Raw genomic sequence first — 51,677 nt, 5'->3', positions numbered from 1 at the left:
CTGGTGTCTTTCCAATTGCAGCAGCTGGAGCCTACACCGTGTGGCGATATTGCACAATAGCATGTTCAAATAAGCATCTGTGACCCTCTTCTGGTGCCAACTGTTGTTGTTCATACTGGCTGCTTGTCAGGCACTTTTGCACACAATACCTCCTGCCTTGAAAGGCTCTGCATCGCCTGGCTGTGGGTTTCGAGTCCCACGGGGTCTTCAAGGAGGAATTCTTTGCACAGAGAGCTGCTGGGAGAGAAGTAAATAACAAAAAGAGCATACTAAAGGTTTATTTATTTTACTGAAAGTATTCAATGCTCTTTGCAATCATACATGCCTGTGAATCTGAGAAATGTGTGTTTGCCACAAGCAGTTGCAGATGGTTGTGGCATCTGAAGCAGATCAAATGGATTGTACATTTTTCTCATATTGTTCTGGAGCCAAAGCATCTTCTTTACAACTGAAATATTTGGATTTATTTCCTAAACAGTGCTGAGATCCTGACTGGAAGATCTACGTCAGTTTTTGGGACCACGGCGTTTCTGAAAGTTAGGCTCCTGGCTGTTTTTACAGATCACTATTATATTATACGTGAAAACAAAAATATAATAAGATGCCAAATGAAAGCAACCTAAAATGAACTGCTTCTTGAAACTCTACCCCTATCTAGCTATTGCACCTCTTCATCTCAGCCTCTCCCTGCCTCAGAGAAACTCGTGTCCAGTTTATCAAGTCCCCCTGCCCTCCATCATTATCAAATCCAATCTCTTTTGCATGTTATCAGGGAACAAACTCCAAAATTGAGGGTACAACACACCTGCACCTCTCAATCAGATCAAAGTATTTTGTTGTTTCCGTTGCTTATGTTTGGCTAATGTAGCAAAGTGCAATGCAAAACCACCTAGAGAGGGAAGTTTGTTTCATTTTAAACTGATTTTACTCATAGGTTCTCTCACAGATGGATCTCACTCTTTCTTTCTCATGCATAATGACGGAGATGCGTGTGGCCACGTCGCCTGGCCAGGACCCCTCTGGTACAAGCCAGGAGCCGGTGGTGATCCAGCATGGGCAGTGCCTTCACCAGCTGGGCACAGTCCCTCAGAGCTGGGTACTGATAACAGGGTCCATCAATGGGCCCAAACAGGGCAAATTAATGAACCAGGTCCAGGGTCCAAACAAGGCAAGTTAGTGGATCAAGTCCAGGGTCCATATAGGAGCAGCAGGAGATGGGACCAGAGACAAAGTTTGAAACAGAACTGCTACATAGGCCCAAGGTCTACCTGCTGCCCCCACCATGGGGCTGAAGACAAAACTACAGTACAGGTCCAAGGTCCACCTAGAGGACAGGGCTGGAGTCAAGCTGCCTCCTGAGGTTTGCCAGATCCAGGTGCCTTGAGAATCTGCAGAGATTAAACCTTGCAGATAGAGATTTAAACAAGATTCAGGTGCCTCGAGAATCTGCGCAGTGTGTGCTGCGATCTCAGTGTCCTGCTGATTTTGGCACATCTGCCCGTGCTTGTCCTTTTTCCTTTCTTGATGTTTCTTGATGATTTCGCATCTGCACATTGCCATTCGTGCCTCATCCATACCAACCTTAACGTTTCTCTGTCAAATCCCTATGTACTGTCATGTTAGAGAAGTTCTTCATCTGGTGGCCAGGCTGAAAACAATTCACTGCAAATGAGCTCTTCAAACATCAACAGGAAACTAGTGCAGACTGAAAACAGCAGCATAAGATGTTACCTGTGTGAAAAAGAATTTAGCAAACAGGCTGCTGCCTCCTGCATGAGCTCTGTCTTCTGAGTTCGCCCCCATATTGAGCACTTTACAGTAGTATAATCTCACACGCAGTTTTCTCAGCATGGCTCTCCTCAGTGATAAGTTGTATTTACCAGGCAGCTACTATAGTCAAAAATCAAGAGTGTTATATTTAAAACTAATAAAATAAGTTCTTGATTAGCATATTCCGGTAAGTCTGGCATCTTGCAGTGTGCTGAACCTCAGTGCAGGGGTCGTGGACTTAGAAATAAAGAATGTAAGGTCATTTGGAGCAATGTAGTTTCAGTTAAGCAAACAAAAGAGTATTTTCATTCCAGCACACCTTCAGCAAATAATTTGCCTTCATATATTTAAGTTTTTATGCAACTGTTTGCTAGCTAAACTTCTTTCAACCTCCATTCTTCAGATGCATCTCAGATTTCCTGGAAGGACTTTGTAATTTGTGGAGCATATTGTACTCTTTCAGTGTAGCTTTGAGAAATAAATAACTTGTAGTGTTGAAATGAATGAGGCTATCACTTCTGACTTTTCTTCAACAAAGCTACTTTATTAACAGTTTTCCATTGAAATAGACCACAATTTTATCCCTGGCACAAAAATTTAAGGGAAAAGCAATCCATTTTGTCTGAGCATACCTTGGTAAATCTAATTCCATTCCAAAAAATGAGCAGTGTAAAGAGGATTGGAGCTTACCATGAAATACTGAAATAAAGGTCAGATTTGTAGCAAGCATAAATCAACATTCTTGCATGGCTTAAGTGGCTTTATGCCCATTTATTCTAGGCAAGAATCTGGCTCATTACCACTGGATGAACTACAAATAGACCATCAAGCAGGAGTTTGAGCTTTAACACTTATTTCCTTGACTTTGTTAGCTTAAATCAGTTTCTAAATATTTTGAAGACTTTTTATTCACTGTAGCTGCAAAGGAAGTTGGTCTCTGCAAGTTGGATATATTCCCTCCCTTGAAAGTAAGCCTTTCAAACAAGTGCAGTGTTACTAAACAGGTTGAGCAGAATGAGTTGTCAGCTTTTCCAATCCATACATTTCAAATTATGAAATGTAGCCTTTAGGGTAACATAAATAACACAAAATCAGTTGATCAATTGTCCAAGGTTGTGATGATTCAGTGGGGCTCAGCAGGAGATGATTCGGTGTTATAGACTCATTTCTCCTCCAGATAGTGCCATGTGAATATTTAAAAAGCATGCAGCACACAGAAATTAAGCCAAGTGCAGTACAAGGAGGAGCAGGCCAGTGCTAGGATCTGTGCAGAATGGCAGCAGAGTCTGAATAATAATCTCGTGGGGTTTTACATTTGCTGTGGTTCATCAAGCTTTTCCTGGAGCAGGTGTCCCACATGCATTTGAGGACAGCCTAAGCTAGAAGAGTTGCTGAGAGAAGAAACCTGGTCTGCCTGCAGCACTGGCTTTTCCATCATCCCTTATTTGTGCTGGCACCGGTATTTGTACAATTGCACAATGAAGGTGGCCAGCCAGGAACAGTTCAGCTGAAAGCAAACCAAACAACAACAACAACAAGAAGTTAGTTCCCCTAAGGCCATGGCTTTCAGCAGAGCAACCAGACTGTTGTTCATTCAACTCTGCCCTCCCAGTGGGCTGGAGAAGGAGGTTAAGGTCACTGCTCTGCAGAAGGACAGCTACCTGCCATCTTCCCTGTTAAATGGGATCAAATGAAGCTGGGACAATGAATTCCAGTACCGAAACACTGACTCCTTGGCCCTCAGCAGGGCTGGAGGGAGGCAGGGGGATCGATGCGCAGCAGAGATCTGGGCCATGGGGAATGTCCCTGGTGGGCAGAGCTGGGAGAGATCATAGATCGAGCACTTCACCTGCAGGAGCACTGCCTTGAGACCAGCCAGGCGTTGGCAAAGTCAGGTGTGGTTTGTGAAACCCCCAAACTGATCACAGTTGTTGTTTTCTGCTTCCAGGTACCAAGTGATGAATCATGAATGCTTTTATGCTATGCCTTTCTCTCAATTTCCTTTGCTATTACTGAAGTTGTCTGACTTAGGTTGTCTCCTCTTGGCTTGGTTTCTGTAGCCAGATCCTCTACCAAAGACAAACTCCTGGATATCATTCATTGCCACAGAAAGTGAAAAATCCTAGAGTTTGTTGCACGTGACTGAGAAGAGTGAAGAAAACCTCTGAAAAAAAAGCCATTATTTGAATAGAGATACCTGTTTTTATCTAACAAATGTATTCAAAAGTATTTTTACTGAAACATTTGAAAACAAACAAAAATAGGAGCAGAGTAGCCCAGTGCCAGAATTGTGCCATTATATCTCAGAAACTTCAAGGCAGGCCTTTGGCTGGAAGGAAAACTGTGTGGAGAAACACCAGACAGGGCAAGAAGCCGTGGTGAGCAAGCAGGAACACCCTTCGGGGATCCTTTGCCCACCTGATCTGTCTTTCAGATGAATGACAAAGCAGAGGCCACTACCACTTACAGATGTCAAATCTCTCAATATTTCCCACGATCATAGGAGCTCTGGCCTGCATGCCTTCCTTAGCTAAATGCTGCCCTCAGTAATTCTGTTTCCCTTGTTTAAATTCCCTAGCACTTTTCAGTTCAGTTAGTTAAATAAACCATCATTTCCTGCCTCAAATGTCAACTATTGTGGCCCAGGGTTCCCTAAGGGTCTCAATGCCTTTAGATCAGCTGCTTCACAATCTGAGCACATTCTGCTCCTTCTTTAAAGCATTTTCTATGTTTTTTTTACATAAGGACTTCCCCTGTACAGGAAATCCAGGCTTTAACAGTAAAGATAATAGGCAAGACATTTTCTCCAGTGTCAGAGGGATTGCAGGAAGCACTGCAGCTGTGGCACTGAGTCTTAGATTCAGAAAGATGCAGTTCACATCACTCAAAGGAGACATCCTTTGGATGGGGTTTCAGCTGGGTGAGGGGTGTTATTTGTAGTCAGAGGCCTCCACCATGTCACATCTTTTTTGGCCTGTGTTCCTAGGCTACCTCCCTATGTGGATTTCTGCACTTCTGCTTTTTGGTAAACAAGCCTGAAACCTCCTGATGACACCTTTGGACTTTCCACTGCAGGTGAGGAGGTCAGGGCTCCTTTATCACACAAACTGCTGATCCAACAAGGTGCAAATTGCTGCAGATTTTGAGACTGCAGTTACAATTTTAACTATTTCCCTAGAGCTAGCATGCTAGAGGTGGAGAATTAATACCATCCTTTATGGTAAATAAAATCAGAGATAACAGTCTTGTATACATTGTAAATGCTACTCAGCATTCACTTATTAAATGCCTCTTCTTCTTGAGATGCTGCTGCGTTTGAATGGATACTGATCCCCTTTGGGTACAGTGCTAGAGAAATGCAGTGCCTGACATCAACTTTTCACTCCGAAGAAATTTCCTGATGTACTTGTTCAGTAGCACATGGTTTAGCTGGTGTGCTGGTCCCCTCCAGCCAGCCACTCTCCCAGTCTCAATACAAATCCACGCAGCACTTCTGCTGGTAGCAAAGGTCACTGATTTATTTGCATGTTTTGAAATGTGATATGAGCAGGCAGCATTTCTCAGAACAGTGTTAGAGACTCCTATCTAATGCGACAGTAATGCTGCACTCTAGAAGCAATAATATGCCTTTCTTAAGTAGGGACCATCTGTTTCTTGGACATTATTCCAAATAACCAAACGTATGAAGATCCCAGGCAAAGACTCTCCTATGGAGAGACCTGCAGAGTGCTCAGGGCTCTGACCACACAACTGGTCAGCCCTGGCTCCCAGTGGGACAGAGGATCTCTGTCCAGAGGTTTCTTTTTAACCTTCTTCCCCTCCCAGACAGAGACCACTTCTCCACCTTTGAGGTAGGGTAAGGAATCTCGTGTCCTCAGAGAAATCACCAAGCTTGGGTGTTACGAGAATGGCCTCTGCCTGCTACTTACCTCTGGGTCCTTTCTGTGTGAATGGTTTTCGTGACGAGCACAGTGCAGACAAATTGTGATGGCTTATTTATACAGTCACACATTCAAAATTAAAGGTCAAATCCCAAGGTCCTCAGTGAGGCAAAGCTCTTATCCAAGTGTGTGTTTCACAACCTAGGCCATACTGGGTAACTGGTCTGTTGGTGGGAGGCCTCACTGATTTCCATAAAGATATCTGAATAATACCTGGCTTAAAATCTGCCATTAATGTGGCCTGTCAGGCAAAAAAAAAAAAGAAAAGACTTTTGTGATGTTTACACAGTATAAATTCTTTCCACAGATTTTTCCCAAAGCCTGCATGAATGAGCAAGCCATTGGCTCTTCTGCTTTATGCTTTTTGAACCTAAAACAGCAGGACCCTCCTGAGGTGCAGAGAAGAGAAACATAGCAGGGCTGGGGAGCTTTCCCCATTCCTGCACCATTCAGCAGTGCTAGCAGGGAAGGGAGCTATTGCTCTTTCTTTGCTGACCTCTAGAAGAATTAGGTTTTCTCTACCTCACCCTAGTTGTCTCCTATTTTATGTCACCTCCTGGCAGTTGTCATGTAACACATCAGCTGCTGTGATACTAAGGAAAACCAAACCCAGTAATGGCACCATGTTTCTTTCCAAGTTCGAGTGTATACAGAAAATGTGCTGCTTCTTGAATCTTCCATGCTAACACCCCCCTCCAAGTTTCCACCCTGGCTTTGTGGCACAGAAATCAGGTTCTGGAGCTAAAATTGGGGTATAGAATTGCTATTGACATCTCATTCATCTATTTACCTGAAATTTGGGGGAAGAAAATCTCTTTCAACTGAGCTGGGCCACTTTTAAGCTTTTGCTGATAATGCCCAGGGCAAATTCACAGCTCTGACATTTAATGAGCACAGCTGATTGCTCCAAGGAGTTTGACTAGCTGCCAAATTGATATGCCTGTGTATACCATCAGTGACTGCTATATCTCATTTGTTTTTTTCTTCTGATCTCTGTTCAATTGATTTTTGGCCAGCTTGTTTGGCAATTTTGCTGAAGCACTGCAAAGCGGACAGGAGATAGGGGCAATGCTAAGCAACCAGATGTAAAAGGACTGGAGCATTAAGAAAGTGTATTTGTTTTCCACTGTTTAAACACGATTTACCAGCTGGGAAGCTGTCTTGCAGGTTATATTGCAGTTCCATTAAACTAATCCAGAACACAAACATATCCCACAGTGTGGTCTCAGGAACATACCTCATGCAAATACCCCCACATGCAGGAAGTGATACGGCAGGAATGGCTTACATGACAGTAGCTGGAAACACAGGCAGGAACAAGGCAGTACCTAGGAGGAATGGAATATAGTGTCAGATATGTCATATCTAGGTCGGGATACATTGTCCCCACACAGGAGGGACCCCCATCCACCTGCCAGCAGCTGCTCTGAGATAACGTGGGATCTCCGGAGCACAGGCAGAGTCAGGGCCACAGCTGGGATAAAGAGGGATGAGAAAAATGCAAGGAAAGAGAGGGCGAAGAGGGGACTTGAGCTGGTCACTGAGTATTGCATGATTGCCGAGTGTGTACCATAAGCACAAAATTACAGACCCTAAATACAAAACCGTGAATACAAAAAATACAAAGACCGTGAATACAGGCAGCTAAAAAATTCAAGCCCTGCCATGGCGGATTATGAGATACACTGTTGCTCACCTCCTGAGCTGCAGAGCCCATCCCTCCTCAGGACTTTTGTCCTGCCACACTGCTGGGCTGCCAGGCAATGTCACCCTGTTGGCTGCCCCTGCACCAGCCAAGAAGCTTCTGCCTTTCCCCCAGTGGTGAGGAGGACAGGGACTGTCAGAGAGGAAGGAATCATTGGCTGTCTGCTGCATCGCTGTTGGTTACCACTGAAGTTACTTGGATGAGTAACTCCGGGTCGCTGCCACTTCAAAAAATGGAGGGAAGACCATTAACAGCAGAGATCTCCACTGAGTCTCCACTCTACTGGCTTGCATCCTGTCACCTTGTCAATGTTGACTTTGCTTGCACAAATCCAAGCCCTTTGTGTTTTTCCTTTGAAATTCTCTTCATTTCCAGGCCTGAGAAAGAATATGCCAAGCAGAACGGTATAAACTGCGTCACTAGGTAGGCAAATGTTGCCCAGACCTTTGCTTGCCAGTCCAGAAATTGCTCCCAGTTGCAATATCAAAAGCAGCCTTCTGAGGCAGCGGGTCCATTAGTGGGGCCAGGCCAATGTATTTCACAGCGCCTGGAACCACCGACTTTTAGGGTGAGAGTTATGCTTAAAGAAGTTCAATGCAGAAGTAGAAAAAGGTCATAACCCCACTTACACACCCACATACACCGCCCCCCATTTCTGCTTTGGCACATGCAAGATTAAGCTCCCTCCCTCCCTTTTTTCAGCTCTTTCCTGACTTCCCCCAGCCTTACCTCACCTCCTGTAGGTGTCCCGTCCCTCTTGGCCCAACACCTGGCTTTGTGGCCGTTCTCCTGCCCCAGCCAGGCCACCCCGTTAGCTTGGTTACTCAGAGAACAGCAGGAAGCGGGCAAAATGTTGGCTCTGCCCCTGCCAAGCCAGGCTGCTCGCCGAGCTCCTGCAGCACTGCTGCGCTGAGCTGGGCTCGGGTGCCTGTGGCAGACCCCGCTTGGAGCTCCCCTGGCCCCGTGTGAGAGAGCCCTGGGTCCAGGAACTCAGGCGAGGTGACCTTGGACATCAGCAAGCTAACAGCTCTTCTTCCGAGCTGGTTTGTGCCTGGTGGTCTGCAAATTGTAAGGATAAAAGAGGCTGCAGCCCACCATTGGAAAGGGGAGTGTTGTTACTTTGCTTTGTAAGGTTTGTTTCTGGGCTTGCGACTTCACAAGAAAAAACGCCATCAAAACAGCATCGTTCTGATTCCCGTCACACCCCCTGCTTTCTTCTCCATCTTGATTTTATAAGCTGCTATTTTAATAACTGTTTGCAGTTGAAAATAATGCTGTGCAACACTGAAAAGGCAGGAATCCTTGCTTTCCCTCGGGAAAGCACTTCCCCTCCCATCCCTGTGGGATGGGGCAGCCGTGTGTCTGCTGAGCAGCTTGTGTTGCCTCCTGGTCATCGCTCCCTTTGCCTTGCGTCCTTCCCCATGTTGCTCTGACAAAGTAAGTCACAACCACAGCCGGTTTACATGCCTCCAAATACACAAATCTGCCCGTGTGTAGGGACTTTAAAGAGCTGAGGTATAGGGGAGTGCGGTGGTTGAACCCTGTTGTGTGCATTATGTGGTTGTGGTCTATTTTTAGCAGCTGTGGTTGCTGTGCATTGCAACCCCAAGTCACTTCTCAATTTATAGGCACAAAAATGAAACTGAAAAATAAATTAATCAGATCTGCCGGCTGACCCAAAAGGAACCCTGCCACAATATTTATAGAACAAATAAACATAAACAACTATAAAAATGTCTTTTTGTTCTCTTTGGTTAAGCACAGCCCTCTTCTGCTGCCGATCTCTTGGCTGTATAGTAGATGTCCCAGCATCTGTGCTGCGGATAATTGTCCCTGAGACTTCATGTTTTTATGTCAGTGCCACAAACATATTGCAGCTATTACTAACTACAGGGGCTGATGGCCAGGTTTTGCACCTATTGTTTAGGGCCTGAACCTTTTTTCACTTAAATCACTTTCACTTAAATCACTTTTACTTTACCATACCTGTGCTGAAAGGAGTTGCTTGAGCATAGTTGCTCCTGATTTGCAGCATGAAGAGCAGAAGAGCACCAGTCCACTCACGCTCTGTATTCCTGGCTGGTTTGAAAAAGAGTCAACCCAAATCTACATATTTCTCTAGTTGGTGCAGTGCTGTGGTTTCTCATCTCACACAATTTGCTTTGTTAGCTTTGTTCTCTGCTGTCTGTGAATGCAGAGGGGCTTTTTCACATGCTTGCTATCTGGTTTTATGTTTTCTTGTGCCCAGTCTGTGTGAGTGCCTTTGCTTTTCGGTTCCTGTTTCTCAAAATGGCTCCACTAACCCGCTTTGCCATCTCAGAGGAAAGGCACAATTGCATTATTGTACTGAGTGAATGCATTTTCTCATACATGTAGCTGAATGGGAGATTATTTAAATATCTTAAGCATTCTCCCAGTTGGAATAATGACATGCTAGGAAAGGGAGTGCGAGGAGAATTTAGATTCAGACTCCTGAATTTTGGTGAATAAATAATCAGCACTCCATCACTTCCTACAAGGTTAAATAATTTGTTAAGCAAATGGTTACTGTAAAAACACCATTTGACTGCATTAAAACAAACAACCCCAAACCCAAGAATGGGTATTTCTGGTGGTCACGTGAAATCTTTTTTGAGCCCTTGGCAAAGATGAAGCTGACTTGAAATGCTGAGGGCTGCCTCACCAGCCCCTGCCCCCTGCCCATCCTCTTTCTCCTTGCCTTGTGCTATCTTGGCCCTGGTGTCAATACCAGCACTCGATTTGTGATAAAAAATAACCCAGCAAAAATATGTTTGCCTGTTTCTGTGTGTGCACATTTGAAAGCACGCTCAGTTTCCATGTGATTCATGGAAAAGCTGTACCAAGGTCTGTGCTGGCACCAAGGCAGGCAGCAGCAAGGGGGTGAAACAGAGCATCTCCCAGGAGCTGGGAGGGAAAATATCGCTCACCACTACTGCTGCCGAATATGTTGTCTTCTGAAGCCACTGCCTTAGACCACAACAGTTGAGTTAGTGCGCGGAGTCTGTACCTTAGCAAGGTTGTCCCTACTATTTACATCTTCTTTGCTTACAGCTGTATTCTCAGCAACAGGTTGGTCGTTCTCTTGGTAGGTTTATTGCTATAAAGTCAATTATATGCAGTTATTCAAAAGTTAGCATGTCATGGTTTAATCTAATCTAATCACTTTTTTTTTAATGCAAAATCTCATTTTTGTACCATCATATCCACTATAATCACATCAACACTTTTGATCATTTAACTAAAAAGCCTTTAAGCAGATCTGAGTGATTAAGCTTTGTTACTACTCTTCTCTTTTGCATCCTCCAGTACTATGCTGTTCTTTTCATTGTTTCTTTCCTGCAAATTGTTTCTGTAATTAATTTCATTGGGTTTGATCTGAAGCCCGTGGAGGTGAATGCACAGACTTTCATTAACCTGAACAGGCTGCAGATCAGACCTCCCATAAATGCTTTAATAAGCACAGGTCAAGGATGTAAAATGAAAAACACCTGTTTTACTGTGTGTTATTTCAGATAGCTTCATCAAACTAATGGTACTGCTGCAGAAATGCAAACTCTTGCAGACACAACACTAGAAAGCAGAAGTTTACACCACATTTATTACAAGAGTACTTAGAAATGCCAGCCACAGTGCAGGTTGTGCTGTGCCTTGCTCAGGCACCCACCAAGATGCAGATGGTGTGAGATGAGCAGGAGGGGTGTGGCAGAACTGGAATTTAAATCCAGGTAATGTAAGTGCAGCCTCAGTGTCTGACCCCATCCCCACTCCCACATATGCCTCCCATTCTGCTGAGACGCAATGGCATATTTATTTGTACAAATACAATATTCTCTAATCATTTCCTTGTCTGATAATGTTATAGGAGGGAGAAAGCTAATCTGAAAGGAAGAGCTGACTCTTGGGTGTCTCTACCAACCTCGGTTTGCTTGCACAGCAGCATTTATGGACTCTGCCACCAACAGCATGGAAAAATCTTTCCAGTGTTTTACTGATATGATGACTGTTTGCAAGAGATCGTGCACTCATGTCTCACAGGGCTCAAAGGTCCCTAATCCTCTTGCCATTCTGCTTTTCAGCCCTATCAGATGCACTGGTCATAGATGTGCTATCGGATGCAACATCCAGTGTTGGAGGAGAGGCTAGAGCTGAAAGGACTTTTGCTGCCCAGTTCATATAGTGCTGTTAGGGAGCAACCATTCATGACTGAGTGTAGTAAAAACATACAAATTCTGGTACAAGTTGAAGCAAATCCTTGTTCCCACTACTCAAAACAAAACATTAGTGCTAGTGTAGTGTCCCTCCTGGAAAGTATCCCATGCTGTTGTGTAACTACAAGGTTAGCCTTAACTGCTAACAGAGCTGTACTTTTTCACAGCAGCATGAACACACACGAGTTATCATGAGATGAAAAGCCGGCACTTAGCAGTATAGCCCAAAGTCAGCAGTTCTGGATAGAGATACGGGCTGATCTCAGCATGTTTACTTCATAGCAAAACCACATTGTCATCTTCTGACTGTTTCCACCCCAGGAAAACAAATGAGCATTAACTATCCAGAAGTTTTTAAAACTGAAAAGGTTTTAAAACTTAAAAACATGCAAAAACCTATCTTTAGTTTTAGACAATAAGTTTCAAAGCTCTACTTTAAGCCTCTCAAACATTTGCAAATCTCCTACTCCTGATCTAAACCCAGATTCAGTTCTTTATGCTGGATATATTGTCCCTTACACTTTGGCCACTTGCTGTCCCTGTCTCATAGAGTGCACGAGCTCTGGTGACAAACACATCTTCCATTGTGCCAAACAGGAAAAATATAAAACTATTAGATATGACGATACTGATAATAGTGCAGAGAAGAACTTTGGACTTCTAAAAGATATGCTGATCTTCGCTATCTTCTATTGGCACTTATTTTTGCCCTATGGAAGAAAGATTAGAGGAAAACCAACTTAGCTCTGTGCCTAGCAGAAATACAGAAGATGATAACTACAAGGACATGCTATTTAGTTGTTCAGTAAGAGTGAACTTGGAGTGCAGTCTAATGTGCTTCTGAATCATTTTCTTAGACCTCAGTTCCTAAATGCTGCCTAACTCTCACCTGCCAAAACAGGAATTTTTAAATGACTTGCCTGCTACATCTGGTTAGTAATAGAGACAGGAATTTGTAGGCAGCATCCAGATCTTTCTCTGTAAAATCAATTTTCTTCTTTACCTAAGTCTTTAATGGTCTAAATAAAACATCTAATTTAAACCATCTCAATCTTGCACAAGGTGAGGCAGAGAAAAAGCCAAAGATCACCTGGGATCATACGGATAAGCCACGGTCCAATGAGCAAGTTACAACTGTTGTATTCTTTCCTAGAAAGAAAAGTTCTTGTTAAAAAGCAATCTGCTGGTAAGGCAGTCAGGGACAGCCATGCCAAAAAGGGAAACACCAGTAACCATATTATTTTTCTAAGGAGCTGGAATTGTTTCTCAAAGGCATCAGTCACATCATTTTTGCTTACTTCTGATCTTATTTCTAATACTCCTCTGTATTTTGCACACAGGCAGAGGTCTGAAGCTTGGACATTTTTAAGGTATACATGTGGAAGAACTAAAAAAAAGTCTCTAATGAGCTTAAAATATTTCCGTATTTGCAAGAATGGGAAATCATTACACTTCAGACTGCTGTTGCAGATATTTATGATAAAAAAATGCTAGCCCAAATCCAAGGCTACGCCCTTCAGATTAGCAGGGGAAAACAGGTGAAGCACAGGGGCAGTGAGGCTGAAAAAGGAGCTCTTCCATTTCTGTATTGCAGCATCTAGGACATCCATGGACAAAAAAGTGCTATTCCAGGGAAGAGGGCAATGCCAGTAGCTATCCTAAGCTACTCTCCAGACACTCCTGTCCTGATACCTTGGCACAGCTGGCAATTTTTGAGAGGAGCTGGTCGTGGATCCTGCCTCACTTCTCTTTTCTGAACATGCTTTCAGTGGGAATGAGCAACAAGTGTCGCTGCGGATGGTTGCACATCTGCATTTGCTTGTTGAAAACTGCCACCGTGCAGATCTGACCGGTGAGTGAAGGAGGGCGATGGAGGAGACTCTAACAATGATGCCGGGAGCACAAGTTCCCAGGCCAGGGCACAGCGTGACCAGCAGTGCTGAACAGCAGTGCTGGCAAAGTGCCCAGGGCCTGACAGCATGCCCAGTGAAAGAGAAAACCCGCAGGGAAAGAAAGCAAAACAGACCAAAAATAAATGTCAGCGGAAGGGGCCTGCAAAGGCTCCCTTACATGGCCTGGTAGCCACCAGTTGTGCCTTTGGCCCAGGGGCTGCTGGAGGCACCTGGGGCTCAGAAAGCCCTTCCCACCACTGATGTTGTCCTCTCCAGTAGTCCCTGACCATGTCACACGGGACCCAGGCACGGTGCGCTGACCTCGGACAAGGGGAGCCTCCTGCATTTGGACTGGGAATCACCCTACGCTCCGGAGCTGGCTCCGAACTGTAACGCTGGGCATGCACGCGCCTCATTGCTCCGGCACCTTTCCAGGCGGACTTGCTTACATTTCTCCTCAGGTTTCTTGTAGGCTCTTTGCAGAGCTGAGGGCTCCACGGTGTGATGCAGACATGGCAAGTGGAAGGGATGGTCAAAAGGCTTCAGAGGCCCAAGCAGTCCGGCATGGCCATGTGGTAATGGAGCAGCATTATGTTCATTGGAAAAAGCAAGCCCAACTGCTTACTTACCTGTCACATGAGTTGTTAGTGGGTCATCCCTGTATGGGGCTTTAGCATTTCTGTTCCTGCATTTCTTTCTCCTAAACATGGATTTGTTGTTTCAGGACATGATGAGGAAGAGGACTTTGGGTGCCTACATTTCAGAGGGAGAAGGAAACACTGTGCCTTGTCTTTCCAGCTCTTTACAATTACCTGTTTTTCTGTGGCTTCCCTGGAGGAGTCTTCATTTCCTTCTGCCAATTGTATATGAAAATTAATTACTCTGAATCACATCCTGGACACTGGCACCTGCTAATTAGGTGTCTGTAATGGTTGCTAGTGGGGTATGCCCTACGCAGGGCTTCCTGAACTCATCCCAGGAAGGCAGTTAAGTGAGGATTTCCTCTAGTGCTAAAGTTCGCTCAGAAACTTCCCTCCCTCCTTTCCTTCACCTCAGCTGCTCATTGCCCCCCTCCTGGACTTCTCCAGCCCTCAGCTTTTTCTTGTTGATTCAACAGAGCCCCACGGAGAGTTACGTGGGCACAATGATGAAATTGGAAAGGAGCAGGACTGATGGGGGAGAAGTATCTGTCTTCATGGAGCCTCTGCAAAGGGTTTTAGATTTCCAGTGATGCCTCCGGGGGCTACAAATACAGGTTGCAAGTACTTTGTGATTCCCAGGTGATAAGTGTTGGTGTCAAGATTCAGGTGTGATTCTGTAATGCTGGACAGGGATACAAAAATGCTGACCATTAAAGTGAGGGCTGCACCACTGGGGCTGGCTTATAGCTGGGACCAATGCCCACACACAGATCTCTTGTGCGATTTTTGTGGTGAGAGGCCCAAAACACCAGGGTTTTTGCTCGAGGCTGGCTCACTGGAGCCAAGTATGACCTATTCAGCGGGCTATGAACACTGCTAAGACTGAATAGTAGGCTCCAAGACAAAGCCGTTTACAATAAAGACCTTTTTATTGCCCACACATGGAAAGAAAAGACCTTTTTGGTTGCTCTCATCTCAGCTGGGTTTGAATCAGACTCTGAAAGATCTGGCAGTCAGGTATGCAGAGCACATACACATGGGAAAGCCCCCCATACTATAGCCTGATTCCTTTAATAATCGAACACTAGTGTTTGGCTGCATATAAAAGCTTTGGCAAGACTGTAAAGAACAGAGAAATTTAAAGAAGCTCCTCCTGAAGTTGCTTAATACACTCAGATGAACCTGAGCTGTATGCAATCTTTTTGCGCACCCCCCGGCCGACCCTAGAGGGCTGTGTGATGGTGGGACAGATGGACCTCACCATGTTGTTTTGACATTGTTTTTGGTTCCTCAAACTATTATGGGGGACTTTCCTGCTGACTTTACAGCTTTTGTGGCTTCTCTCTGTATCTGTGGTAAAACTGGCTGCTGATTCAGCTGTGGCTCGCTCATGAAGGGAACCCAGATTTTGGGTTTAAGGAGGCCAGGCCTGCCTCCAGGAGCCTTCGGCTTTTACCATGCAACACAAGAATCAGGGAAGAGAACAGAGCACAAGTTACAGTTTTAATGCACTTTTTTAAACCAGAGCCTTTTAAAAAAAATCCCAGTTTCCATAGTGACAAGGAACTGTGGCACCATTGTGAAGATCCCAAAAGCCCAGGCCGGGTGTTAGCCAGAAATTCAGCAGCGCGGCCAGCTCTGAGCAAGCTGCCCCTGGCCCTGCCTGCACTTGCAGCGGGGCCCTGCCTCACTTCCCTTCCCTGCCCACAGCCACACTTCCAGCAGCCTGGGGGGTGTATTGCCCCTGAGCAGCACAGCTTCACTTAATTGCAGGTACAATGATGGATTTCCAAAAAGGGGATATGCTCCTTGGCTTGTGCTTTGGCTGGCTTTAGATGTATTCAAGCTTACTTTGCTGCAAAGACAAAAGACTGGTTTGAAGAAGACAGCTTTCAGCCATTGTTTCCTGATGCAGACAAGTGTTGAAAAGCCAAAATGCGCTCACAATTACCTGGTGAGTCAGGTGAGAAGCCTGGATGAAAGGCCAGGTCTCATTTAATTCTTTACCAGAATGTGCTGCCTCCTTCTTTCCCTCCTGCTAGCCATCATACGGGGTACTTCCAACCACGCATATAACCCAGACCTTGCAAAAGGACCCAAGAAACCTCACACAAATATTTTTCCTTTCAGCTTTCCTTTCACTTCTAGTCCTTGCCATAACACATGATTATGCCAGCATGGCTCAGAAAATCCACCAGGTTCGGTTCACTTCAAGGTGGTGGATGGTATGCGAGTGATGGATGCTGTCACTTATTCAAAGTGCTCGTTTGCCCTCATCCTTCATTATCTGCTGTATTATGTTGCATTCGATAGCATGCCAAGGGACACAGGCATAGCACTTGGGTCAAGTCTCAGCTAAAATTACAGGTGCATGTCAAGTGCTGTGTTCCTTGTAGTTTTTATGCAGCGTGCATTATGCATGTGTAGGAGGTAGAGAGCCAAGGCAGGGACCAGCCCAACCCTAAGCATGCTCTGGCCACCTCCTTCAGCACCAACCCAAGCATTAATCCCTCCTGTTTTTATGATATACTAACATTTTTTCTGAAAACAGGCATGATTCCCGTCCTACTCCTCTTATTTTTGCCCACATACCCATGCAACACTTTTGGAGCTGACATCACACACAAGAAAATGGAGCGAGACAAAACCATTGGGAACAGGATGCCCAAACAAACAAAATATTTCCTCTGGTGCAAGATTTTAACTCAAATGAAAAAGGCCATTTTTTACAGGACAGCAAGCAGAAAGAGAGGCATATTTAGACCAGTTCTTACAACAGTGCTTTTAATTTAAGGTAAGATGAACTGCACCAGACCAAGGGTTCATCTGTCCTGAGGCTGACAGCAGCCAACTGCTAGAGAGCCTGAACACGCCGAGTCTAGACATACTTGCTTTGTAGATTCCCAGTCTCCAGCAACCAGCAGCTCAGGGACTTAATAAGACAGAGGTGAAACTGTATATATATTGGCACGGTGAGCTGAATCAAAAAAGAACAAAGTATGCCTTGAAAATTAATGACCAGGATTCACCAGAAATATTTATATGAACAAGAAGAAGAGCACCCATCTGACTGGTGATTGTGACTGGAGGCACTGCTGGAGAGGAGCATTTCCTACAAGGGATGAATTTTTCCCTTGCTTCCTCAAGACTTACGAGTGACCCTACTGAATTGTTAAAATTTCATTAGAAAGTGGTTGGTGGGAACATATGCAATAAATAGCTGCTAAAATCAATGGCAGTTTTGCTGATACACAATCACTGTATTGCTTGCTGGCGGTGCTGACTGTTTTTCTCTGGGAAATGTAACAGTGGTTGGATTTAAATAAACTTAGTGGTAACAAACTTCATCTGAACTCATTAGTGACTCAGACTGATTTTAGAGGAATTCAGAAAATGCCTGTTGCCCACAGACAAGACTTTGAGGTGATCAGTGACTTTGGATACTGCAACTCATGTCAGAGCGTTGGAAAATATCAGAGAAGAGAGCAAAATTTCTGAAAACGGTCTCTGAAAAATAGGTATTTAAGGTCTCTCAGACCACCTGCCCTAAGTCACCTGCCACTTTTGGACACCACATTACTACCACCATTATGACCACCATGCAACTCTTCCCTGGCAGCTCCCGCTGACCCTCATCTCATGCAACTTGGGGCATTCACGATGGGTGTGAGCCCACTGAGACCTAAACGCTGCCGAAAGGCGGCCCCGTCTGCCTGCTGCCAGCACCTAGCTTTGGGCTGGGCTGGCATCATCTCAGCAAGCTTCTCCCTCATCACAGGTACAATTTTTCTTCCAGATGCTCAGCTAGATTGCTTCAGTGAAAATAGACATTAAAGCATTTTCTCTACCTATGTGCTGTTTTGTAATCTCACCATTTAATTGCGCCATGTTTTTTCCTACAAATCATTTCATGATGTTTCCCAAGACAAGCCTTCACTGCTTTTTGTGCATATTGCAACATGGCAGCTATTAGCACCTCCTGCTTGTGGAGAATAATATCGCTAAATCACTGGTGAATCGATCACTAGATAAATCACAGCTTTTTTGGGTGGATTTCTGTACTGGGAAATTGGTCACCTGAGTGAGGAACAGAAATTGTAACTGAATCAGAATTAGTATTTGAGGTAGTTTGTTATGGACTTTTTAGTTTGATTAAGAGCTTCTATGTCACTCTTGTCAATCTCAGAAGAGATTGTTATGTGTCTGAAATAGCTTTAAAGGATACTGCAGGGATACAAACTGTACAAATGCAGATTCTGTGATTTACCTTCATGCTGTAGAACAGAGAATTTTAAAAGAATGGATGATACATTTCCTTCCCTATTGATCTTCTTGATCAGATTTTAATGTGTTTGTTTTGATGGGCATTAGAATATAAACCAATCACAAACAAGTAAAGTCCCATAAGGGACCCGTGCTCTGGATCCCGCTTAGCTATACCCATGCTCATCTCTAGAAAGACTGCCTCTTCCATAAACATGTACACGCACATGTACACACAGCATTTATTAAGCCCCGGCAGCAAATTGATTTTATGTCTGGGAAGAAAACTTTCAAATACAAAGCCTATAAATAGATGATGTGTTGCCTTTCTGGCTCAGTAAACAGCCTGAAAAAGTGCTCTCAGGAGGCAAGAATTTGCAGAGCCCTCCCTATTTCACTGAGATGTTAATTCTGAAGTCTAAATTTAATACTTTTATCATCATAATGGGAATTGCCCATGAGGGAAGCAAAGGCAACTTTCTGAATTTCTCTAGCCTTCAGGAGATAAATCTGTACAGAAAGGAAACAGCCGAATATATCCTCGTGTGCAAGGAGAAACATCAGATTACTTGACGTGAAAAGGATCGGGAACTGGTGCAGTGACTAGCATGCAAACCACAACAGAGCTACATGGAGCTGGATGTGTCAGAACAGAAAGCCAGGCTGGATATAGCCACTGGATCTGGGAGCACTCTGCTTGGAGCAGTCAGCAGGGACTCATGTTCATCTCATGTGGTTCCTCAGCAGTTTAATTCCCGGGCACTTTCTTATTAAGAGTAAATCTGAGTTCACTGTTATTATTCAGGTCTAGCATTAATACAAAAGCACAAAACAAAGCGTGTGCCCCCACAGCCCACTGGCGGAGCCCATGCCAGCAGAGCGAGGGCAGGTTGCACTCTCCTTTCCAGAGACACCTGAGCATGAGACGCATTTTGCTGCTGCTCCAGCCGTTGCTGGATGTAGGACCACCTCACTGAATAACAAGCAGCTAGAAAACATACAGGTATAGGGCTGTCCTGCAGACCTTTGGGACTCATGCTCTCTGGCTCCAACAGCCTCCCACAAAAATCCATATACTACATTTCATATACAAATATCCACGCACCCACGCACTGCAAGGCTAATCACATTTCGGAGTGTTTGTCTTTTTTTGGACGTGTCTGGACTGTGTCTAGCGAAGTGGAGTCCTGAGTCTCCCTGATGTGTGGGGCTTCAGGGACCCGGCTAAAAGGACTTCACTGACGGATTTCAGGGCAGGGCTGTTGGGGCCCACAGACTAGTTCTCCAACAGGAGAACAAACTGGTGGAATAATAACACAGAGAAGGGAAGAAAAAAGGTCTAGCTATCACTGAAACATATGGCTGTTGTTTTTATGAAGGAATAACATGTCTGTAGGAGCCATGGAGCCACTGCATGCACGCACAGCCATGGGGCTATGTGCAGTAGCTTAAACACCATGGGATCCTTCAGAAAAATTAATGGTTGCGTAGCAGCCTTGCTGAAGATGGGACTTTTCTTGCTTGCTTTTTTTCCCCACAGACCACAGACATGGCCCAGCAATAGCATCTTCAAGCAGGAACGTGCAAAGAAATATTTAATGTGCTGTTTCGCTATACCCAGCCTCCATACATTTATGCTCGTGTGATTACTGTTCTCTGTTTGCCTACTGATAGCGAGTTAAAAATACCACCTCCACAAAATTGGAACTATTTTCTTTGTTGTTTTAAATCTCTGCAGTTGATTAAGAACAAAATGGTGTGGTGAGCCCCATGAGATCTATCTCACCTGCATTGATCAGGACAGGAGACTGCAAAGGAGGAATTTGGTTACTGAAGCAACACCAGTAAAGAAAAAGAAAAAAAAAAAAGGTATGGCATGCATAGAACAAGACAAATTTTACTGTGTTACGAAGCCATTGACCCTTTATTCCTTTTGCTTCCTTCATCTGTTGCTTGGAGTGCTGTTTCTACAGTGGAAAAGGATTTGTGCCAGGTCCTGTTCTATGACATTGCATTTAGATAAAATATAAGATATTGCTGTTATGTCCAAATTCCTCATTAATACTCCAAGATGTCCCTAACTTAGAAGGAATCACTTATCTTTGATGCAGCACTGAATTTGATAGTGAAAAAATGAACAACATCATGTGAATAATCTTGTGAATGACATGAAATCAATCCAGTATTAGATAAACAACAACAAAAATTCACCTTATATACAGGTTGCAAAATCTTTGACATGGGGGTCACCTCTTCACTCCATACAAATGCCATATCTGCTGTTAGGACTTCTGAATCTCTAGTTTTGAAAGGTTTATGAGATATAACTGTCAGGAAATCACAAATGGTCAAACTCCCCTAGGCAAAACTAATAAGAGTGATTTTCCCAGTAACTGTTTGAGACAGGAAAGTCAGGACGTGCACATGGTTTCACCTTCACTTCCAGGTAGGTTTCCTTAAGCTAAACGCCATGTGGAAAACCATGTCTAAACTTTAACATATTTTGAACGTTTGCATCAATGACACATAGAAATATGTGATTTGTGAGACCAGGCAAAGCTTCAGCTGGTAACCAGTGAAGACATTAGAACAAATGGATGAATGCAAAGCTGCATCCATCCCAATCACCTCTTCCTGTTTTTGGAGCACCAGAGACGATACCCAAATACAAACATGCCCCTACCCACTGCACTGTCTGGCTCGTTGCTTAAAAAAAGGCCAAGATAAGCAGATGAAGAGTTTTGCTAGGGACCAAGGAACCGATTTTTTTTTTTGGAGATATTTAAATGCCAAGACACAATCAAGCTTCCAGGAGAATTTTTGAAAGCAATTAGGAATCCTAGTTCTGAGAGTCCATAGGCCCTCTGAAAATCCCATACGGTATCAAACCAATGGCACCCTTTGACATCTAAATACCTCCGGTGCCTTGTGCTGCTCCCACTAGGGACCGGCCCCCTTGATTTCAGCAGGGCAAAGCCTTCATCATGAAAAGCTGTGAAATTTCTTTCAGTCCTCTAATTCATCTAGCTCCCTGGAAAAGGAAAAGCTTATCCCTCTCTTCTTGCCTAATGAAAATGCTACTGCCCTATGAACTATTTTAATTGAAATTGTAAGACCAGCTCTCCATCCCCTGGCCGTAGCCATGCTGCATCGAGAACCACATCCTTTGACCTGATTGAGATTTGCTTGCCACAGATTTCACTGTGACGCTCCTCTGACCTGATGGTGCAGATCTGCAGTATGTTTTTGGGGTAGAATACCCTCAGACTGGCAAACGAAGCACAGGCTGCAGAGTCCATCCCAGTCCCATCGGGTGGTGACAGCCCAAAGGCTGCCCTCTCGCTATTTACATGTCTACATTGATAGCAATCGTGCTGCCGGGGTGGGATCTTGGGACTGCTGCTTGCAAACATTTTGTCCTCGGAAACATGATACCAATTTATTGCACAAAGGCTGCAAAAGAATCACACAGATATTTTTTTTTCCACTTTATAGAAGAAAATGTTCCCTCGATGTGATAAATACCAAGCATGACTTCTGCTCCAGCTGCAAATAGCAGATTACTCAATCATCTACTATTTAAGTACCTGTTTGTTTTGTTATGAGGCGAAACTTTTGAACAAGATCATATTACACGAAAAGCAGCTTCCTGCATCCTTGAATATTAATCCTCAAGTAAAAATAGACCGAAGGCGGCCCCGGGATCACCCCAAGCAGCCCGAGCCGCTGTGTCCCGCTCGGTAGCGTTGCTCCTTGCCCCGTCCTGCCCCGTCCGGGGCCGGCAGCTCGGCAGCCTCCAGGGGAGCTGGGCCGGGAGTCGTGGGGGCCACCGGGGGCCGCTGGGTGCGGGATGGGGCCGGGCAGCCCCGCGAGCAAGGTGAGGGCAAAGGAAGAACCGGGAGAATAGCGGCGGTCCGCCCCCCGAGGGCCAGCACGGGTCTTGGGCCTGCCCCGGGGCCGAAGGGGGGGCCCGGAGGGGGCTGCCCGCCCCCGCCCGCCCTCCCGGGGGCCGGGCCGGGGCCGCCCCCAGCCTTGGCCGCGGGGCCCCCCCTCCGCTGACGTCAGCCCTGCCTAAAAAAGCACCCCGGCAGGCAGGCGGGCGGCAGGGCAGCACGGCGGTACCGGCACCGGCAGCACCACCGGCAGCAGGACGCGCCCCGCCGCCGACATGGTGTCCCCCGTCACCGTGGTGAGTGCGCGGCGGGACCTGCACCCGCGCCCTCCCCGCTACCTCCCTGCTCTTACCGGCTGCCGAGGCGGGGGCTCCGTGCCGTGGGCTCTGTGCCGTGCCGTGGGCTCCGTGCCGTGCCCCTCACGGGGCCGCCAGCCGCTGGCGGGATCGCGCCCCCCGCCGCCATGTTGCGCCCCCGGCCCGCCCCGCCGGCAGCTGTGGCTCCAGAGGTGCGCCTCCTTCCCGCCCCGGGCGGCTTTTCGTCTCGCCCTCAGCTCCCATTTTGTTGTTGTTGTCGGGGGAGGGGGAAAAAAATGGATATCTGCTTCGTGTGCAGCGCGTCTGCTTAGAGTGGTGCTGCTCGAGTCCACCGTGGCACCGCCGGGCTCGTCCACCTGCCCCAGCCGTGGGGTGCTGAGGCGAGAGCCGGGGCCCCGTGGAGCCGCACGCTCACCCCAGCTTTCTCCTGCTGTTGCTCCGCCGCTTCCTCGCTCAGCATCGCCTTCGTGGCCGCCGTGCTGCGCTCCCTCCGGCCCTCACACACAGTTATGACCCGCAGAGCGCTCTGCTGTTCAGGTGACAGCTCAGGCCAACGCTGGTGCTGGCCGCTGTGACAGTTGGTTTCTGTGACAGTTGGTTTCTGTTGCTCAGTCTGTGGCCGAGGGACAGGGACCTGGGCTGGAAGCAGCCTTCTGGTGCCCGTCCCTGCTTCTGGAGGCCACCGCGTCCCGCAGCCCTTCCTGCTGGGTGACAGAGCTCCCGCCGACACCTGGTCGCCCTGGTGAGCCACTTCCACCATCCAACGGACATGAGACGGGGATGGTGTCACCTGCCTGTCTCACGGGGGAGTCATGAAGCTTAATTAACGTAACCGGCAATAAGGCAGCAACTCAGCGCTGTCCTTTGGCAGAGGACGTGAATATGTGACGCGACGGAGCAAAAGCTAGGAGCTGAGGGAGCTGCGGCTTGTGCCAGGCTGCACTGGCAGTACCAGGTCTTGGCCCTGCAGGTGAAGGGGAGATGCTTCTGTGCTGGAAGGAGACAGAATGCTTTCAACCCGAACAGCAGATAAGCTGTGCTGTTAGACACGCTGCTTCGCATGTTCCTGTTTCTAGAAAGCGAGGGATTTGGCTGAGTACGCCAGCAGCCCACTGTGTGCTGTAAGAATAGCTGTTGGTAGGAAAGTTGCCTGGTGCTTTCACTGCAGCGCTGAACACCTACTGGTGGTGTTCTGAGTCCCTGCGGACCTGCTGTCATCCTGTTTTGTTGTATTTCGGTTAATGGCTTGCACAGATCACAGCCACTCCGCTGCATTTTCTCTCACAGGTAGAAATCGCATTTTTCCCCCCTCCCTAACTCAGAAAGCCAAGGTTCAAAACTTTCAAATTTCTTTGCCAGCCCTGCACAGCAGCTTGTATTGTCTGATACTTCAGATGAATTTTCCCCACTCATTAACATGTACCTGGTAAGTTCATCAGCAGCCTGGGGGTGATTTTTATCTTTAGAGACAGAGGGAAGTAGCTTGTACATTACACCATTGTAAGGCCAAAATACTTTTTATTTTTTCCTCATGCTTTTCAAAAATAACTGAAGAGGCTTGATATCTTTGTGCTTCTGTGCCATAAGCTAAATTAATCTAAGTAATGCTTTTGGTTACAGTGAACTGTGTACTTGTACCTTGGAAATGAAATGCTGCCCTGGGACAATACTGGAATGGCTAAAAACTGGCAGAGTTTGTTCCATAATTCAAAGGGGACAGCACTTGGCTTTTAAGGCTGGTTATTCGGGGTGGTCCTGGAGCATATATTTCACCTAGGCTTTGAGAAGGGCAAATGATTAAAGCATGGATATGTGCTGGGAAAGGGTGTACGCAATTCAGGAATTATACCAGGAACTACACTTCAGGAACATAACTTGGAATGGGAGATGAAAAAGTGCTTTCTTTACTTGCTCTTCTGACATGCAGCAACACACAGTTCTGCTCCGGTTCTGTCCCTGACATGCCAACTCTTTGCTTCACCAAAGGCAACTAACACAGGCGTGAAGCTGCAGATTGCTGGAGGGATGATGACACTGGGAGCTGTGACCAGAGCTGCAGCTGTTTACCACAGCTGTAGAGGTAGAAGGGGAGGGCTTTGGCAAATGCTAGTCTGATCCTCCAGAGAGATCACAAAAAAAGTGCTGCCAGCCTTCAGTCTGTCAAGGAGCTGTTCTTTGCGCATCACCTTTAGCTGTTTTTCACATCGCTCTTGTCTCGAAGGAGCACACGGTGCTGCTGTGCCATCGACTGTGCTACAGCCCACCCAGGGCAGGCCATGATGGCGTTGTGCAGCACTGCACAGCGCCCAGGAGCATGCGTGGGGTGAGAAGTGGGGTGGCTGCAGAGCCGGTGGGCTCCCTCCAGCAGGTCGCTTGCTGAAGGGAACAGCAGTGGGTGATCAGTCTGACCGCAGCTAGGTGCTACCCCTGGGGCCCAGGGCTTATCTCCGTACCGCACTGCCTTTTGCTGCATAGATTGATCAGGTGTTGGCATGATCAGGTGATAGCATGGCTATCTCTGCTACGGCATGTGATGGGGGCACAGTCTGTGGGGGCAGCACCTGAGGCATAATCAAGTTAGCTAGCTGAATTGATTTGTCTACAATGCATGTTCTCTCCTAGTGTCCTGCAGCATCAGCCTCAACAGGGAAGACGCTAGAAGAGCGCAGCTGAGAGTGACATGGTTTTGTTTCCAGTTTTCAAAGCTATGGCCTTTGTATATAACTGCAGCAGATGGCCCGCGCTACTTAGGCACAACCTGATCTCCTGCATCAGCCTCTCTAAGACACTCTTGTAGGAAATGTGACAGATTACTTAAAACACTGAGCTCCAGAGCTGCTGCACAGCTGATAGCTGGAAGAAACCATGCAAGGAGACACAAAGGGAGAGGAAGCCAGGGAGGTAGCGCGGGTAGGACTGCTTGTTAGTGCCAGCTGCCAGGTGTGCATCGTGCCCTGGGGGCTTGGCATGTCTGCCCCATGCACACGGGGAGACTGCAGCGCTGTGCAGAGCTAGCCGAGCTGTTCTCTGGTGCTGCACGATGCAGATGTGATAAGGGGAGCCAGTGCCCCTGGATGAATGAGCGTGGTGCCAAAATACCTTTTAATGTATTTTGCCAGGTACTCGGCGGGGATAATGCTCTGGGGTCCTGCTGACGCTGGAGTCCAGACCTGGACGGAACTGGGCTGTGGCAGCAAAGATGCATTTGTCTGCCGGTCCTGCTCCAGCTGGTGAGCAATGCTTGCTCCAGTTGGAAGTCACCTTGGAGGGAAGCTTTTGCTGCTTATTCTGCTAGGCAAGCAGGAGCATCCTGCTTAAAAAATGTTATTCCTGATATTGCTCTGATTAAGAGCTGCAATTTCTGCATAAAGGTGGGTAGGGTAAGAACCTGGGGTTGGAGAGCAGTACTAATAAGTGGCACATTTCCTTCACGGATATGTGAGGTTTAATTCTCCTCTTATTCAGTTGTCATTGGTCTCATCTTAATAAAAGTCTGCCCTGAGACTGCCTTGTTAGTAATTTTTCTTCTGTTGTTGTTGTTGTTGTTTTTTTCCAGTAGTAGGTAAGCAGGTTTCAGCATTGGAGCATTGGGCCGTAGGAGATTGCCTTGCCCTAAAGACCTCTCTGCCCAGCAGACGTCATGATTGCAGGGGCTGCAAGTGCAGAGCAGATGAGCCTGGAGATGTTCAGTCATTCTAGTACTTACGTAATGCTCAGAGGGACCCTGTTTTCCCCTTAAATAAAGTTAGGGCTAAACTAAGCATAGAGCTTCACACATCACCTTGAAGAAATCTGGGCATGGGAAAAATAAAGACATCGAGAGGCTGAAATAGGTCTCTTCTGGGGGCAGTTTATAGATGATATTGCTGTCCTTTTGGGCAAGATGAATTGTGGGCTTCATCCCTACAATCATCCCTACAACATCCTGTCTGTACCGACTTGCATGACCTAGCACAGCCCTGTTTGGGACAGATTTTGCCCAGAAGCCATTTGTTAACAATCCCCATCCTTTCCCTTTTGTTCTCTGACATACTTGCATCTTTAACTGGAGATAGCTGGACTGGGGAAGAAAACATTGTTTTGGCTGCATCAAGCAAGTCAAGCCCTTGTTGCTTTCCCCCTGCACGGTGCCCTGCTGGGAGCAGCCCCTGTCAGCCCCTGGGTGAAAGTAGGGTGTCACTGTGGAGGAGCATGAAGGTCACTTAAAAAACCGGATGCCCCCAAAAAAGCAAAGTATGCTCTGGAAAGGTATTCACCAGCAAAATACTGAATAGGGATGGAAAATTGGGTGGCTGTTCATACATTGGAGCTTCTGAAGAAGGGCCAAACCCTACCGATCCAGATGATTACAGAAAGCCAAACTGCATACAAAAACAAGAAAGCCAGATCACACCTTGAACTATTTCAACTTTTTCCTTCTTGAATATAGGATGTTATTTCTGCATTAAGGAATAAAGCATTAGTAACCATCTAAGAACTAACTCTTACAGTATAGAAGTATGTTTTAATTGTTCTCTTTGTTTATACCCAACGTTGTTGCTTTCATTGTATTTTTCCCATTACTTAAATGCCTCATAAACTGGGATTTTATTACACAGGAGGCTTATAAACATGCACATTTATATACCACATCAACAGTTATGAAAATATGGCACTTGTATAAAAAACCAAGCTTGTTTAAATGAATTATAGAAGAGATCTCTACGCTCTGCAATCAATGAAATAAGGGGGGGGAGGCATCACCTCAGGTAAGCTTAGCAGGATTTCAGTAACGTTTATGCGAGTCACACCTTTTGGGAGGAGCCTAAAAGCTTTGGCCCTACTGAGCTACAGCTTGTGCTGGTTTATGCTAGCAAGAGTCCGGGCATATTGGTGTGCCATAATTTATATTTTTAAGGCTGAACTTGAGCATTTTTGCAATGACATTATTATCCTTTGCTATTGTAGCTGTTGCTCTGACAGGCTAAACAGCCCCTCTGACAGCTCTGACAGCCCCTGAAACCAGGGGCTAGAAAGTCCGGGCTTCACTAACATTCTTCCCAGCCCCAGCGCGGTTGCATTAAGGAGTTACAGCTGATCACTTCTGCAGGCAGTGCTGTAGATTAAAGGCTTCATTAACTCAAGTGTACCGCTCAAGTCATACGTGGCTGTTGTTCCAAGTGTGCTTTGTGTATTAAAATTATGGGTCCAGTTCTGAAGCCTGTACTTACACAGAATTCCTCTTAAATGTGTTTCTGCCGTTCTCTTTTCCTTGTCAAGTATCTATATCCAAAATACGGCAGAGCATGACAGAAGAGCCAAAGTTATCTTTCTCTGTGGGTAACTGCATAATACTAAGGAAATAATAACTCCAGTGAAATGAGACTCTTAGAAAAAGATGGCATCTGGCACCCGTCTTCTGCTAGCATGTGGAAACTCTTGAACAGTGAAAAGATCATTAGTTATATAACTCCCTTCCCCCTGGAGGCCAGTGCAGATATTATATTGGCATTTAATTTTTCTACTGCCCTTCACATCACACAAACAGCCACTAGATTTGTAATTACAATAAAGATACAGATCTTGCTTACTGCAGCGTGCCCAAAATGAAGGTGATGGTTATTGCCTCCTCTAGCCCGCTTGTGCCCTTCCTATAGCTGTTGCTTACACTGCCATAATCTAAATAGCATTTGAGGTAATGGCAGGTTTCTGTATGACAAGCGTGTCAGTGCAGAGCATCCCTCTGTGTAATGTTGAACGTGGACTAGGAGCGGGTTCCATGCTCCCCAGAGCTGCAGGGTGGTAGGTGGGCTAGGCAAGAGCCTGCCTGTCTGGCAGACTTTATTGATCTATGCCAAGCGTGCTGGGGCAGATCCTCAGCCTCGTATGAGGCATTTTGTCTGCCGTGGCTTCAGCAGAACTGGGCTTGTGCTGGCTGAGACCATGGCTTGGCTGCTGTACGCCTATTTCCTTGTGTCTGCTGGTTTTGTTGTGGCATTAGTCAGAGCCAACCAGGGTTCTTGGATAGCAATGCTGACTTGTGCTCCATTGCAAGAAAAACTAAGCTGGTTGTGTGGCTTTTCCCTGCAACCCTGATATAAAAGGAGTGTGATGTTGAAATTCATCATGTAACTGATGCTTATGAAGTTTTCAGGATTGTTTGGTTCGTGCCCCGTGCATGCATGCGCTTACGGCCCCCTCAGTGTAAAGGACATACCTGTGGTACACAGATGCACGCTTATTTGTGAGTGTGCATCTGCATGCCATTTGTATATGCAGCAGGGGTTTTGCAATCGAAACCCTTGATGCCTCAGTGTGAATCCTGGAGTGTGTGGGTTACTGTTTGCATAGGCTAATGTTTGCACCTGACACGCTGGCTGCCCCCTCATGTTGATATTGGCCATGGAAGTCCAATTAATCTTCATGTAATTTGTGCCTGACACTGTCTGGTGCAGGTCACAACATCTTGGCACATGATGTAGATATTGGAAGTAAACTTTGTGACTCCGCTGTCATACGTTGACCCTTCGTCCTCCTTAAAGCGTATTGGTCCCATTATAAAACGAGGAGGGCTACTACTGTGTTTTTATAAGGTACCAGAGTGGTAACTCTCTAAATACACATCCTTATTGGGATACATTGCTATTCCCCCTTCTAATTTTAACATCACCATTTCACAAGCATTCAGCTTGCAGGCCATGATACACAGGTAGAGCATTTCATTCAGCTTTCCATTAGGCACAAGACAAGCAAAGCTGTTCCCTCCTGGATTTCCCAGCACAGTCCTGCTTGCATTTTCCAGATTTTGCTGATCTTATTGCAGCCCCTTGCGAGGATTCGTACAGCAAAAGTCTCTTGCATGGAGCTGCCAGCTTTCCCAGCCACTGGCAGCCTCCTTCCCCTCCTCTCTCCATCCTGCCTTCCTTTTGCTGTTGCAAAAACCTCTCCTGGCAGCTGTGCACGAGTTTCTTGCGTGAGCCAGAAAGGTGAGCTGCAGAAGTGCCTTTTGGTGCCGGAGGCAGTTTCACCCTTAACAGGTCTTTGGGAATGGCTGGTGGGGCTGGTATAGCCTGGCCTGTGTCACCTGGTGTCTTTGGTACTTTAACGGCTCTTCAGCTGCTGGGGCTGTGGCAGCACAAATTCCTGACACACTCTTTAGACTTGCATTATCCCCCACAGGTGGCAGGTAAAATGAAGTCATCTCTGCTGAAGAAGTTGCTTCTGGATGGAAGGGCCTTCCTTTGCAGAAGAGTGTGATGTAAATAATGACAAGTCTCCTGAGAACTTGCACTCGTAGCCTGGGAACCACTCCCAGGATGAGCTGCGGAGACTTTTCTTTAACCAGCAGAAATGTTGTACCTGGATTTTAGCGTGACAAGCCATATGCCTGCCCCTTCTCAACCTGAGAGGAACAGCCTGGGGCTGCCACTGCACATCCCAGGATGTTGGCTGGATCCTGAAGCTCCCTGTGGCTTCACGGCCACCCTCTACAGTCTCAGGCAGCGCTAGGGGATGCAGCCCCATCTGACCTCGTTCGCCAAGGAAGGGTGCATGCCCTGGCAGTGGCAGCACCACAGCTCTGATGAGTAAAGAGAAAAGACAGATCCATTATGGTCTGGGTTTTTTAACATCTGCAGGGGCTTCTTTTGTGTGTTACAGCAAAGGAAATGTTTGGAGGGGCTTTCAGTTTCATAAAAAGGAAGATGTGAAATCCCATGAGGGAAAAGCAGTCTTTGCTCTGAGATAAAATGCTGGCATGCAAATGCTCTTTTTTTTGCTTTCATTTCTGAGAGCCAGGGGACTACCCTGAAAGCATTAGTCTTTGACAGGTGCCTTGGTCTAACACTGTTGGTCACTGGCAATGGTACACTGCCAACCACACTCCGAAGGCAATCTCCAGAACTGCTGACAGCTATAGGATTGCTACAGATTGGGAGTCAATCATTTCCACTGCAGGTTAAAAAAAGTTTTTTAAAATAGCCCTGCTTGTGGTCCTGTGCCAGCCCAGCAGACAGAGCAGATGATGCTTGGAAAAGGAAAAAAGCAAAACCAACACAAACAAAACAAGTCCTAACAAAAACATACATCTGAGCCAAGCCTTAAGTTCAGGATGAAATGTGTTTGTCTGTCATTTGATTTCAAGAGTTAGCATCTGCTAAAGAAAGGCTTCCACATCTTAAAGGCCTCCCCGGGAATCCAAGGGCAGACACCCCCATGAGTCTGCGTGGCATTGGCTGCTGTAGTGATATCTCACCTCGCCTGGTGTCAGGGCTCCCTGCTGATAGTGGCAGGTCCTGCGTAGTAGAAGCAGGTCCCAGAGATGCTGTTGTCAACTGCCTGTTGACAGCAGTTAGCTAAGTTAGCCCAATCTCTCCTGTTTGGTACAGGAGATACCTTTATGGATGCTGTAACTTCCTTATTTGCTGGAGGGAACACTGTGGTCCAGCGTCTTAGTATAGCTTTGGGCAATGTTGTGGTTAAAAAGGCAAAGACCAAGAGTGTTCTCCTGATGCAGTGCGTGGCACAGGCAGTGCCCTCATGTGCTGGACAGGATTTCTTTGGCTCCAGAACCACCTGCCTCTGCTTTAGGCTGCTATGGCTCCATTCCCTCACATTTCTAAGGCTTCCTGCAGGAGTCTGTTGAAGGTGAGACTCTGGTTTCCTGTTGGTGGCTTTCCCCCTCGCTACTTTACAGGTGTTTGCAGATCCATTTTTTAACTCATAGGTATAGCAGCAGAGAGCTACAATGTTGGAGAACTCTTGGGTCACACCGGTTGATGAGCCAAACTGGCTTTGAAAGCAGCCCTGTGAGCACAGCCAGTGTGACTGCTCAGCATCCAGCGTTTCTTAATTTCTTCATTAAAGAACTGAAGACGAGATGAGACTGCTGTTGTATTTGTGTTGTACACAGGCATTGTTATTTCTCTGTGAGCAGCAGTTTGGCATCTCCTGCCCTACCTGCCAGCTTTGCCTGCTACTGCGGGTCTCCCCTCCCTGACTGTTCTGCAAGGATTCATGGTAGTAGCTCTTTTGCTGTCGTCTGGAGAATGCCACAAAGCTTGTCTAATGCTCCTCATCTCTTTTAACTTCCAGAGTCATTTATTTAACTGTCTTTCATAGGTTGTGTGTTCAGTCTTCTCCTACAACCTGTCCAGGACAACCCCCTTCAGAACTCTCTCCCATCACAGCATAGCTAAAGGAAAACATTGGGCAGTAGGGGCTTGAGCAGTGTCCTAGGCTAGAGACAGACAGCAGCCTGTGGTGGAAAAACCACACTCGCAGAGCATCAGGAAAGAGACCTTGAGAGCCACATCTGCAGTCTCACATGCTGACACTCCCAGGACACGGTGAGCCCTGCTCACGTGGCTCCCCAGCCCCTTGAGGCAAAACGTCCCTCAGCTGGGTGGCTGTGCAGTGTCCGTGCCGTGCCCAGGCGTGCTGCCTGGCTGCGGGGATTCAAGCTGTGGTTTCCCCTGAGAGAAGTTGACCCTGCAGGCAAAGGCTGCCCTGCTGCCAGGCGGCACGTGCCAGCAGCTGCAGGGAGCCTGCTGCTCCATATTTGCTGCCTTCTCACTGCATCCTGGGGAACATGCTTGTATGGAAGATTTTAACCTCAGTGCTGACAGGTTTTCATCCCCCCCCCGTGGTTAATCTGGAGATTAGGCTGAATTTTGACCTGGCTGCAAGTCAGGCAGGATTTCGGCTTGGAAACAAAACTTTTTGTTGTGGTTCTCATTTCTGCATGCAGCTGTGTAGGGGGTGCCCTTTTTAGATGCCAGTTTGATTAATCCTCAGCCGCTGCCTGCTCCCCTGTGTCTCCACCAAAGGGTGCTTTTCTGATGCCAAGAACTCATGCGGCAATATATCTGAGCTCACCACCCAAGGACTGCAAGGGCCCGTGCCAAAATTTTAATTGTATTTTTATGGCAAGTAGCCATAGCTCTCTCTTAAAGAAAGAAAAAGAAGAAAGAAAAAGAAGACAAGTATTTCTAGCTCTTGACTATTTCGGTCCACTGGAGCAAAGCTGGGAAGCATGGCTGGAGCTTACTTTGCTTAAAGGGGGGGTGATGCAGTTGAGCCATGGGGAGGCTCAACTCCCCATGTGCTGAGGCTGCTGTGGTGCAGGGAGGGAGGAGAAAAGCCAACAAAGTTGGTTTGCAGGAGGAGCTGAAGAGACTCCTTTCCCCTGGGCTGCAGTAGCTGCCTGGGGCCCATTGCCCTGGCACAAGTGGCTGAGCAGGGAGGATTGTCCCTCTGCAGGTGTGAAGCGTTCAGGCCAAGCCCTGTTACTTCTGGCTTGTGCTGAACGATGGAGGCTCTCCTGGCAGACGAATCCAGGTGTTTTGACTGCTCTCAAACAGGTCTGGCTGGACAGCCGAGCACGAGGCGAGTTTCACTGCACCACCCTTGTCAGAGAAGCGGAGGCCCTGAGTGCTGAGGAGTGCCAGCAGCTGCAAGAAAAGGCTGCAAGAAAACGCCGCAAGGCCTGGCCAGGCTCGGGGCATGGCATAAGCCTGATGCAGCCAAACAGCCCATTATCAGCACTCTCCCAAAGGCGAATCGTGTACCTTCCTCTGCTGGGTGATTTATTAGGCGTTATCAAAGTCAATTTTAGATGCAGCCTCTACGGCCTTGTCTCCACCTGCAGGGAGGAGCGTTCATCTATCACCCTGAATTTCCCGCAGCAAGTGGAGCCTGTTCAAGAGCCATCTGCCTTGGATGCTTGACTCATGACACCTCCAACACAAGCATAAGCCCTCTTATTAATACCCACTTGCACAAATATGTTGCACTAACACAGTATTTCAGGTAGGTAGATTGGCTGGTTCAGTGACTCTTTGCCACCCTCTGTAAACAAATGCTTTTTCTCAGAATTTTATTCAGGAGCAACCTGGGACATGTATGAGCCAGTGCATTTCTTAACGAAAGGTAAGCGACTCTTCCCAGGAGCAGGTTTGCTCCTCCAGGGGAGCAGAGGTGGAGGCAAAGCACTGCGCACTCACCTTCTCAGGGCTGTCCCAGCCAGCCCTCCTATCTAAACAACCCTGCGGAGTAAAAAGGGATGGCTGGCCGGCCCCTTTCCATCTCATCTGTCTCTTTCCAACCCAAACCAGTCTATGATTGCATGGTTCTGTGTTGCACCGTCTGAGCAAGGGTGGGAGCACCCGGAGGATGGTGGCCTTGCAGTCAGCTCACGGGTTTGTGGCCAGGAGTTGCCCAGCATGGCTGCATTTCTCCATGGTTTAGCAAAAGCTGATGAGGTGTTGAGACCTGGGGAAAATTGGCTGCCTCTGGCTGGGATCTGTGCACACACGGGCTTCTCTCCTTAAGGCCTACCCTTTTTGGATAAGCACAAAGTCAGGCTTTCCCAGCTGCTCCGCAGTGGAGCCTGTTGCAGGTACATATTCTGTGTCCTAATTGTGGTCCAGCCCCAGGCCGAAGCAGCGCCCTCTGTGACTCAGACTGCACAGAGGACTGGCAGTGCCTTGCAAAGAGCCACATTTGCTGGGGAATGAGAAAATGAGCCAAATGCCATCACAGTGGCATCATAATACACAGCACCAAAGCCACATAAATGCTTACTGACACACAGTGGGGTAGGGTCTGTTGTCATAGTAAGGCAGAACCAAGGCAGGATCCATGACGGACAATGCCAAAAGCCAGGAGAAGCGGCTCAGGCCTGGATACACAGTACTCAGCCAGCCAAGGCCAATGGGAGGGATGGGTGGAGGACAACAGCCCAGCTTTTTTTGGCCAGCGTGCATGGTCGTGCTCAAGTGTTGCTCGGTGAAATAACTGGGGTATTATTTTTCAAACACTTTTCCTGGAAAGCAGCATTTTACAGCCCAATGGGTGTGAGCCATAGCTCCACAGCGAGCTGGCGCACAGCTCTCGGGTGGCAGAGGTTGTACGCTCATTATCTGCGTGGGCTGATTTAGGGGGCTTGCAAAGAGAAGAACATACTCCACATTGTTTCCTGGGGCCAATGTGAGACTTCTGAAAGGTGCACTTTGTGCAGCTTTAGCATTTCAAAGCAGCAAGCTTCTGATACTTTTCTATACCTTAAGAGTAAGATGCCTCTCTCCCTGTGACAGCTGGATTTTCTTCATCCTATCTCAAGTCCACTGCTTCTTGTTATGCCCCTTTGTGATTTGGTGCATAGAGAAGCTTGTCATCTCCCTCAGAGCGACTCTGTCGAAAGCACACGTTTGTTCAGGAATGAACCCACTTGTGATGTAGATACAGAAAACTGGCTCCGAAATGTGAAAGAAAATCAGGGTTGTGGCTTACATGTATAGATGTACCTCTGTGGATGCAGCCTGTTCTTGGATGGAGGAGCTAGTTGTAAATTTCTGGCTTGTTTACATGCCTGCAGCAGTCAGCACAGGCTGGCTGAGGAGCAGCATAGATGCAGCATAGATGGTCCCCAGGTCGCACATCATCATGAATATTGGTTTATACAGACGTGAATCATTAGCATCTCCCAGTGCATAGCAGAGAGCTGTGAGAAGAGACCTCCCAGCAGGGATCCCTGGGCTCTCGGCGAGTCATGAATAACTAATTTGCAGATATTGCTTGGGGGCTGTATCTATACATATATATACGTCCTGCATATATTTTACACATTGGGAACTTTTCCCCTGTCTTTATTACCCAGCATCACTTCTTCAGGTCTGCCACTTCTCCTGTAGCTGTATTTCCTCATCGGCCAGCCTCACCTCTCAAGAAGTCTTACACCAATACCAAACCACAGCATGGTTGCAGTACCTGTGTGATAGCATCACCTGTCATGCTGAACAACAGCAACATGGAAATGAGCAATATTACAAAGGAAATGAGCAATATTACAAACTGGAGCAGAGTAAGAACGGACAAAACAAAAAGGAATATTGTATAGCTATGCATCCCTAGCAGGGAGCTGGATATCCAAGCCCAAACCTCCAGAGAGCTGTGTGTGCCAGTGCCAGGTTCCGTTTAAAGATTATGGGTGTACATCTCTTGGTGAGAGCCTGGACACAACTTCCTCAGAGTCTGCCTTAGCTGTGGAGGGTTTTGTTGGACTTGGTTGGATGCAGATAATTTATAAATGGTAGTTTGACAGTAATTTCACTACTACTGGCATAGTGGCTTTACAGCAATTTAAACTATTTTTTAAAGACTCTAAATAACTTGGTAATCATAGGAGTTGAGAAATTGCCCTGAATTATGCTCAGTTCAAAAATTCAAAACTTGTAAACATTGTTTTGTCATTGTATTCAAGATGTTTTCCGGACTGCATGTCAGCCGAGAGTAAATTAGCAGTAGAAGAAAACAAGTAAGAAAAATGCAATAGCATTTGTGACAAAATGGTGAAACCCAGCTTAAAGCCATAAAAATCGCATACGTTAACAAAAAGGACCTTGTCACCTGCAGCAAGTACTTCATTTTCCAACACCACAGCACAGCCACATCTCAAGTTCTGTCTCTGAGACTCACACGCAAAGGAGATGGGTGGTTTGATGCAATTTACCCACCCAGCCAAGCAACAGTGTTCTCTTCCCTGAGGTACAGGCAAGTCCAGTCATGGATTATGTGCTTGGCTTTCCTCAAGCCACAGCCTCCACTCATGTTGGTACATGGCCTCCCAATACTAGCTGTGACTTGTCCTCCAGATGGCAAGTTGTCCCATCCCCTCTTCCTAGGTTCCAGCCACATGTCCGAACAGAGGGAAACCCCCCAGCCTCACCCTTCAGTCACCTCAGCATTTCTTGGAAGATTTCTCCCAAATACCTCCAGCACCACACCATCCCAGCAGGATGTGCTGCCTGGACCTCAGCCACGTGGGGACCTCCATCTCTGCAAATGGTGTCCCTCGTGGGCACTTGTGTTGGTCACAGCCAGCACAGGGGCTCCCCTGAGCCGCAGTGGTCAGTAATAGGCAAGGGCATGTTTTGAAATAACATAATTTGAAGTATACTCGTAGAAGTTGTAAAGGAATAAAGTGTTAATGCTGAGAAGCCTGCAGCCCTTCTAGGTCTATCAGGTTATTCTTATGTGAGGACTCTAACTCCCTAAATTCCAGAGTTAGGAGTGAGTAACTGAGACCGGAATCTGACCCTTATGCATTAAAAATTCCTTAATTGTTACTAGAGTGGAAATAATACAAACCATTATTTTAAAATAACGCTGGTTGGGCTTGGAAAATTCACATTCAGATAGTAGGAAATTATAATTTCAAGGTTACCAAGCAAACATAATCTTTCTGCACAAGTGCATATCTTACATTCAGTAAGGCAAGGTTCCTGGGGAAAATGACAAATGTAATTAAAACCTGTCTCATCATGCATGTGCACAGGGGAGGGCAAGCTGTGACTGTAATGGTAACATCCTAGCAGGTGTTTTTATTTTAATATGGGGTATTAAATGAAACTTCCTGTGTTTATTAACCCAAATACTCTCCTGTATGCTTCCAACAGTGCCTCTGTCCTTTGCCAACAAAGCTGAACTTGAATGGTGTCTTTCAGCATAGACCTCTGTCTTCAGGGATACAAAGTTACCTACCTTACCTGACACTGTTACGGGAACCCGGAGCACTGTTGAAGCTGCAAATTCTTTTTCTCTTTCTCTTTGGAAGTTAGTCTTCCTGACTGGAGATCACAGGCTCGTTCTGGTGTAGCAGGGATGCTCCACGGCCGGTGGGGTAGGGGAGATCCTGCCAGAAGTGCTGTCATCTGCAACTGCAAGAGGATGAATGTGATCAACTACATTTTTAACAAAGATTTCACAGGAGGGGAGGGGCAGAGCTGGAGCCAGGCCCCAGCTGTGGAGGTGGCTGGGGACCATCTCAGTCACTTTGGAAAGGAAGGGTGCTGGGTCTGAAGGAGGAGGAGGTTTGTCTCCACTCTTCCCCCTGTGTTACTTGATAGTTCCCAAGCACACTCAGTGCTTTGAGACTACATGGGCTTTCATGACTTTTACTTCAAGTTCATTTGGTATTTGCTGGCAGAATTCTCCCAAGAAACGCAGACAAGAGGTGGTAAATGGTGATTAATCTGGACAACCTAAGTAGAGGACTCACGATGGGCTCCCCGTGTAATACAGGAAAGTTAACGGCTTTCTGATGTCCTTCTGTGAGTGAATTGTGTAGCCTGGTTGTTTAATGGAGTGTTTAAAAATTGTGTTGGCAATAGCCTATGAATAATGTATACAGGAATAATGAAATACCTTGCTGCTGAGAAACTGCTGATATGCTGGGGAACTTTCCATCAGATGTGAGAACAATTTTGAAAGCACTATCTTCTCAGGATGCCCTTTATTTATGGTCTTGCTGCTTCAGAGATCACGTTCCCTTTTTAGACACTGCATGTGAAGATGCCCTCCACTGCCTCTGCCTCTGCCTTCCAGCTTCCTCCAATTCCTTTCACTTATGTGTGTAAAACCTGCTGAATTTTGATGAGTTTAGGCTTTATTAACTAAGCACTGTAAGCATGGAGTCATTTGCTGTAGAGCCTCTAGCCATTCCAGGTGTCTGCACCAAAATACACTGCATCAGAGGAAGATGGACGCTGTTTTTGTGTCATGGCAATGGAGTCCCACAAAATAGGAAGCAGAAATAGGGCCAAGTGATTTGGGAAAAAAGGCCAACAGTTCTTTTTCAGGTTTCTGGAGCATGGAGTCCTTGCATAAGATAAGCAACCATAGCATGGATATTCAGATTGTGATGGGCTCTGCAGTGTGAACCCAGCTCTGATGCCTCTAAATTTTCCCCATGACTTCTTGCAGTGTATGAGGCCTCTGTGTTTTGGCCACGAGTAGTAGGATGTCATGATACTAAGGGATGAAATCTTGCTTGATCAAAGAAACGATAAGATTGAGAGTGAACCCCTGCAGCAGGCTGTGCACTCCGGATTTTGCACTGCCTTAGCTGCAGGAGGAAGCAGGCATCCTAAAACATCCCTGGACACAGCTCATCAACACTGCAGGTGCATCAGGCAATCAGTCTCTTCCTTTGCTCCTTTTTTTAGCCCTCAGCTGCTTTCCAGAAGAAAATAAAATAGGAGTTTCGTTTCTCATGTGGGGTTTTCCCCACTGGCACTGAAAGGCAGAAGCAGCACAGCAGGGCAGGTGAACATGGTATATATCTTAGGACTGTCCAGAGTGCTCCCAGCTGAGCGTCTGGTGAGAGCACACCCAGCTTGCAGAGTCTGTAGCTCTCTTCTCTGTCTCTGTTGTGTCTTTGTTGTGAACAGCCCAGTGCTCACGCTGCATTCTTCTGTCTGTATTTACACAATAGACCCCTGAGTCAAAGCATTTCCTGCAATATGGACAGTGTATTATTAGCGTAATGCTAGAACAAAGCAACACGTGATTCATGTTGTTAGTAGTCAGCTGAGGAAGTGATATCCCCACCTTGGAGGCTGATGTGATGGGCTTTGAAGTCATGTGGTGATGCTGACAGCAAGCTCCAGGCATGAGCCTACAGGGCAGGAAAGAGAACGGGTTAGAAGAGAGGTTGTATCCCCAAGGTGATCTGCAACTGGCTAAGCAAGAGGATACACCAAGCCAGGAGGGATTATTAGCACTTTCGTTGGCTTGTTTGCTGCTGGGACACTCCTGGGGAGTGCAGTATTTCCCCAGCTACAGGAAAGGAGGTGTACAAAAGGGGTTAGTCTAAATACAAGAAAGGTACAAAGACCATCAGTGAGGTTTGACTAATGGCCTAAATGTTTTCAGTAGAATAAATAAATAGAAGAGGTATCTAAAATTCTCTCCATCTCTACCACACAAAACCCATCCTGGCAGCCAAGAAGTGTTTTCAGAAGTTCACAAAGGTCTAGGTTGAAGATCTTAGTCAAGTTCAAGCAGCCTTTTTCTGGGATAGAAATGCTGCTAGCTGACAGTATACAAAGAAGAGAAGCTTTCAAAAGGAAGGAGACAGTCTGTTTGTAGTTTATTCCACTGATGCTTCTGATGGTCCTATTAATTTCTTTTTTTTTTTTTTTTTCCTTTTAGGTGAAGAGTGAAGGCCCCAAACTGGTGCCCTTCTTCAAAGCAACTTGTGTCTATTTTGTCCTCTGGCTGCCAACTTCCAGCCCCTCCTGGTTCAGTGCCCTAATCAAATGTCTGCCCATTTTCTGCCTATGGGTTTTCCTTCTGGCTCATGGAATTAACTTCTTAGTGGCACACCGGAGTGCCAGCCGCATCCTAGCAGGACTGATATTCTCGGCAGTGGGAGATGCCTTTCTCATCTGGCAGGAGCAGGGCTACTTCATTCATGGTGAGTGCAGTGTGAGTCTTAAAGGGATGCCACAGTGCTTGGCTGTTACTCTCTTTATTTAGTAATGAGTTGCTGGCCATGTGTTTTGTTTATTCATGTACAGCTTAAGTGCCTGGTAGTGTGAGGCACTCATCCCTAGACTAAAATCCATTGCAGTTAGAGGAGTCACATCATGGATGAATCTCTCGAGCTTATCTGGAGGTGCCCTGGAGTCATAGAGGTAATTGGTGCAGGTTTGATTCCTTGGCACGTGCTCATAGCGTCTCAGCTGGTGGGAGCTGGGAAAGTGGCATGAGCAGAATGTCCGGGGAAGAGTCAAAAACTTACGGCACTCAGCAGCTGCCATGAAGCTACAGGAAGTATTTACCTGCTGTCCCTCTGCAGTGAGATCTGTCAGCCCTTCTCTATAAGGATGCAGAAATAAGATGCATGGTGCAAAGATCTTCAGTAGAGAACAGATAAAAGGTCCTTAAATTTTAAAAGACAAGCCTGTAGCTTGCTGGGGGTGTTTAAGTGAATGTTAGGAACCAAAGCATCAGAAATCTTGTCCTACTTGCAGGTTCATCAGCATGAATCACGCAGCCTGTTGTAAAAATATGGGAGCTGGTTTTGCAAGACATGTAAATGGTGGGGAATTGAGGGCAAACCTTACCACAACACCCTGTCATCTCTACAGAAAGACCCACATCTCTCAGAGCAAAACAGGCTTGTTTTATTTCACTTGTTTGCAGACGAGAACATAATGATTTAGATTAATGATTTAAAGCCACACTGAGCCTGCCTGCAGCAACACTCCCCTTGGCCTTGGACTGTCACAAGAAATCAGCAGCAGTTGAGTCCTTCACTTAACTGCACTGGTGGGGTTTGTGAAGTCAACTTCACCAGCAGGGATCTTATTTAACATCCACATGTGACTGTCCCATTGGAAAATGTGATGAGACGGGGCAAGTTTTCTGACTTCTGCTGCTGTCAGCTCTGAAAGTCAAAGGCTTATTTTTTACCCCTTTTATGAGGTCAGTGTTTAGTTTTATTCTGGGATTCCCACAAGCTTTGCTTTCTTTATGAGAGGAAAGTATGTGAAATGCCAGATATGAAATGCCAAAAGCTTTGAATCTGGTTTTAATCCTGCTTCCCAGGGGTTTATCCAGATCTCTTTAAAAGTTCATGTAAAAACTTTTACTGATTTTGTTGGACTGTAGATTAGGCCCTGAGGACTGGATCCATTTGGCTGAACTTTGGCCATGTTGCTGAGAAGCTCCATCCATCTCTTGGGGCACGGTCCCATCTGTGCTGAGGGTGTTGGCATTCCCACCGATGGGCCTCCTCCTAACAAGGGTGCCTGGCTCAGCACAAGTCACCTTGGCCCAACTGCCCATGCTTCTGTTTTGCCTCCTGGACTTGCTTCTTGAGCTGTGGCTTGGAAAACATTCAAGACCCAAATCTCACCATGACTGTTTTTGTACAAAGGCTGTGCAGAGGTTCCCCGTTCCCATAGCTGGGATTTCTCTGATTCCCCTCTCTGATTTAATGCTAGAGGAAGGTTGACCTGTCACAGCAATTCAGTGTCTAGTTAAAGTGTTTTAATCTGCAAATAAGCTGGATTTTTTACCCCAGTTTCACAACTTAGATGCATCGCTTTGTGGGTTTTGATCCATTTTTGTTCTTGATTTAAGGAGAATGTTTGTTTAGCTCTCTTAGACCATTTAGAAAATTTCTGCCTTGATTCTAGCTGTCTCCTGTCTGCCTCTTCTGTCCTAATCTGAGCCACTGCCTTCTGTATTGAAGCGATAACATTTGTGTTTCAGCTGTCAGCAGATAAAGTGTACCACCCAACTTACTCTGTCACCTTTCCTGCAAAATGTATTTTCTCCGATTTAAAATACAGCAGGCTGCTGTTGTTGACAACTGACGACATTGAAACTTTTGACATTATCCTTTGTGGGAATTTCAAATTTCAGGGGAATAAGAGGAATTATTAGACAAAAATGTACTTCTATGGCTTTCAGGCAGAAAAAAGGGTTGGGAACTGGGCTGAGATGAATAGCTTTTGAGACAATGAGTTTATAAAAGGACATTTGTTCATTATTTTATAGGGAAGTGAGAGCCTGGGAACTTACTCCTGGCACACTTGACTTCTTTCATTTTTGCTGTTTCAATCCACTAATAACAAGCTATTTTCTGACGAGTGCCTTACTGGATTTAGAAGACAGTTTACAGCGTGAACATCCACATCCTTTAATAGCAGACGCTTAGAAGCAATTTATGCATTTGGTGAAGAAGACGGGGACCAACAGAAAGGACTCATTGCCAGTGTGAGGGGAACTCAAGAAGCAGTGAGGGGGAAGGAAACCTGGGCTCTCTGATTCCATCTAGGTAGCCCAGAATAAAGCAGAGAGGAGAAGGAAGCAGACAGAGGGAAAAGGCTGATCTGTCTGGTGTGGTCAGAGGGCTGAGCCAAAGGCTGAGAAACGCAAGAGAAATGCACACCCCTCCCTGTACAGCTGACACAGGTTTCCCCAGTTTCTGGCTTGATTTGTGGATGTCGAATGAGCAAACCTGAGAGCTGACTTGTTTGTGGCCAGCCTCACCATGTATCACAAAACCCCTCCTACCTTTCTGGGCTTCTGCTTGGCTGCTGCATCCTGTCTTCCTCTCCTCCCCCTCGCTGCCAGCTGCCTGCATGAAGGACAACACATTCTTCAGTTCCCATCCCAGCACTCTCCACATAATGCCATTGAAGGAAAAATCACTCCTCACTGCTAGGGCGAAGTAACCTTCCCCTCCTTACCGCCCCCATGGCTCTAACCTTTCCTGCAGTATAAACAGCTCGTCCTAAATCCCTCCTCGTTTTCTCTCAGTGCTATGCTCATGATGTGTAACAGCTCTGCAAAACATCACCTTCTCATTGCCCTTCTTTGCACTTCCTTCACACTGTCCGTGTTCTCACCTTGCAGACCAGACCCCACAACTAGCCCTCTCCCTCTGGTGGGTTCCCCTCTTGTTCCACTGTGGCTGAGCTTCCATCAGACATCTGGTCCTTCCTGAAGGCTGGGAGACACTTCCCCTTCAAGCTGCCTCAGCAAGCATTAGGATGAAGAGATGTCTGCCAGCGGCAGGTTTTAGCGGCTGCCCTTTATACCACAACATTGTGCTTTAAACGTAAACAAGCATCCTGCTGGAGAACTCAGTTTCCCAGATCCTTTTATCTGTTTCATGGTTTAGAGCTGCATGAAAACATCCAGCCACTCTAATAACCTTGCCCAGATGAAGTGGAACAGCCTTTAGCTGTGCCACACGTGGGCTTGGGAACCAGAGGAGCTGGACTCAGTTTGGGGCCTACTACGTACAACTGGCAAGACAAGTAGTAGTCAGCAGCTGTACCGACACATGGTGACAGTTTTTGTTAAATGGATTAGTAGAGAGTGAATAACACATGGGCCGTACCTTCCAGTAACCACATCTGGGATTTCTCAGGGGTGCTGCACTTCAAAGAGAAGCTGGCATTTTATATTCACTGATTGTTTCCAGCTAAGGTTCCTCTGAATCTTACAAATAGCCATAACATTGTTGGCAGATCACATTGGTATAAGTCCCTGAAATATGTCAGCTGCTCCTTTCCAGCTTAGGTTTCTCCTAGCTATGGGCAGAGATGGAGTAAAAGCCAGATTTAGTCCCTGAGTGCCTTGCCTTTGGGTTTGTGACTAAATACGGTCAGATTTTGTGTCTGAATTCAGAGGGATCACTATCTTCTCACATTTTGTTCTGATACTGCTCTGATTCCAGCCTTCCTGTTCCACACGTGACCTAGGAGTGAAATACTTCAGATGACAGATATTTAGAGGGGATGATCTTTGCTCTGCCTTGCTCCCACTCTTCCATCCAAAGCAGGGAGGAGAAACATGTGAAAAGCAAGCAGCTTTTTTTCTTCTGCAACAGCTTGGTTCATCTGGCCTCTTGGCAAAAATGGCTTGAACCACAACAGTCATACTCAGCTGCAGCTGTAGATGCACTGGGGTATTTTCTTAGGGCAGAAGCCTGATACTAAGGCTGATCTCCTATGCACAGATTTTTATATTAAAATGGTCCCAAGTGTTCAGTGGGGTTCCTGCTGAAATCAAATAAAGGTTGTAGCACAGGAAGGACATTATGCCTGTAGTTGTTGCTGTATATTTCACATCCAATATAGCCACGTTTTCTTTTGCTACTGACTGCCAATCACTGATGAAAGTCACCCTTGCTTTGTCAATGCCTCTTTCTAGGTCTGCTAATGTTCGCCATCACACACATCCTGTACTCCTCAGCCTTTGGCATGAAGCCTTTGGACCTGAAGGCCGGCTTCTTGATGGGCCTTGTTTGCAGTTCCTGTTATGCCTTCCTGTACTCCTACCTCTCGGGCCCATTCACCTACCTGGTAGCTGTCTACATCGCCTTGATTGGCTTCATGGGCTGGCGAGCAGTCGCCGGCATGCAGCTGTGCAACGACCTCTGGACATGGACCAAGCTCTCGGCCTGCATCGGCGCGATGCTTTTCATGGTGTCGGATCTGACCATTGCAGTTAACAAGTTCTGCTTTCCTGTGCCCTACTCGCGTGTCATCATCATGGCTACTTACTATGCAGCTCAAATGCTTATTGCACTGTCAGCTGTAGAGAGCAGAGATGAAGAGGACTTCAAAAAGAGGAGCTAGGTGGAGTGCCAACAGTCTGTGAACAATGTGGGTTATATCTCAGGTGCTGTAGCTGCATTCACCCCTGAGAGAGATCTCCATTTCTCTAGGCATATTGGTGATGTTGATTTTGCTTCTTTGAAGCATTACCTTTGGGGCTTTATTTTCAATGGCTTTCTCTGAATATAGCTTACTTCAGTGTGGAGTCCACATCAGAAAGCTTAGACTGTCCCTGCAGTAGCTACTCATCCAACTTTTCCTCCTTGGAAGTGCTATACTACTGCATTTTACTTGTTAGTCTTGAAACTGATGCTGAATGTCTGGGAATTAGGAGGGCTGACGGAAAGAAGCTTTGGCCACACACTGTGCTAGGAGACTTGCTTTCAATAGGAGGCAGACAGGCACAGATCTCTGCTAAAGCCATAGGTAAAATCAATTTAACCAACGTTTAAGTTAGTCTGTTTTTGTGCATTACGAACTCAGTGCACAAACTGGAGCTATTTGAGCCTCTGCTAAAAGGAAGCCTGCAGCAAGAGTAAAACCAGCAATTTCAGATGAGGGCTGAGCTTTGGAGTGAACAGCAGCATGTGGGGCAGCCCTTAGCAGAACCAGAATGAAAACAAAACACCAGGCAGAGAGCACAGAGCAGGAGATGCACTGAGATGAAGTGCTGTGTGCTTTGATTGTGGCTGATCACTGCTCCAGAGCAGGTCTGCGGACACCAGCTGATGTCAACACATATGGCAGAACTTAAGAGTTTGGTGGGATTTCAGGGACGTCTAGGTAGCTAGGCCATGGCATTCTGCCCCACCATACGTGTGCAAATATGTGTTGTGAGCAGCCACCAGTGACAGCTGAGTTGTCATGGGCACATGAGGAATTTTGATTTTTACAGCAGGACTTGGAGGATGCATCCTATTTGTGTCTAGTACAGCAGATAGGAATCTAAATCTTTACATCTTCCTTTCCCAGTATTCTAACAGATAACATTCCATATACTCGTTAAGCTTTATGATCCTGCTGCTTGCAGCATCTCTTCTGAATCTCTGTGTGAGCATTTCCCATGTCTGAAATGGCTAGTCAGGGCCCTGATTTTGTAGATTGTTGTTCTGTTTTGCCAGCTGGTGGTAGATGATCAGCTTCACACCACTTGTTTTTGGAAAGCCCCTTTTCAGCAGAGCTTTGTGAAAAGCACAGTCCTGTGTGTTCAAAGTGCCTGCCTCTTCCTTCTTAAACTCGCACAGAGTAGTGACAATGTGAGAGCCATCAGGGCTGGGAAAGCCGGTTTCATTCTGACCCAAATTTCTTCACTTGGTTTGTCTGCCCATCTGCTGAAGCAAGATTACTTCTGTCTTTACTCTCTTAAAAAGATATAGAAAGAGTTTGCCCTATTTTTTTTTCTTTTAATACCAGATTGATTTGTGATTGTATGTGTATTTTTTCCTGCTATTTGGGATATCTGACAGCAAGCTGTGTTGCTGTTTGAAACTCTCTTAAATGTGGTCTTCCCTTCTGTCTGTTCCAGGGCTGTTGCTGTTCCTGTGGGCTGAGATGCTCCCCCAGTGGCTTGTTTTTAAGACACAAAGAATGCATCCAGGCATGCAAAGGAGGTAGCGAAGGGTTCTAACACCTCTTCAAACCTGCAGCCAAACAGGGACAACCAAAACAGACTGCGCGTGACTCAAATCCATGCAGGTCCTAATAACACCTTGCACAATCTTGTACGGGCAGAGCAAACAGGATGGGCAGCCTTCCAGATTGTCCTCGTGGGATGAAAAGTACCATGGTTGCCATACCTTGCGTGCCCAGACCATTCCAGGCAAAAGCCTGACACTAAGTCCCTGGCACAGGTGGCAGAGCAGGAATTCTTTGCAGGGAGGGCAGCGGGGTCAGGGGGCAGCTGAGGAAATGTTACTGACCCTGCTAGCTTTTCCATTGGTGCTGAGAGGTGCTAAGTGGGTCTCCTGTTCCTCCCCAGCCTTGTCTGTTGGGACCGGGTGTGGAACAGGCATTGCCCCCCCCATGACTTGTGCATCGGTGCCAATGCAACCAGTATTACAAAAATCTAGGTTAACCATCCTGACCCCGTGGAATCATCTGCTGCTTCTCAGAGAGGTCAGCTGCATTGTTGAGAGGGAAAACATTGTAAATAGCACAGTCTGGTGTAATCTCTTCCCTGTAACGCTGTTGTGTAATACTGTCAGTATTCATTCACCGGTGTATCGGGGCCTGCCTGGAGTAAACGGCAAAGGAATTTAGAGCCATAAAACATCTTCATTCATCAGCATTACTTATCTCCTGGCCGCAGCTTGAACCCTGCAGTGTAGCTCTTTGCAGTGTAGCCTCTGTTACTAAGCTTGACTGTTTGCAAATCTCTTCCTGCAACAGACTGACTGAGCTAAGAGGAAATCTAAGCATTTGAGGTGAACCCCACCATTCTCCCAGCATGTAAACAAAGTGCACATTTCAGTCTGGGTCAGTCCAGCACACTTGATCCAGCAGTTATTCAGAGAAGGTCCGTGCACCATGAGCTTACCTGGTGACCTCCAGGGGTCTCTTCCAACCTCAGCCATTCTGCAATTTAAAAGTTAGAATTTCAATCTGAGCCATTATCTCTTTCTTTCCCTCCAGAAATGAGCCATCTTCCCTTTCCTGAAGATAGCTGAGTTGCTTTTCTGTGTGCTTTTTCATCTTGGCTTTCTTTGCTGTCCTGCTCCACTTCTAAGTTCTGTGGAAACTTGCAAAAAAAGGATCTTCTAAGTGTCATTAGGAGACCTGCTCTCTCTAACCCACTGGCTGTCAGAAGTGCAGTTTCTGGTTGCAGAGGTCTGCAGGTGACACTAGTTAGGACAGCAGAAGCACGTGTAGCCCAAGTGGGCTGCTGCCCCCTCATCATCCCCTCACCCGACAGGGGCTGGCTGGGACATATCCCGGCCAGCCATACTGGCTCCATCCCAGTGAAGCAACGGTGTCAGCTTGCCCAGGAACATGAGGCAGAGCCCTCAGCATACAAAGTCCGAGAGAGTCCTAGTTGGCTCAGAGGTTTGCTAGTGAAGGCTTTTAATCTTCAAATCTCTCTCTTACCATGCATTCTTTGTTTTTAATCCATATTACTTGTGTGAGACCACTTTCCTGAATGGTGTCTTTCCTGCTGGGAGGAGATGAGCTGATGCCCTTACTTGACACAGTTCTGAGTTTCAGAAACCCTGAGAAACACTAAGCAGTTGCTCAGAGACTGCTAAATGTCTTTTCACAGGATTAAAACTCTTCCCTTAACCCCAGCAAGGGCAGTCTTCACTATGAAAAGGAGCAAAGAAGAAGTGCCACCAGTCAGTTGTAGACCTTCCTGCTGTCTCTCTGCATTGTAAAACTGAAAGGTTTAAGCTATTCTCTTCTTTTGGGGGGTAAAGTCTCTGAGTAGCACCTGCTTTTTGGCCCAGGGACGTTACAGGGGGAATGAAGCACCCCAGTAATGCAGCGTTCCTGGCCCCAGAAGTATCAGTTCTGGTGCTTGCAAAGTACAGAGGCATTCTTTACAGGATGCTGTACTCAAAAGTTGCTTTGCAATTCCCATCTATGGTCACTTGAGGCTAAACACATTGTGCAATTACTTTTGTTCTCTTCTATTACACTGTAGTTATCTCCTACTCAAAGATCCTTTGGCTCTTTAATTGGAAATGCAGAGAATATATTTCAGCTGTACATCTCCCTCTGTAGGTACATCCTCCTTGTCTTTGCTCACACAACTCCCAGTGAGTCCAAGAAGCAATGCTAATTGTAGCAGGTTTTTAAATGCTAGTAATGCTACTGGGCTGTGCCAGTTGCACTGATGTCAACAGGGTGAAGGTGGTTTAGAAATGGCAGGCTGAGTAGAACAAAGCCATAGGATATTAATGGCTTTACTCCTCCGCTGCCAAAAAAAAAAAAGTATTCGTGCTTAATACATGGCTTCTTACTCCTCCATATTGAGGCACCTGTAAGGCTGATTGGTTTAAGAATTACTCTAACGTGGCTTTTAAGTAGATTGCTGAAAATTTCATGTTGTAATCAATGGAGACAATAGATATATTTATACTTATGTATTTAAAATTCCCAGGACAAACTGCAGATTTTTTAGTGATTCTTTTAAGTTTTCTTGTGCCATAGTTTGACACTGACACCTGTAAGTTTTCATCTTGCTGTCATGGTAATTTGGGAGCTGTTTCAGAAGAAGAAGATCAAAGCAAACAGCAACTGCAAAGCTCAGTGGCAGGTGCCTTGTTCTCTCTGCTTGGATTCTGGATACAGACAGGGGCTCTTTTAAGCAGAGGCAGCATAATCATGTTCCTCCCAGGTACTTCTCCTGCCTTTTATCCATGCTCGCTCCTTTTGTGGCCTTGGGTAAGTTACTTAAATTTTTGGGGGCCAGGTCCTCATTTGGTGTAAATAGGCTGAGTGTATGAGAATCAGCACTCTCTGCCAGGTTACAACAGCAGGGGACCAAGACCCCTGTGTCTGTTCTCATCCCATTTCTAAAATGGGAGTATTAGCACTTGCCTACCTCACAAGGATGCTGTAAGGATTAATGCTCATACAGCACTTTGAAGATGTAAAGTGCTATATGTCCCAAGTATTAATGTACTGTAGTGTTAAAAATGCTTCTAGGCCTCTGCAGGACTTCTCTTAAAGCATGGAATGTGTGACTGCCTTTTCGGTTTGCATCAGATGGAAAGCAAATGAAAAATATTTATTCATACTGTCTAACAGGATGGGCTCAGCTACACTTGAACTCTGAGGAGGGTTTAGCTTAGAAGTCTGAACTCTAATCTCAGTTTTGCAAACGGTTTTTGATTCTTCTAAAAGCCTCAACCAAATTCTTAGATGTGAACTGTGTATCCAAATTTTGCAGTCTAGTCTCATCCCTGACTGTTAGCTAGAATAAATCTAACCCAGTCAAAACACAGTGCTCTTATAATCTGCGATGGCTGTTGGAAAGTCTGGAACAGAAAACAAAGTCATTCTGTTCAACCTTCATCCTGCAGAAGGTCAGCTCAGTTTCAAGGGACAACTTAAAAAGGGATGATTAATTTCTGTGATTGTAAGTTTACTGGCTTTAAAATCAGCAGAGAGGGAAGGCCTTGCTAGAATCAATAAGGTCGACACATCCTTCTTGAATTATTTCAATTTCCTTTTCACCTGAATCAAAGAAGTAGCAGGTTCTGCAGTGAAGGAAGTGCTTGTACCATCAGTCCGAGGGTTCAGAACAGAAGTAGATCTAGAAATACAGCTCTAAGCCATCACCATGTTCTCAATGACTATAAAAATGCCACAGTTCACTGATTTCAAATCTGGACCACAGCTACAAACTACTTGTTTCTGGTACCACTAGCTGCTGTACAAACACAAATGAAGGCAAGGAATTACTCACCAAGGAGCATGAGCTGTGTACATGTGAAATGGACCATAATTTTGAAGCAGCTGCAGTTAAATCTTATCTTAATATGAACTCAGAAGCAAACACAATGCAAATTTTTATTGTTTCTTTAAAATGTATGATGGGTTCTAGTTTTCTTAGTTTGGAGGACGTTTTCTTAATGTTATTTTATTTTTGCTCTTATTGTAAAGAATAAAAATACATGACTCTAGGTAGACCACAAATGAAAAAAGGTGGCCAGTTGGCAGGAATGCCAAAATTTCTATGGCTTGTATTGTTTTCGTGGTGACACTATGCTGCTGTAGAATGAGCTACTGGAGTGGTGCGAGAGCTCAACAGCAAGGCTGAAGCACAAGGCCAACTGCAGACCCTTGCAGCCGGTCTCATACCAGAGGGATGCAGGGGCCAAGCAGCCAAGATTGCAGCAGGAGCAACGCCTGGGCCTGTTTGGATCAGTTAAAAGACAGAGCAACAGGAAATAAAATAAATCTTTTCCTGACAGCTGAAAATCAAGAAACCAAATCCAGCCTGTTGTGTGAGAGTACTGAATCAGTACAAACACATGGATCTAGACCTTCCTCTTGCAGGCTTCTGCTGGGCCAGACCTTGCTCCTAGTTTACACTGGAAGCCTTGCTCCAGGCCTACAGTGTGGGCAGGGTCAGGCCAGTGGAAACCTTTTTAAAAGAATGAATTTGAAAACAATGGAACCAACCAAACAAACCAACAAAAAAAACCCCACCAACCCACAATCAAACAAAAAACAATAACAACCAAGGAAAGAAAAAGCAAATGCCATTGGGTAAGCAGTAGTTCTGCCTGGCTGAGACCACAGGACTCACTGGTCTGTCCTGAGCACTAAATCCATGTCTTGTATCCCTGCGAGCCTCTCACTCCGGCCCCTCTTCCACGCATTCCAGACAGAGTGCACTGAAAGATGTGACTGAAGCAGCTGCTCTCCCTGGGGGAGTCAGCTTTTTGCCACGTCTGAAAGTCTCCAGCACTTATTTCCTTTACCGTGATTGTAAAGGTCACCACATGCAGTACGGCCACTTGATCTGGGATCTTTTCTTAACACATTTTTGTGCTTATTTTACTATTTTACTTCTTTGTTTGGAATGTATTTTTTCCTCATTTCTTCTGTATGTAACAGCAATTAAAAATATTAATTTACTGGGTATGTTTACTGTGTAGATGCAGTGTCTTTTTGCACACTGGTTCTGTGACAGCAGCCTACCGAACCTCTCTAGCCCTGAAGCTACCCAGAGCCCCACTGAAGCAGACAGGCGCTGTCATGGCCAGCTACAGCATTCCTATCTGGGGAACCCTGAAACACCGTCACATGCACACTGACGAGCACATCCAACACAAACCAACCAGGTACCACTGTGCTGATGATGCCTGGCTGGTGTTACAATGCACCCCAAGCTCCCTGGGGTGCAGAGCCCTGGAGGACACTCGCCCTTGCTGCTCCAGCCAGTCCTGCTTACAATGGCCATTTGTCCACACTTCCAGGGAGAAGGCAGCTTGCTGCAAAGGATTGCTCTGGGAAGGCTGCTCACTGCCCAGAAATCCCAGACAAATGGCCAAGTCTTTTTTCCCTCCCTTCCTAAGCAAAATTTCCAGGGGAGAAAGTAGGGTAGCATGGACATTTTTCTCTGGTTGAGGATCTGATGCCAGTTTCCTCAGCTGTGTTTGATGCAGTGGCACAGA

The 51,677-nt window shown here is 46.3% G+C and overlaps 1 protein-coding gene and 1 long non-coding RNA gene across 3 annotated transcripts; one reads left to right on the top strand and one right to left on the bottom strand.

Moving 5' to 3' along the window:
- Window positions 1-241: 241 nt before the first annotated feature.
- On the bottom strand, window positions 242-39,619 carry LOC121070505. 2 transcript variants are annotated; one of them, XR_005820120.1, is made up of 5 exons: window positions 39,020-39,619; window positions 37,835-38,924; window positions 22,687-37,347; window positions 6,949-7,039; window positions 242-3,277 (listed from the first exon to the last, which is right to left on the bottom strand). It is a non-coding gene; the product is annotated as an uncharacterized LOC121070505 (long non-coding RNA). The 2 variants fall into 2 exon arrangements; XR_005820119.1 differs by having other exon boundaries at window positions 37,835-39,619.
- TMEM86A (transmembrane protein 86A) lies at window positions 22,438-51,144 on the top strand. Its single transcript, XM_040557762.1, has 3 exons — window positions 22,438-22,630; window positions 39,623-39,887; window positions 44,147-51,144. The coding sequence occupies exons 1-3, from the start codon at window positions 22,610-22,612 to the stop codon at window positions 44,572-44,574; spliced, it is 714 nt and encodes a 237-aa protein (XP_040413696.1). The 5' UTR covers window positions 22,438-22,609; the 3' UTR covers window positions 44,575-51,144.
- Window positions 51,145-51,677: the final 533 nt, after the last annotated feature.

This window comes from Cygnus olor, chromosome 5, assembly GCF_009769625.2.
Source record: "Cygnus olor isolate bCygOlo1 chromosome 5, bCygOlo1.pri.v2, whole genome shotgun sequence".
NCBI lineage: Eukaryota > Metazoa > Chordata > Aves > Anseriformes > Anatidae > Cygnus > Cygnus olor.
Note: the sequence above shows the minus strand (reverse complement) of the source record. Positions and strands in the feature narration are given on the sequence as shown.

Coding starts and splice junctions, on each gene's coding strand:
- TMEM86A (XM_040557762.1), top strand. CDS start 22,610: ATGGTGTCCCCCGTCACCGTG. Junction 22,631..39,622: donor TGGTGTCCCCCGTCACCGTG/GTGAGTGCGCGG, acceptor TTTTCCTTTTAG/GTGAAGAGTGAAGGCCCCAA. Junction 39,888..44,146: donor GCAGGGCTACTTCATTCATG/GTGAGTGCAGTG, acceptor GCCTCTTTCTAG/GTCTGCTAATGTTCGCCATC.